The sequence below is a fragment of the Hyalella azteca genome, unplaced genomic scaffold (assembly GCF_000764305.2).
Source record: "Hyalella azteca isolate HAZT.00-mixed unplaced genomic scaffold, Hazt_2.0.2 contig9912, whole genome shotgun sequence".
Classification (NCBI taxonomy): Eukaryota; Metazoa; Arthropoda; class Malacostraca; order Amphipoda; family Hyalellidae; genus Hyalella; species Hyalella azteca.
In genome coordinates this window covers 1-67,567 of record NW_025939968.1, presented here as the reverse complement: position 1 = coordinate 67,567, position 67,567 = coordinate 1, and the positions used below count along the sequence as shown (strand labels likewise).

Below are 67,567 nucleotides of genomic sequence, written 5' to 3'. Positions count from 1 at the left end.
TGCTTGTATAAACATACGAGCTTCTCGATGCAATTTGATTCCAGCCTACATTGTAATTTCTTGGTAAGTCGAGCAAAGAAACCTTTATGTTTTAATTTCTGATCCTTGATACTGATTTCTTGATGTCATGTCAAATTTTTATAAAAAAAAACAATCTTAGTTTCTCACATTCGAACCCCGGATGATTATAAAATACATTTCAATAACGACATTACGATGCGATCTAACGCATATGTATCACAATGGTTGCCGTTTGCTTTAATTATCCGTTTACGTGGGTAAGTCCAGATTCGATTTATATCTAAACCAGTACTAATTATCCGTCGTTGCAGTAAATCTGAATGAAATACTCACCCCTAACAGAAACACACGCTTACAGTGCTGAGAGTTTGAATAATATACATTTAAAAATTAATTTTTAAAGACAACACTTCTAAAAAATTCAGTGTCTCCAATGTAAAACATTTACAATGAATTTCTAATTTTAATTTCAAATATTAAATTTTTCAGTTATTTTAATACACTAAAGAAATTAAATTTTCAAAATTATTTATTCTGTCAATTGATTCATGCATTGTCTCCAACTTTACGCAAGTGTGCAAAATTTCAGATTGATTGGAGAAGTAGAAGTACATTAAAAATTGATTACAAGATTTGTAGCAGACAGACAAACAAGAAGTGAAGTTAAAGAGAAGTGTTGTAAAAAGGGAATGCCTCTAGGATCGTCAGAGATCCTCAAACGCAAACCCTGAGAAAGCCAGTCCCGCCAGCGGACACGATAAATCCACAGTAACACGACCGTAAAATAACGAAATGACGCACGTACGGGAAAGAAAAACCGCAAAACCACTATTAAAATAAATTCATATTGGGTCACAAGGGGAGACTCTAATGATGGCCACCGATTACGTCCCACCGCGACACAAGGAAAAAAAATTTCACAACATGAACTGAGGTACAACAAAAATACACATGATTCAGCTATAGATGGCAGTAGAATTAGAGAAATGAAAATAAAATATATGTTGGAAAAGATACTTATAAGAATTTAAAAGTAAAGGTATTTTTCTCTCCACATTACACTGGCGTTAAATAAATGTTGCTGTGGTCAATTTGACAAGTTGTTTGGTCAAATTGAATTCCGAATGCTGATCGCAACATGGGTTCATCAACCCGTATGACTGTCGCTCCATATATGGTGCACTTCGGTTGTACTTTTAAGAGGCAGTCAGCAGTTTCTAACACAAGTCAATTATGTACACTCCAAAAATCATGTTCATAAAAGAACAGGTATTCAAATAACCACGCTGTTTTCCATTTAGGGCAGAAATCGAGTCAAGTGCGAACTTTTACGCAAGCAATCATCGCGTACGAATAATTCCAAACGCGATAAAATAATTGAAATTTTTGCCTAGATTAGCAGCGGCATGACTAAATCTTAAATGGAAGAAATCAAGTCTCACAAAAGCGAATGTGTAGTGTGAAAAAAAACGTGAAAACATTTATTACTCGTTAAAAAATATATATATTCATTCACACAGTTCATTAAATTTAGGAAATTAACGGTATAAAGCGTAGTTTGATTGCAAGTTGAGATAATACTCTGATTATTAATTGCAATTGTAAGTTAGAGCGGCGGCGTTGAGCTGGTGCAGAATATTCTATGTAGCTTAACTTGGTGTGGCCCAGGAATGTTCCTACGAGAAAGTTTGTTCATATCACGCACCGAGGGCAGCGACAGTGCCATGCAAGAGGCATTTCAGCGATCCTTTATGATTGTCACGTAGCCTAGTTGGCGTGATAACAGCCTCGTTTAAATTATTTTGAACGCCTCCTAACACCATTTCGGCCAGGTAAACGCCACCTACACGATTATCACATTGATGAAAAATCTATAAGATAAAACAAATAAAATGAAATATGCTCAACAAAGATAAAACAAATAAAATGAAAATATGCATAACATATGAATTGAAATTCCGAACGTTCATGTAGCAAAATTTACGCTGGAGGGAAGCCTCCTGCTCATCAGAGTGTGTAAAAAATATACAAGCAAAATAGTTAATTCGGTTTTGAAATTTCGCTGTGACATAAGCGCGTCGAGGGCAACAGGAAGACTCTACTGGATAACCGCGAGTGCATGGACGTGGTGACGAGACCTACATGCGCATGTCTTTCCGCGAGTGCATGGACGTAGTGACGAGACCTGCGCATGTCTTTCCGCGAGTGCATGGACGTGGTGACGAGACATGCGCATGTCTTTCCGCGAGTGCATGGACGTGGTGACGAGACGTGCGCATGTCTTTCCTTCCGCGAGTGCATGAAATAGCAGGCGAATAGTCTTATCTGCATGTATTGTAGTGAGCAGCACTGGTAGCAGGTTGATGAGAATTGTCGCAGTAATGATTGATAGTCGAGATGTTCAAACTATTTTAAAGCTACTTCAATATTATTTTTTACACGCTTATGGCAAAAACAAGTATAAGATAAAAACTCTGACCTAAACATGAATTCCCACAGCAAGCCAACAATTGACCTCATCAATATTTACATTGTTTACTCTCAGAGCTGCGAGGGTACCAGCATCTTCGGAGATAAATGATTACACTCGAAGCGCTTTGTACGATGCCGTTAGAATACTAGAATGCTTTCGAATAATTATCTAACGCGAAGTACAAAGTAACAAGAAGCTTAAATTTCCCTTCAATATTTTAAGTATAATTACATAATATGAATGTAAAACTGTTGAAAAAGTATTTAAAATTCTTATCGTGAGCGTTGTGTCAGGCGGTGCGAGAAACAGTCTCGCATTGCTACTTTCGAGCCAGCTTCAGCGGGATGCACAATTGAGACATTCCGCCCAAATGAGTGTGATCAACGATGTTTGATTTTTAGAAAATTTTAATAACCGAGACCATCCACCTCGTTGGTGAAGTTCATCTTGACTTCTCGTGCGATATGGGTAAATAACTGAAGCGCTAGTAAACATGTGGCCACTAAACAAACTGACTCATGCCTATAAGTAGCGCTCGTAGAACGGCTACTGGTCATCCTAAAGCGGCGCGCAAGGAACATATGAGCGACTGGTGGAAGGTATATAAGCAGGTTCCGAGGTCGCAGTGGGACGGGTTTAGTGAAAGGCTTGGTAGGCGAGACTCGTCTTCACACACATTCTCTGGCACCTTAGGGTGCTACGGCTAGGAAGTCATGAAAACATTTCATAAGGAACCACGAATGCCGACCAAAGAAAAAAACAAAATTACCGTCGACTTTCAGTTTGCAGTACTTGAACAGGAACTCTGAATGTAAGCCAAATTAAAACGAAAATGTAGTACAGAAATTCGATGCAAGTTTTACAAAAAATTGAGAGACATTTACTAGGAAATTAAATAGCTCAATTGGTATGATGACTGAAAATCTTTTCTTCAACTGTCGATCGTAAGCATTGGCTGCAGTCAAGCACGACGGCTTTCAATTCTCGCATACTAGCGACCAAGCCGCGCGGAGCATGAGAAGCAAACTTCAGTTTTTATGACAAAAGCACAATTATGGAAGAGAAAGTGACGCAACAAAGTCAATTGATGAGCTTCAATGGCTTAATGAGTAGCTTCGAGAATGTGAGGCACTAGAAAGCATTAACACCAACTATATACATGACTTTTGCTAGTCTCAACAACAGCAACGCCGTTGAAGGCATCAGAAAACAATAACATTACCTAAATGACGTTTACTGTTCATAATTACTTATGAGCCGTAACAGGCTTAAAAAAGTATTAATAATTACCAATATGACGTTATCTGTACGCAACAACAGCAGCATGATTGGTACTCATTTAGCGATTACTGCAGTGAGCAGCTGTATCAAGAAACTAAATCCATAGCAATTAGTTATTACATCATTGCCTCATCAGCAATTTACTCAAATTCTTTGATACAGGAAGATTGAAGTACTCCACGATAAAAAAAAGCTGAAAACAATCACGCACGATATCGTCGACTGACACCGGCAAGTTCAGTTCGAGGGCAAACACCACAGTTCGCTGGACAACGTTTTTAATGTAGAACCTTTACAGATTATTAAATTTAGTCAAAGAATGCGTTGCATGTAAATTCGAGATTTTTTTTAGATTGCAATTGCTCTTTACCAAAGGGTCGTGTAGTGAAAGTCTGAATGTACGCGTAAGATTTGTGCTGCAAAAAGCAACTCCGGGGAAAGTACTTATAGTAAGAGATGGACAACGGCGGCACAAAGCTTCCAGACAGGCACTCTAATAATATTCAATATGAAGACCGTCTGTGCAGTCAAGCTCCCGTCGAGACAGTACGTAAAATGAGGCTTTAAATCGCATTTTCTCAAGTTAAAAGACTGAAATAAATGTACTATAAATATGAAGTGTGATAAAATTACATGCAAACATTCTCCAATGGTATTAGTACAGTACCGTACGGACAATGCCCTGAGGCATACTAAATTTTGCAATCTGAAGTGAAACTATTTTTTTTTTTGCTATTTCATCTGATACGGTTGAGTTCTGGAACGTTAGAAGTCAGCAAATGGCAATCTCAATAGATTCTATTTGAAGCAAAAGTTAGTTAAGAGAAACATGTTAATAGTTAAACTCGCCAGAGAAAATCTTGATTTCAGGACGAGAGATATTTACTAATTGAAATCCAAGCAATGAATTTAATATGAAATTGAAGCAGCGTTTAATGAGGCAGGAACAATGACAGAACATAATGAAATTTCGGGATGAGCCACAAAAAATAATTAGGAGGTGTCGAGTCGTCAAAATAAGGGGATCCAAGTGTGTTCGCGCTGGAATAAATAAGGTGCCCAGAGTTTTCGAAACAGTTTCAGAAGTCGCGAGTAGATCGAGAAGTTGAAAAAAGTAGAGTAATTGTTTGCTGTGTGAAGTGATTATCAGATACTGCCCGTGAACACACTAACTCGTATCGAGAGCAGCGAATAAATTGTCTCCACAAATAGGAACTAATCGCTGGCCCAATCTAGTAACGATGCAATTATATGCAAGGCTCTGTCTATGCCTGCAGTAAACAAGCATACCAGCATCAAGAGATCGCCAGTGTGGCCAAGCATGCGGAACGATGAACGTGACAGACCTTGTCGACTATTATAAGTGACCTTAGCATGACCAGACGAAGCGTTAACCTTGCCAGCGCTGCTAGAGCGAAAAAAAGCATTTGAACAAGGACGCAAACGCCAGACTCTTACATCTGTGCTAATGCAACAACTTCCAACAACTTCAAATGATCCTGATGGACGGCAGCATTGACGATGTGACGATCGGTATCACCGATGGGCGAGGAAGAAAAAAATGTTCCCCCGTGAAACGCGAGAAATCTTGGTTCCAACTTTTTTCCAGAAGGCTCAGCCAATACCGAAACCCAAGTTATAAATTAATTCACACAGATAACGAGCAAATCTAGTATATAATGGACATGTAAAACATAACGAGAGACATTCCTCGGACGTTTTCAGTCACGCAGTTGAATGTGAAGGTAAAAAGAAACACGTGCGTTTCTTAAAAAAAAAGAGCAAGAGAGCAGCCACAAAACCATCTTGATTTCGCAGTTATTTCTGACAGTTTTCATTCTTCGCACTAGGCATTGTATAGCCAGCCATAAAAATGTCAACTAAATCCGTGAGAATAAATCTTTTGTCAAATTGATGTGTATAAGTCGAGTCCTATGACAAACGTCTGTTTTATAAACTGCTCAGAACAAAACTAGTCTAACGCGACATGACAAAAGAGCTACTGACAACAATATATTATTTATAATCAACAGTTGCAAGTAAAAAGTTTTCACACTTATTGATTCCATCATAAAAGAAATGTATGAGCTAAATTATACAAGAGAACATCTGGATGAATTAAATTCGAACTTTCTTCTGGAGCGCAGCATCTCTGCTGCGACCCGTGACGCAGGAATGAGGCTGGAGGCAACAAGACCGTTGCTGTCAGGCGAGCATCCTAGATACCGACCTGCGCTACCGCGGTTAAAACCAACACTTCTACTGAAGATACATTGATTAAGAGGAACCTGAACGCTGTCAATCATATTAAGCGTATATATCATTTCGTAAGAATATATCTTTTTGTAAGGAAATATATTGTAGGTAAATATCACGTTGTAAGAAGATGATTCAATGTAACGCTCTGTTCCCGAGTTTACGTATGCATGACACATGCGTCATAATGAATAATTTCATCGAGACACTACGATATTTACAGGAAGTCATTCATCTCACCAAAAACACCATTGAAAATTTTACAACTGGACTTCGCTCACGCGCATTTCTTCGTATATTAGTAACTCATCTGAACACTGTTCAAGACAATGCATTCATCAGAGTATGCCTTGGTAATTAGTCAAATATGTCTCCACAATTAAACACGGTGATTATGCTCTACTCACGGCAACATTGTCGCACATAATTTATTCAAAAGCTATGTAACTGAGATGACGATTAGCACAGTGCCAGGGACGCTGGTGGGAATTTTGACAACCGAGTAACAATGAACGAATCTGAAAAGTTGTGAGCATCTCAGCTTCTATGGAGAAAAAAATTACGAAATAATTTCAACTCACGAAACGGCTCACTTCACGAATTTTTTTTAGCTTATTGCACCACATGATTTACCCGTCATTCCACTTTGAAATTAATCTATCAAATATTTTTTTCACTCAAGCGTCTACGCAAAAACATTTTCCGCTTTACACGTAGTTATTTCTGTATACATTGCTTTACTTCTGTTCGTGTCCATTGAAAAGCGTACACAAGGAAGCAAGAATCTTTATTTAAGCTAACTTGCTAACACAGCGAAGCCCCAGAAATAAATCTTTATCCCGTGCAAAAGATCACGCACGAAGCTTGCGACCGCAGAGACACAGCAACGAGCCACAACATCATAAAATAAAATATCACAGAGAAGACGGACATCCGTACGGCCCTGTTTTGTCTCCGGTCAACCTGAGCCTATACTTTCAAAAAAAGTTAAGAGATCGTATGTTCATCAGCCAATCATTGACGGCCTTTCAAACAAAATCCACCAATCATAGACAAGAAAATAGAGCGTTACTACTTACGTTCACTTAGCGAATTTTGAAAGTATGGCCCCAGGACATTAACGTACAGCAAACTTCATTCAACAGTTGTCCCGAATGATAGTGCTAATAGCTAGACACGTAGCTAGATACGTAATAGCTAGACACGTAGATCACAGGGCATCCAGCGTGTCAAAAAAAATGAATTCGACAACTAACTAGGGTGAAGAAGATTCAAATAATTTGACGAAATCTATCACCATTTCATTGAAACTAGCAAGGAAGAGTGAAGAAAGAACGAAGGAGGCAGCGCAGTGCATACCTACTTAGGTAGCAAGGAACAGTGCACAGATACCAGACGGTGCAGTTCAGTTATTCATACTGCAACGAGCTTTAATTCACTACAGATCAATTTCGTCCAAACGCAGACCTTCACTACAGCAACACACAAGTTGTCAACAACAACAAATAAGTTCATAGGCACTATTCGTATTTAAATCACGATCACAACGCCATCTCATCGTCGATCGCTGTTTCCAGAAACCACACACTCACGAAACGCTTGAGCGTCAACAATTCCATTCAATCAATCGCGTTCACTTTGCGGTTAAAATGCACGAAAGTTGGCAAAAAATCTCAGATCCGCGGATATGACGTCAGGGACCAGAGAATAGCGAACGCTCAAGAAATAAACTTGTGTAACGTGAATAAAATTCTAAACAAACTGCAGACTGTAAGTAAAAGGCAATATGTATTAATATTCCCAGAATGAAAATGATAATCACGCTGTTACAGAAAGTCCAAAGTAAACTTCGTGGAAAGCATGTCTGAGCAATATGAAACTAAAAACAACCATCTTCACCGTATTTTGTACGTATATAAGTAATAATGTCACTCGTTCGCTTGAACCGCAAATTCACGAAAAACTTAAAAGCAAAGAAAACTCCACAAAAATTCATAGTATCTTTAAAGAAAACGTTTCGTAGTCCAGCTCATTGCGTCAGTTCGAAAACTCCGAAACGTTTTATTTAAAGATACTATGAATTTTTGTGGAGTTTTCTTTGCTTTCAAGTTTTTAGTAAAAACAACCACGTAAACAAAAAAATTCGGGACAAAATGCAGCAACTCCGACCCTCTAATCCGTCATCTACACACGTTATTCATCAGCCCAACACTCGTCCAGCACTCACGTTGTTTCAACAGCCTCTCACTCGTCCCTCATATCAGCAATAGTACAGTGAACTGCTACATTACAAGCTATATTTATCCCGAGTGAGGAAAGCGCAGTCACCACACCATACAATTAAATGATGAGTTTTTTTATCGTTCGGATAATCGTAATTCTGAAAAAAAAATTTGACGTTGTTCCGAAAAAAATTGAATCTATATAAAATGATATACTTGCCATACTATAACACATACTGAACAAAAAAATTACGCGAGAAAAAGCTTCTAATGGATGAGTATTAGCAAAGTAAATGTTGAATTGAGGATTGAGTCTAATAAATGCATCTTAGAACCAAGCAGAACAAAATATAAATGAAGAACTATAACTATAAGAATAACAAAGTGAGGCTATAGCTGGCTTCTAGGAAACATTCAAAGAAGTTCCACAAGAAATTAGCAGCGAGGAACTTGGTTCTGCACGTACCAACATCCGGAAGAACATCGCCGTTGGGAGCGCAAACCTCCGCGGCACGAGATCACTTTTCTCGGAAACGTCAGCAAGCAACCACAAAAATCCTTCAGTTCTCTAATAGCTAAACAAGAAAAAATTGCAATGGCACCGACGAAACCTAGTATGGAGTAAAGAGCACAGCATGTGTCGGCACATCCGCAGGTGGCGAGCGTTAGCGCGCTTCAACTGATAAGCGCACAAGGGCACAGTTCGTCATCCGCTTCGTGGCACGCTCTCGGCTCGGATACCTTATCGGGGCACCGACAAGTTACAAGGGCGCTTTAGAGAACTAACCAAGTGCTTCCACGCTCCCTCTATAAAAGGCCAGATTGAGGCAAAAACATGGCATTTAAGACACTGAAACTCGCGGTCAACTCAGCTTGTCATACATTGTTCTCTTGCACCGGCGTTGAATATGGCTGGTTTGCATCAAGTTTCAAGTGTCATTCCCAACTCACGGCAATGCGAGGACGTGACGCATTTCAGTAGAACGCTAATTACTAGACATCGCTATAGGAGCCACAAAGACAGCGAGAGCAAGGATACGAGATGGGCGGATGTCGAGCGTTGTGTAGAGGCTAACTCTTAGTTTTCAAGCGTTGGTAAACAAACACGCCCAAGATTTTGTCAAAGTCAAGCACGACAAACAGCATGGACGTTGAATTTTGAATTCAAGCGAGCGTTGTTTAAGTACTCGGGTAACTATTAATTGATCACTTATATACGTGGTACTAGAACCTTATGCTATCCACGCAATTTTTTAAAATATTTTTTATAGTTATCTACTGTGTCGCGTAGTATATACTCTAGCTTTCTGAAATTCATCATTTAAGGAATAAATTTCAGTTTGCAAGGTTTAAAACTCTGAATTGATGACACACTAGGCGCACTAGGTTGAGTCAGGTTACATACTAGAAACTGAGAGGAGAGCATAACATACTAATACCGTAGCGTGATATGGAGAAAAAACTATCGGGGTATTAACACTAGGAATCGAGCACTAAATGCCAGTTACAGGCGGTTTCTGTTTCGCAATCGAGTTACTCCGAGTTACTCGAGTAACCCATGATCCTTTTAGTACACATACCTCAATTCAATAGTAATACACGGGGTTTGAAGTGGATGCAGATCCACTAGATTTTGCACCATGAAGCGTTTTCTAGTTTTATGGCTCAACCGATACACAAGAGGCATATTTCCAGGAACAGTTTTCCTAGCCAGAAATTGTTCACCAAGAATGATAATAAACTTTAATAACCACCTGCATTTAATAATAAACTTTTCAAGTTGAAATGCAGGTTAAAAAGACGGTAATTCAACCAAACCAATATTGAGATTGGAAATTCTCTAAATTTACCATGGCCAGATTGCGCAGCGGCGTCTCGAGACAGGAGCTGGCATATATAGGCTCTCCGCCGCAGGGCTGCCCGATAGGCGGTCATAATATGGACATCTCAAGCAGCCAGGGGCCATACTTTAAAAACTCGCTAAGTGAACGTAAATACTTACGCTCTATTTTCTTGTCTGCGGTTGGTGGATTTTGCTAGAAAGGCCGTCAATGATTGGCTGATGAACTTACGATCTCTTAACTTTTTTGAAAGTATAGGCCCAGGTCTGAAATAATCATTCACCGATCGAATCGCAATAAGTAAAATATCTTAAATTAGGCTTAATTAGAAGCATTATTTGAAGCATAGTACGTCTTTATACAAAGTGAATTAAGCGCTGTAGACTAACGACAACTAGCGGCGCAGGAGCGAAACGGTACCGAATCTGTTCAAAAAAGTGGCGTTGGTCGCATCTGAATGTCTGACGACTCCCTAGTCACAATTTTCAAAAATTTTGATCAATACCGATACGGTCAACTTTCAGTGAATCTGTATTATAAATTCAAAAGTAAATTAATAATCAACGGCAGATCAGTGAACATAAATAGGAACTAAATGTGAAAAATGTGAAGAAAATTGCGGTTCATTGTGGTTCAATTCTCATTCACCAATTCAAAGTTGGGGGCTCGTTTGACAATGTCAAATTAATTTCATATCAGAACCATATCATTCCCTATGCAAGATAATTAAATACAATATCTTGCACCCCAACCAAGATAGGCAAGCGACATCGAAGAGATAAGGCAGGCAATTGAGTTGAAGCATCGAAGATAACAAATATGCGGCGTATCAGCACACAGAACCTTAGGCCCTTCACATTCATTACGTGCACAACAAGCAATGAATTGGGATTTGATAACCTCAAATTAACGTGAACTAATTGCGCGATAATTGATTCATACTTTCAACAATGGAACACGGGGCGGCCGTCTCAGAGAACTGGGTACGTAAACACGGGTGCTTAATAATTTGAACAAAAACATTCATAATTTCGACCAGTCCGAGATTATTTTAGTCTTCGCGTCATCACATCGAACATGGAAAAATTCCCCAGTAATTCCAGCATAAATGTTAAGAAGAGCGATCGAGATGGTTGCTCATCGATGATCGAGCCGACTCAATATAAAAATCGGTTCAAAGCAGATCTGCAGCTTTACCGATCTGAATTCAATTTATGAACGATCGCTATAAACAGCAATCAATTCATTCATTCAAAATAAGCCACACGATTCAACAGATCTAATCAAAACCTACAGCCAAACGAGATTCAATTGATCAGTGCATTTCTCTAAGATACATCAAATTGATCGGGCCAAGTAAGAAAAGAAACAAGGAACACGGTCTTTCGTTATCAAGTGTACGTGATTACGTTCCATGAATATATTCTTCAAGTTACCTAAAATCAAATGACTTGCTTATCAATGTTCTTTTACTATTTATCCTCAACATCTCGTGCTCCGTACCACCTCCCCAAACTATGACGGCAAGACCAGCAGCACATATATACATATACTTGACCAATAGATTAAATACGACCAACACAATCGCGCTGCCGCACACATCGCGTTACCAAGGCAGCCACACTATGATCTTCTGACGTCTGAAAGTATATCCTCCTCCATTAAGACAGTTTATCCTTTTATTTAAGTGCGTGCAATTGAACACTTCTGAGGCACAAAAATGTGTGCAACGACTTCATCTCGAGCATTGGTCGCAAATCCATACAAGCTACTAAGTAAACTAAGGGGGAGCATGGAACATCTTCGAATGAAAATGGAGTTCACAATGAGTCACCACCGAGCAAGGCTCTACTGCCTGTATCTTTTAATAACTGTCGCACTCTTCAATAGTATCACCATGCTAAAAAACACATAGATCTTATAATCAACAAACACAGAGTGTGCCTCTTGCACAAGTAAACATCAAGAGACGTGTAGCCAGCACGCAGTGGCACAACAGAGCTTCACACACCCTCACCCCGTCACTGCCGCAGCAACACTGATCAGGGTTATCCGCCCCCCTTCGGCATGCGCCGTTCACGGCCACGTCAAGGCGTAGCTCACAATCCCCTTATAGTTTACTCAATCGCTCAAAAATACAATGCTTTATGCATCTAGAGAAAGAATCAGAAGAATGTAGAGAATCAAATGCACAGAGGCACTAATGTAGATTTCCTAGGCATCAGTTTGGCAACCACACTCGGGAATTAAGGATGAGGTCAATGTCAGTCGATAATTCAATTACAAATAAACGAAACGGTTTGATAATTAATAATGCGATAACGAGTAAATGATACCTCTTAACTTGTAGAAAGAATAGAAAGAACACCGACTAGCGATGCGCTTCTGCTTACGTCAGTGGTGCAGCATAACTCAGTATGACGTTTAAGATACTACCGAAAAATCAGCGTAGGAATGTGATAGCTAAACAATAGGACGATTGCTTGAACAGTGGCGCTAGTATACAATTATTTCTCTGCTACACAAATTTTTTCAACTGACAAAAATATTACAGTAATGTTTTAAACTTGATTTCTCCGCCGTTCTCATGTTTGACGGCAACTTTTACGTCGTACTCAACAGATAGTTTATCGTGATGCGTTCCAATAGGCCTTTTGCTTAGCAAATGATTAAAAAGCATGAAGCCGTATAATTGTATTGAAATATTCAAATAATGAATGAAAATTATTCGTGTTAACCAAATAAAAATCAGTTTTGGACGTAAAATAAATCTAAATCTAGTGGTAAATAATTTTAATACATATTGTGCGCAGAAAGCAGCGCACTCATACTAAGGGTGTATCCAGTGACGCATTTCGCTCGAACAGGAAAATTTTTGCGAGGTTCACTCACCTTGTTTGTTCGCTTGGAAATTGTGCGACCTTTCCAGACCGCGTAAGTCCCACACACAACCCACCTGGAAAAATATTCAAGTGAGGTTACGTCATTATCAAATTGCAGACTTAATGACTAATTGGAAATAACTCTGGTAGATTCTTCGTGTAGCTAAAAATCAGACGCTTTTCGGGAAGAAATACGGTTGTTCAATATCACATCAAATACGGTGCAAATTAGAATTCCTACTCGAAAAATAAATACGGCAGAGTAAATACGAACTATATTAAAATATTAACCAATTCATTTCTTCATCATGTAAACTGACTACTATGCACTACGACAATGATCCTCAAACTGCGGTGCATGCACCAATAGTGGTACACGGGTACAGCAACTGCCTGTCACGCCACTAGTGGTACGCGGGGACAGCAACTGCCTGTCACGCCACTAGTGGTACGCGGGGACAGCAACTGCCTGTCACACCACTAGTGGTACGCGGGGACAGCAACTGCCAGTCACACCACTAGTGGTACGCGGGGACAGCAACTGCCAGTCACACCACTAGTGGTACGCGGGGGCAGCAACTGCCAGTCACACCACTAGTGGTTCGCACAATTTCAGGAGCTGGACATTCTCATAGCAATGTCAAACAATTGACTGAATTCTAATCAGTGGAAGTATATGAAGCAAATATTTAGCATAAGAAACAAACATTGTAATGAAAAATTAAAGGCTAAATTGGGGGGTGATTAATTTATAGCCCAGCTGGGGCCGTATTATCAAAACTTCGTAAGTACGCAAAACCGACTTACGAGTGGCGTTGCTATGACAACGTAATACTAGCGGTGGTATTATAAAAACATTTGCGCGGGAAAAATTTGCGCGGGGGAAAAAATTAGGCTTTTAGCTAAGACTTGCGTACAAAAGTTTTGATAATGCCAAAATTAGGGTGTATTTACGTACCACAGAATTTTTTTTGTCGTAAGTACAAAAAGTTACGAAGTTTTGATAATCCAGCCCCAGGAGGTAGGAAAATAAATGCCAAATTATTATATAAATTTATCCAAGTAGATCAAAATAAAATGGCAAAACATGGAATCAAATTTATGTCAATAAACCACTTCAGCATATAAGTCTCATTAGATTCATAAGTGCTAACTGAACAGTTATAAAAAGTTAAATTGAAATTAACCTTAAAAAAGTCAATACCTCTACATGGGTGACTGCACCAAAGCGAAACTTTATTGATCAAGGTATTAAATTACAAAGATTAATACAAAAACATTTTTCCACTGCATCACTCCAGGTCTTGTTAAAAGCTGAATTCCTAAACGTAAAAACATAGACTTGTTAATTACTAAATAAAAATACATCCTAACTATGAAGACTGATCCACCTATATTAAGACAAGAAGACTAATCTATCCAGTACTTAACCATTGACCAATTATCAATGGGTATATTGCATGGATATTTCTTTAATATTGCTGCAAATACTCACAACACAATAACTGCTAGAATAAAGTGGTTTTCAAATTCCTGCAATATCGTGAAAATATTAAAAATTCTATACAACATACAAGAACAAAAAAACTAATTCTAACAGTCTTTTAAAAAAATTGTAATATGATGCTCAAATTAAAAGATAAACAATAAAAAGTTACAAACTATTCTAATAGATTTAGATTTTGAAATAATGTCTATGCCAGTATAATATTTGAGATGGTATTCTGAAAATGCTGAACAAATTCTGAGTTCCAGGCCAATTGCTAGCCCAATTTTCAAGGAGACTCAGAGCTTTTCAGCCCTTCAAAGTGTTAGAAGCCAGAATTTACATGCCTCTATACTTACATTCGGGACAGCTTTCACCAATTTTTGTTCTCAACAAAAATAAATGGAATATGCTCTGAAAGACTTCTTATCAATGTAAAAAAATTTGAATTCAATCAAATATCTCTTTCACTGCCATTCCCTTATTTAGTAATACTCGGTTATGCAATAACTTTCCTCGTTCAAAAATACATTGATAATTTGTACCTCTTTATTCAACTGTATCTAGAACAGCCACTACACTATCAGAATTCAGGAGGTGGTTGGCTTCTGAATTAGGTGTGCCTTTAGCTCACCCAGCACGTAAATTAGCGACTATGTCTGCTGTACGATTTGGTTGTTCCAGCAATATAAGCGCCTTATTAGAATCTGGTCTATTCTCTGGTGACCATAGATCAAGTGCAGGGAAACAAACTTTTTCAACAGACAGCCAAATCTCACACGCATAAAAAAAATACCCCGTCCTATCCCCCCTTATAGTGTGAAATTATAGAGGAGTAATAAATTAACCAATACACAAAGCATATTGTAAATCAGGACTTGATAGTTTGGAAAGCAGGACCTGAAAGCTTGGAAAGAGTGGGAACTTTCCACTTTCAGTCCATTATATACATATCTGTTGATGATATCCCTTTCCAGCTGTTATTGCTTGATGGGATTGTGATGTCATCTCATTTCCAGCTGTGATTGGTTGTGCCCAAATATGGTATGTATACTGGCATGGTGCAATTCTATAGGCAATATAAAAGAATTTGGTCTTATGACATTTTGCACCAATCAATGCTTCATTAAGGACTGACCGCCACACCACACAACACACTAGCACCTTCCCAAACGAAAGCTGCTCAGACACTAAATGAAGGAAAGGGGCAGGACAATCGTGTCTGCAGCAAGCCGCACTAGCAGCTTCAGCAGCTAGCTTTGTTAGGTGAACAGAATTGTAATTTGAAATCAAAAGCCTTGGTTTCAAGTCCTTAGGAGCCTAAATTTCAGCTTAAATATAATAAAAATTTATGTTTTTGCATCGATTTCTGTGCTGCAAACATTGATTGATACTTCAAATATCTCTCATGACACACAAGAGCTACTACCATAAAATGGGGTAACTTAGACCGGCGGGGTAACTTAGACCACTTTTCGTTTTTTTAACAAAAACCCCCACAACTCAAAAACTATTTGACATAGAAAAATTTTGTCAATGGGCATTAAAGGCCTAATACTGAGGCTACATAACACAATAGAAAGATGTAAAAAGTTTGCATATCTAATAGGTTAAAAAATTAAAAATGTGACCCACAAAAAAAAGCTATTATTTAAAGCCTGTCAGAGTACCCCCTCCAATTTTTTTATTTTTTGGTTAAATAACTCTAGGTTTTGATGCATTGTAGTAGAACTCTTCTAGTTACAAATACAAATGACAAATTTTAGGAAATTGTCATAGTTTGCAAATGGGGGGCGCTGCCCCAAAATGGGGTAACTTAGACCACCTAATGTCAGCCCTGACGGAGTAACATAGGCCGGCTTGGAAGTTAATATAAAATTACCATATATAACATATTTTATGTCTGACAGCCTATTTATGTTTTTTCTTTGTGTTTCAGACTCTACAGAGTCTTATATATGGTAATTTTAACTTAATTTCCAAGCCAGTCAATATTACCCCATCAGGGCCGCCATTAGGTAGTCACATTTCCCTCATTATGGGGTGGTGCCCCCTATTTGCAAACTATGACACTTTTCTCAAGTTTGTCATTTGCATATGTAACTAGAAGAGTTCTACTACAATGCACCAAAACCTGGAGTTATTTTACCAAAAAATATAATTTATTTTACCACCCGGTCCAAGTTACCCCAAGAGCTGGGGTAGCAAAGACCATCACTTTTTTTGAAATTATGTAAAGACTATGAGAGGCAGGAGCCAGCAATTTATGGTGAGTGAAGCTAGAGTATAGACCTGTATTTTGCATATTTCAATTCAAGTTTAATTTAGCTAGTAAAAAAATGGCATCATTTATAAAGAAAAAAGTGGTCTAAGTTACCCCATTTTACAGTACTAAGTATCTCTCATGAAAGTAATACTTGCCAAATAAATTTTAATTTGGATAAAAACGTCACTCCAAAACTGAGCAATCCAAGTTGGATAGCTCAGACCACTCAGTTTTCAAGTGATATTTATATTTAAATCAAAATTTATTCAGCAAGTATTTCTTGTATGAGAAATACCTTAGAGTTTCTCAATGTTAACAGCATTGAAATCCATGCAAAAACATCAATTTTCAATATTTTTTAAAGGCCAAAATTTGGCAAGGTGCCGCAGCTGCTTACACAGCTTGCTGCTGACGTTGCCTTGCCCATTTTGACCAAGCACCAGGCAGTCCATTTTAATGGAGTGTTCATTAGGTACAAAAAGTACCTAGAACTGTTGATTGCTAATTTTGTTCATTAGGGACATGTTCAGGCTAAAATTTATCATAAAAGTTATACTCCCATATTTCCATGCTTCATTGAAAGTGAAATTCATTACTTGAAATGATAATTTTCAAAGTAAAACATATAAACTTGTCACATGAATTTTCCAGTACAAATCTGTCTTAACGTTTTTGTAAAAAAGTTTTCTATGAACTACAGCCAGGAGAAAAAAGAAAAAAAATAATGTGAAAAGTAATATTCATTCCACTATAAGTAGAATAAATATTAAACTGAGTTAAATTTTGACTGTTTACCATTGGCATTCATTAAATTGTGAAGCTATGCTATGCCTATGCTCAATTTGCATTCAGAAATTAGGGTAAACGCGGTATATTCCGACACTTTAAGGACGCATCGAGAAATGAAAAACTATAAAAAAACGTATGCATTACGCAAGTTCTGTTGCCTTCACATGACTCTCAAAACACTTCACTACACGTCAGCAACGATGAAACGTCACAAAATGTTGCCATATTTATTAAAAAGCCTTTAGAATGGAAACCTACCAAATCCCTATATTCCGTCACTGTTAAATTTATCCATGGCCACCGGCCACGGGTGAAGAAACCCATGGCCATTGGCTACGGGTGAAATTAACCATGGCCACGGGTAAAATTGACCCTCGTTGACGGGTGATTTTTGCTCTTGTACGGGTGACTCCTGCCCATTATTCCAGTCTGGCAAGGTTCCAATGTATTGAAAATTTGTCACATTGGAGCTGTGAGATTACAGAAACAAGTAGGTAGGAAAATTCTAATCCTGGTCACTCCAGACTCCAGAGTCTAGACCAGAACAAATGAAACACCAATCCCCTAACTTCACCCTTTTCTCCACATTTGGACCAGAATTCCTCCAGATTTTATGCCTGGCCTTTGAATAATTCTCAATTCATCATGGAATTATTTTAGATTAGCCCTAAGCAAGTCACTTGAAGCGAGTCTGCAGAGACTGCAGCTGCAGCCTGCAGGATGAGACTGAGTGCCATCACTGTCAGTCTGTCAATCTGTCATGGATCGACATTATTATATATTTGAGCCAGTAGGTATTTCTACAATTCAAACTGGTTAAATTTAGATATAAGCGATTCTTACACAATAGGGTCTCGAGTGAAATTGACAAATTGGGTTGTGGAACAAAATTGCAGTTGTGAAATCATGATGTAATTCTAAAAAAATAAGCCCTGGCCTAGGTAGACTACCTAATGCTTGAATTGCATAAGCCATAAAATATTGTCTATATTAAATAAATACTAAGAATATGATATAATTATAAGATTAAATCTTTAATTTCACTCAACATCAAAAACTTCATATAAAAGTAGAACTGATGGGAACAGTTATATACCTTGAAAAAGATCGGCGATAATCTCGGGCTGGTTCCCTTCCGCCATCATTGCAGGACACTCGGCGTTCTCTTTCTTTTTAGTCGTTCTAGGTATACGGCTACCTACATAAACGAACCCAATTAGTTGCCTCATGAAATAACAAACCTATAAAAATTTAGATGCATTTTGAAAAGTCTTTCGTTTTACTGAACTTTTCTCGCTTTCATTTCATGCTGATTCTAAATAATAGTTCGATGACGATGGAGTGGATTCCATTGATCGTGGGGTTATCTGTGTAAACAACTGTGACTGTAATTGAGAGCAAAAACAAATATTTGGTGAGCAAAAGAGAAGGGAAACATGTCAAGAGGGGAGTGAAGAATGACAAAAATGAATGCCTCCGATCTCTAATGCATCTTCGTCGTGGCCCGTGCTGGACATGCACTATGGGCTAGGGTTCTGGCCATCGTCAAGGGCCAGACCAAGCGGCAGAGGGCTCCCCGTCAGCCTAATCTATGTGAGCCGGAAAATGCACCTCCCTTATGTTTTTCTATAGGGGACGAGGAACCACGGCCCCCTTGCCCCGCTCCGCTTACTCTCTTTAGCCACGCTCTTCCTTCTTTCCCAGAGAGCCATCCATGCTTGTCCTTATAGCACCTTTTCATTATATTCGCTCTCCTCCTCCTGATCCACGTACTATACCCTAACCCAGCCCCCACCCTTGTTGTGTTAGCTCCCTACTGATGACATGACGAGGCATCATTCTCCAGTGCTCCTAGCACAACGAATGAACTCACAAGCTATGTTCGGGCCTGAGGTTCATCCGCCTCTACTCCTTCCTGATCCGCCACGACACCCCCCTACACCCAGCAAGATACCGGCGACCACCTTAACATATACGTCTTCTCGGAAGCAAGAATTATTACCCTACATCTCAATGGCTCTTCCATTTGCGTTTTCAACCAGTACATTCTTCTGGTACCGGTAGAACTCTTACAGCTCACTTCTATTCCTGCAGCTGCCCCGGTAGGATCGTGGTAAGTTGACTAGCTTAGAAACATCGCCTTTATGATTGCTCTTGTCTTCATTTGTGCTCAATGTAGTGTAGCCGTAATAGGTGGAATCTAGAAACAGTGCCAGGTTCTGTGTGCCATGCCTTAAGCTCACGTGATAACTCGCTTACTCAACAGATTGAATCGTGTGTTCAAAATTGACAGAGCTCTGTTTCGCAGCAACATCACGTCATCTCCAACTAAGCACACAACGCTGCCCCTGTAACGACAGAAACAACACGTGCCTCCGTAACATCACTGCATTTTCGAAATAGAGATAACTCCATTTCTCTCCTTTGCCTTACAGCCCAGCTTGCACAAAACATTTGCCCTCCCTTTCATCACTCTCATGGCAAGACCATATGCCCTCAGCTCCCTTACCCGATCTTCTAACTATTTACGTACACTATTATGCCCATTTGCTTTAAATTCAGTCGAATTCGCTCATACTATACAAAACGTTTCTAAAAATATATTTTGTCCTACTCTTAGTCCTTTGTTGATCCCCATGGATCGTTTATGCTACTTGATACTTCAGGTTTTGTCTTTAACGATTATGCCTCTTTTTCGCAGTTGTCTACGGATATGGGTGGTACGGTATACTGCAGACAAAGGACCAGAGCACTGGGTGGTAAACTGCAGACAAAGGACCAGAGCACTGGGTGGTACACTGCAGACAAAGGACCAGAGCACTGGGTGGTATACTGCAGACAAAGGACCAGAGCACTGGGTGGTATANACTGGGTGGTATACTGCAGACAAAGAACCAGAGCACAGGGTGGTATACAGTATACTGCAGACAAAGAACCAGAGCACTGGGTGGTATACTGCAGACAAAGAACCAGAGCACAGGGTGGTATACTGCAGACAAAGAACCAGAGCACTGGGTGGTATACAGTATACTGAAGACAAAGGACCAGAGCACTGGGTGGTATCCTGCCTAGAGAAAGTAAAGCCAATTTTCAAGAGAACTCAATTGTTCGCAGCATTTTAAACAACTTCTCTCCATGAGATTTGTTGTGAGCAGAATTATTTTTCGGTTACTCGTTTCAGATTAAGATTATTATGCAAGTCTGCCCGGTTATGGATAATAATTAAAAAGAGACTCAGCCTATTTAATGTGAACGTTCGGCGTGAACAGAAGTCCTACCATTTAACAAAGAAAAACTGATGACGATGTCAAACATTTTTGCTCACTCATTTATTATTATGAAAGTACAGCACTTGCAAAAAAGTAAGTTCAAATAGATGGCATAACGAAGCTTTAAATCGCAGGCGTTTGCAGTAATTTTGCTGAATCAGTGCAGTGAATATTGACGCTGCAAAATGAATCACAATTCAAAAGTGAATTAATTAAAACAAAATATTTCACACAGCATTAACAATAAGGCATGACATATTTGTGCCTTTACATTGAAATTGTCTTGACTAAATAAAAAAAATACATTAAAATGGATAATTAACGCTTAGATCATCCAAACTATGAATTTCCGCCAGCCAGAACAATGCAAATAAAAATTATACGATGATGTGTAGCACTTTGCATCAAAGATCTTTGAGATCATTACAAGTCCACTGACGTTATACAGAAATAACCTAACAGATCGTCAAATTCGAATTAGAGTAATCAAATTCGAAAAAATCAAATTCGAAAAATTCAAATGGACAAATTCAAGATGAAATAAATCTCCCCAGATGAACAAGTGCCTGATGACAACACTTTTTACTCGTCACAATATTTGCCCATGGATTATTTTAGACCACATTCAAAAACTATCCTATGCAATTACTTGTAAAAGACTGCCCATAGATAATGTTAGACCACATTCAAAAACTATCCTATGTAATTACTTGTAAAAGACTGCCCATAGATGATGTTAGACCACATTCAAAAACTATCCTATGTAATTACTTGTAAAAGACTGCCCATAGATGATGTTAGACCACATTCAAAAACTATCCTATGCAATTACTTATAACTGACACGCGACCAAGGTAAGGACTCTAGGGAGGTGCCCCGCGCATGGGCGGCGCCACGAGGATGACGCCATCGCCGCGCACGAAGAGCATGGGGATGGTGCGCCGCGTCGTCTTGTAAACCTCCTCGAACGTCTCGTCGTCCACCTGCACGTTGTGCATAATGTAGTGCTCCATACGAAAGTTATTAAATCAACCAACACTGCACTCATCAAAAGTGGCGATTTATTTATTATTCGTAGAGGAAATAAATAAAAAGCAGAAACTTGCCGAAATTTGGGAACTGTGTGTTGATAATTTGGCCTCGTAAACACACGTTGTCTTATTGTACGGCTACTCGAACAACTCGGTGATATCGGCAGGTGTATAAGAAACTATTAGTTAGCTAATTCAATATTACATAAATTAATATAGGTACCAGTTTTGCCTAAATAAAATCGTTCGAAGTGACATCAATGGATACAATAGTTCTTGGTAGTTAAAATCGGTAGTAGTGGCACTAACAGACATACAATGTGACATTGGACAAGTTAGTAGACATTGCATTTAAAAGGTAAACAGGCCTCTCTGATTACGTTGTTGAAGCTCCCGCTATAAATGCGTTCAAGAACAGACTAGAAAAAGTTATGGAAAAACATATGTTCAGACTTGAAATATTTATAAGAGTTAGTTTTATTCGACACAAAGCAGTCACCTCGACGCTAGTGACGGTTTCCTCCACCTCGCCCAGCACCATGTTCAGATGCTGGTCGTAAGCGTGAAGTCTGCCCCGCAGCTCGCGCTCGTTGCGCATCTTGACATACAGTCGCTCGTCCAGTGACAGCCTGATGAGGTCTAGTGGCTCCTCCACCGCCACGGTTGTGTTGCCGACCACTCCTACATCGCCTTCATCGGCCATTATCACCTTGCTCTACACACTTGATCAGTTAATGTTAACTCCACTACGCGCCGGAGTAGGAAAGAACTAGTCAAGATATATTCTATGAAAAATTATTACACAAAAATCTTTCATGGGCTCAAGATAAAAATATATGGTTAGTCAATAAAATTATTCTTGTAGATAATAAAACCAGAAGAATATAACTCAAAACTTAGCTGGAACTTCACTAAATGTAACCTTATGTCTTCACATCTTGCATCATAAATTCACGCGAACAAGAAATTGCATAATATTGAATTAAAATGTTATCTAATTCTCATCAAGCGTATTCCTCAACTCATCAATGAATAATGAACAAAACTGATTGATCCCACGATAGGATCAAGCTAGTCCAATTTACATATTTAAAAAAACTTGTGCAATTTATGAAGCAGACTTTTATGCAAAGCCAGGAGAGTTGCATCCAATCGTCAGCTTAAGACCCACAATCAATGAGCTTCATTTCAATGATCTATAGGACTTAATTCTGTGGAATTAAAAACTTATTGAATGTTCTATAGAGTGACTGCATCAACTATCAGTGATGATTTCGAACAGATAAATAACTTTCTTTATCACACATTCACAAGCAACATTAAATACAATTGTTCTAAATAATAATATATATATATACTACAACGATTTATTTGGATTAGAGACCGGGAGCACATCCACTTACTCCTGTCAGCATTGCTGCTCTCTGCGGTGAGTTAAACTGATATGAGATCCAACATTATAGGTTAAGAAAAAACTTCGCAATTTTAATTATACTATGATAAGCTGGAATAAAACTCAAATAAAGTCACTAATATTGGACTTCTTCTCAGACATCAACTTCTGGCACATAGCCCATGTAATTTTACCAGGGACTGTTTCATGGAGAAATTCCAATTTTGGGTTGGTTTTGACAACATCAGAAAGATTGTCATAGTCAAGTCGGTGGCATGCAGCACCTCCTATCTTGAACGATTCTTGTGCTAGATGAGCAATGAATAACTCTGTAGCTTTGGCCACAGCATGAAGTGACTCTTGAGGCACTGTCTCTACATCAGGGCAGCTCTTCATGATCATCTTTACTCGCTGCAGAGGCAGGATCAGACCTTGATTACCACCGCTGCTGCACGACGCACCTCCACTGGCACTTCCATTTTTCATCTTTTCAGACTCATCAGGAACCATCATCACACATGCACTCTGGAAAGAAAAATAACACATTTATTTTATATTTTATACATACCAAGTTGCAAGCACATTTCCATATAAATCTATTTGTGTTATATTTTAAATATATCAAGTTGCAAGCACATTTCTAAACAAGTTTACTCAAGAAATCAATAACTAAAAAGTGTGAACACATTGAACAGAGAAGAATTGCAAAATAAATAATACATTAGGTTAATTATTTTCTATTTCTAAACTGTAAATCTCTATTGCTATGTCTCAAACTCTATCTCTCTCAGACTCAAGCTATTAAATATTATTGATAATTCAATAATATTATTGTTAATATTTATATTATATTATCAATTATCTATTATTATATTATTATATATTATCAATTAATAATATTAATTGATTATTAATATAATCAATTTACATAACACATTTAACCTTAATTAAATGACATTCAGAATTTTACTGGCTTTCCATCATATTATATAACAATTGACACCACAATTGGTAATGAAGTATTTGCTTTAGTAGGTACTTAATTTTTAGAAGTAAAATTCTTTTCTTTTCAATTGAATGGTACTAAACTAGCAAATGGGTCTATATTTTAATTTGTATAATAAGCTTTATAATATTGGGGTATGGGTCTATATTTTAATTTGTATAATAAGCTTTATAATATTGGGGTAAGTGAAAACAAAAATTATAAAACTGTAGAGAGTGGAACAATGACTGTAGAGAATGGACCAATGGTCTACCTAGCACTCTTTCATCAATCTAACAGAAGTTGCCACTCAGTACCTAATTGGAACTTTCACTTCCCTGAAAGACATACTACATTTTCATACATGCATAAAATTAAGCTTCAGTCCCAAGTCACAAGTCCCAATTTAGGAGGAATATCTATTTCTTACCACAAAGTTTGTTAATTTTCCTAAAATTTACTTTATTCTTTGCACAGAACTAAAATGGTTGCTGCATGCTGGGCCCATACAACAAAGCATGCTTAGCAACCTTAGATTTGTGCTAAGCTGACAAATCAATGATTGATTTATCATCACAAATACTTTATGTAGTAGATATGTAAACACTATTTTTTACCTGAATTTCACTAGGTAGCATATGTATTGACTAATGAGCAAGGTTAATATGGTAAAACGGAGTGACTTGGACCAGTTTTAGTGATTACCTTTTGTGATAGTCACGTAGTAAATACCTATACATAAAATAGGGTACGTATCTTTATGGCATTTGTAGTTCATCTCATGGTACTTCAAAGAGCCATCAATGCAATTATTTCAAGGCAAGAATTTGTTGAGAATAGGGTTTTCTTTTCTTAAATCTCAAAAAGATCCAAGTCAACCCATCAATGGTCCAAGTCACCATGTCAAAGGTCCAAGTTACTCTGTCAATGGTCCAAGTTATCCCATCAATGGTCCAAGTTACCCCGTCAATTGTCCAAGTTACCCCGTCAATTGTCCAAGTTACCCCGTCAATTGTCCAAGTTACCCTGTCTATGGTCCAAGTCACCTCATTTTACGGTATTAATAATTGAATGTGATTATTATGCATCAGTAAATAAACCCAATTTAATATATTTTGTTACATTTGTTAGACACTGCTAAAACTGTGCTTGTGCATATATAGCCTTATAGGTACAACAGATAGATAGTGGCAAATGAGGGATGTTTTAGACTCAGTTTACTTCTTATTACATGATCAAGTTCAAAATTTGATCAATATCCTATGGGAGTGAATATGGGGGACACCATGCCCTCACAGGAATGTCAACAAAAAATTCTCATATACAACTATGTGGTGCTAATGGCATAGTAATACACAGACTACAAAGCCATAACAGCACCAGTAGGCAGTAATGAAGGCAATAACCAATTAGATGACAACTGTTCAAAAATAAAAGCCATTCAGAAAAATATATAATTTACATTTCTTCAGACTAAGGCCACAAAATTTGAGATATTTCACCATGAGCCGAATACTTGACTCTTAACCCTTTCATGGATAAGTTACCATATATGATCACTTGAAATCGCGTCACAAAAAGCCTCACCACGGCTTCCTGATTGTTTTTGAGGCATCCTTATAATGCCTCAGTCAATTACTAATTATCTGACCATTGTTCTATCTATAGCATCACCAACTGCAAAGTCCAAAAATTGAAATATGAGCATTTAAATGAAGGTTCTGACTCGGACAATGGAACTGACGCTCTTTCCGCATTTTCTTTGAAAGGTGGAAGTATAAATTAAATTTTTATGTTTCTAAGTTTTCATTTGCATAAAATGAATTTTAATTATAAAGAAAAATTTTATGTACTGATCGCATTTATTGAATTCTTCAAGTGCGATTTAAACCTTCAATAGGCAAAATTTTCATGCGTTCGTAGAAATAAATATATTGTATAATACTTCTTACTTTCTTGAAATGGTTTCTGAAATTTTAATTTCTGGATATTTCAATGCTTGCCCGCTAAAGGGTTAAGTGATAGGCACTTTCAAACAAAACAATATCTTTTTGACTTCAAACCAATGCTTATATTTTGCTTTGAACAAAAGATTAAAGTGAAGTTGCTCTGGTGTCAAACTAACTATCTAACTGCTGCACTCATCGCACTCATGTTATATTTGTTAGTTAAGCAGTGTGAAGCACTTGAACATTGTGTTTTGCTCCTGCTTCAGTAGCTGCTTTTGTTTTATGCATCTGACATTTAGCTGACAACTTCCCTGCTGTAAAGTCATTGTACAGATTTCATTCCTTGTATTGTACTGCAGAATTCAATTTTAATTTATTTATAATGTTCCTCATCCTGCAAAATAAGGGTCTTTAGTTACAATTTTTTGGGGGCGGTACATATCTAGTGTCTACCATTTGGGCCAGGATTGGAATTTTTCTATTTGTTTCTGAAATCTCGCGGCTTCAACATGACGAATTTTCAATACATTTGGAATCTCGCGGCTTGATCGTGCACTTTTGTTAACATTTGGATAGGAGGTAATTCATCTGACAGAAATCTCGCGGTTTCAGAAATGGCGGGAAACCTCTAGTTCGCCCTAAAGGCAGATGTTTTCCATGCTTGATTTGGGCCATGACAAAAGATTCCCAGCCATTGTTGAAGCCAGGAAATTTTGGCTTGATAAATTATCTTGTATCTAAATCTAATTGTTAATTAAACTGCACAATTGCACTGTGAAATTTCAAATTTATCAAAAATTCAACAATTTACAGCCAGAATATATGATTTGCAAGGACGAAAATTTCATATTCAATTTCTATTATCCCAAAACAGATAATTATTGAAATTACCTATGAATTGGAAAAAATGCCTAGGAAAGCTCACTCATTTCATCCATTCCTATAGATTTTAAGTCAATTTTTCCATAAAAATATGAATAATGGCCTATTTCCATCTGCAATTTTTAAAAATTGCCCATGAAACAATCATTTTGTCGCAATTTTAGGAAACTTCTGCCTGATAATCCAAATAGGCTAGGTGACTAGGTCTATTACCGTCCGGGCATAGTGGCAAACCAGAGATTTTTTAGAATCAGTGCATTTTTAATTTCCTCAATTACTCAATATTTAAACCAATTTCTTATGTATGATAATGCTGGTATCCATGATACTTTACTCAAGTTTACTGGTCTACTTATAGTAATCAAAATCAAATTTGTGGGAGAGTCTAAAAAACTCTCTGCTTTGCCACTATGCGTCCGGGCGTCTAATATATAGGACCATAGTGGCAAAGCAGAGAGTTTTTTAGACTCTCCCTCAAGTTCATTTTTGAGTCCTATAAGTAGACCAGTAAAGTATCATGGATACCAGCATTACCTTACATAAGAAATTGGTTTAGGTCTTGAGTAAATGAGGAAATTAAAAATGAATTGATTCTAAAAAATCTCTGGTTTGTCACTATGTATAGGACTCAGTAGAAACTGCATCTGCACAATTTAACACAAACATTGACAGCAGCCACTTGTCATTAAAATCCATATAATATTGGTACAAACTACAAAGTACAAACTACAATTTAAATAGTTCACTATTCAATAACCACACAAATTGCATAATGATAATGGCTTCACTCTTTGAAGTTCAGACTTCAGACTACAAAGCAAATTTGGTTATGCCAGAAAGATTTGGTTCAGTTCTGTGTAAATATATTCTTTCTATTGATCCTATATAAATGAAACATAAATTTGATAAAGTCAGATGGAAAAAAAGTAGGCTAACAACTGTTGTAAATTTTGAATAGTAATTTTGAGCTTATTATCATCTTTCATTACCTATAAGTTTAATTTTAAAGCTACAGTCTAAACTCAATTTACAGGACACAAAATCATCATCAATATTCATCATCATGAAGATGAAGTGCATGATTGTCGTGGTTATGAGTGATGGCTTGTTAAAAAAAGTGCTGTAAATAAATTAGGCTACCACTTGTCACAGGCTCACAGTCACAGCTATAACATCATTATTCATTAACATGGACGTGAAAATAAATTCGATTCTTAGCTACCTGCCTGGCAGCTGGCACTTTAGGTTGCTTTGTTGCCTGATGCGCAGATAATTGGAATTTGTACCGTAGCTTTGTAGGAGATGGGAGAATGAGGGTCCAAGAGTAAAGGCTGCGGCTGCACAGGTTCTTTCTTTCTTTCTAATTTATTCTTATAGGAGCACTGGAAGCTAGTCCATAAAGCCCCTTGCCTAAACTGGGTTTAATTGGTACCTAACACTCTAACAGCTTTTTTCTATTTATTCACCGATTCAAAAATGTACTCACTCTATCACATACACACGTCCGTAGTCGACCGAAGCTCGAACCGGAATCGGTCAAGTAAGTCTAATCAAAACCTCTACCTTGATTAGGTCGGCTGCACAGGTTGCAATGCAAGCAGTAATACAGCATGCCAATGTCAAATACGGCGGGCAAATTCATCCGGATTTTAATTAAGGAAATTGTATTTAGTGCATAATTTAGAAATCAAAACTTTCGTGGCATAATATTCAGCAACGGTGATAATAGAAATTAAATATGAGGGAACAAGTAAGTTTGGACTATATTTTCACCGAAATGACTACACTATGATACGTGATATCATTGCGCGCTTGACGTCAATGACTTGTCATTGCAAATTTTGAACAAATTATCAGGAATTGAAATTCACCAATGATTAACGAGAAGTAGTAGTAGTAGTAGTAGTGTAGGTAGAATGATTAGCGAGCGCTTCAATTAGTATTAAGCTATTTCGCACCGGAGGTCATAATACAGGGTGTCCCAAAAAAAACGATACCCAACTTTGAATGGCTGTAACTCGAAAAGTAATAGAGTTTAAAAATGTTGGAAGGTCAGGATTTGTTCCCTGTGTTTTTCTGCATCTCTCCACCAAAAATCAGACAGATCAATGTAGCCATAAGCGTTGGATAGAACTTTCAGTGACATGTGCTAAAATCGTGCTTGCGCAAAGTTTTAGTAAGATCATTTTGAGTACTCATTACGTTGTCTTGACATGTTTTATTTTCGCTGTTTGATTTTTAGCGCATTTTCTCATTTATGAAAAAAATACACTATTGTGCTCGCTATGTCCGTCTGTCCGTCCGACCGTCTGTCTGTCTGTCCGTCCGTGACTTTGTTTTCGTCGGTGAGAAAATGCGCTCTCTGTCACTCACTGCAGTGAGTACTGAGATCCATTTTTTGTATCTTTGGTGAGACAAAAACATGGCAATCTTTGGTGAGAGGCAATCATGACAATCTTTGGTGAGAGGCAATAATGACAATCTTTGGTGAGACACAATCATGGCAATATTTGGTGAGACAATCATGGCAATCTTTGGTGAGAGAGAATTTCAAAACCAAAGATTGTCTCTCACCAAAGATTGCCATGTTTTTGTGTCACCAAAGATACAAAAAATGCAACTCAGTACTCACTGCAGTGAGTGACAGAGAGCGCATTGTCTCGTTGACGAAAACATGAAGTCACGGACGGACAGACAGACGGGCAGAAGGACGGACGGACAGACGGACATGGCGAGCACAATAGTGCATTTTTTCATAAATGAGAAAATGCGCTAAAAAGTAAAACAACGAAAAGAAAACATGTCAAGACAACGTAATGATTATGCAAAATGATCTTACTAAAACTTTGCGCAAGCACGATTTTAGCACATGTCACTGAAAGTTCTATCAAACGCTTATGGCTACATCGATCTGTCAGATTTTTGGTGAAGAGGTGGAGAAAAACATAGGGAACAAATTCTGACTTTTCAAATTTTTTTAACTCTATTACTTTTCGAGTTACAGCCATTCAAATTTGGGTATCGTTTTTTTTTTTTGGGACACCCTGTATAACATCGCCAGCGAGGCGGAAGGTCTCAGTTATTCAAAAATCCCAAATTAATCATCACCCACAAGGGGCGGAAGGTCTCAGATGTCCGGCCCGCTGAAGCTGGCTTGAAGGAAGCAGCGTTGGCATCTAAAAGAGACGAAGTGACAAGTGAAAAGCAACAGAAACTAAGACACTCGAACAAGAGGTAGCTTACACGGCCTCCCGTGCGAGAGAGACAGAGAAGGCAAATGTAAGAAATTCTAACTACAAATAACAACCCCACAACTGAGACCTGCAGTCAGACACCGCGAGCTCAGCGGTGGGGCGCTCAGGAACAATCCCCCTATAAGCGCAAAATCCCATAACACTTCTGACGAGCACAGACACACGTCGCAATTTTGTCAACCTGAAGAAGACTATCGAGGAAATTGTGAAAGCGACGTTAACTTCTACAACGGTATTGCCAAGGTAGCGAGAAAGTTATAATTTTATTAGAAAATAAAACTCGTAAAATGTGTAACACTACAGTATATCTCACGAGACAACCTCAGTGAGATATACAAGCATAATTAATCAGCTTGCAAGCAGAAATGAAACTGTCACATGATGGCTCCTGTCATAGTGGCAAAGGAGAACATTGTAAGTATCATACATACCAGCGTTATCATACATAACAAATTGATTGAAATATTAAGAAGATAAGGACATTAAAAATTAACCGATTATATAAATTCTCTTGTTTCTACCGATTCTACCTCCCGTCACTACAAAAGAAAGATGCGCAATAACGCCAGTCAATTTTGTAATTTTGTCAACCAGCCTCCAGGCCTCGCTTAAGCTTTACCGTACGGTACTTACAATATCTATCCGGCAGGCGTACTCAAGTTTAATGAGTTTTTTCACTATAGACTCAACAATATGTCACAAAAAAAGCTATCTGTTAGTATCAATATATACTGAAAAATCTTGAATATAACAGCATAAGAAATAAGGAGATTCAAACATTTGAATGGACCAAGAAAATAAAATATTGCGGCTACATAAATGGAAACGACGTACCCGGTATATATCCTATAGTTTCATAAGTTCAATGTGTCAAATACATGTGTCACTCACTAGTAAAATGAAAATTTATTGGGATATCTGATCTCTTTTATTTCAGAATCGGGCACAAAAACCGCAGTAAAACACATCAGGTGGATATAGGAGCTATTCAGATCTACCTCACAACATTAACATTAGGATTCAAGAGGTTAATGATTCACATCACAAGAAAATTGGAAGCACCACGTTGTTAAAGCCTAAGTAATAATGATGTAAGTTTCTGATTGAAAATGCGCAGTTCGTATGACCAAGGTTTTGTACTTAATATTTGAGTAATGATAACAATACAAAATACAATGTCAACATGTTATATCGTATAAAAATACTTGTATTATCAATCTACTTAAATTGCAAGTTCAAAGAGAATTTAAGAGCAATGAAAATGCCACATAAATCCACCATATCTTTAATAAAAACGTTTCTTAATGAAACAATGAAGATATGGCGAATTTACTTGGCCTTTTTATTGCTTTAGATTCTCAGTAAAATGTTCAAGACATAAAATCATAACCTAAATCGGACATAAAAAAATTATTTTAGTGGCATCAATTCTGTCTCTCATAGACTCAACACCAGAACTAAGTAAAATTATCCAAATGAACTGAATAAATTACGTAGATAAAGCTTACCCTGATCAGCAATATTAAAATATAGTATTAAATATCTAATAAAATTATACATGAATGAACCAAGAAATAAAAGACATACTAAAGAAACTAAAAATAAACTAGTTCGTTGTTGCTAGTATGGAGTTTCGTGTATTTAAATTGGTAAGGCGCAATCTAACGAGACACCAATATATAGTTAAAGGTATGTTAAAAAATGTTAATTATGGTAAGTTCCTCGAGATGAATCGATTTACTTTGGTTTGTTCATAACGAGCATCCGAGCTCATCGTGGGATCATAGCTCATCGTGACCCAACAGTCTGTGACACTGACAACTGCCGAAGCGCTTCTCGTTGTCCTCTCGCGCCACGTGGTCCATGCCTGGCCGAATGACAACCTTCTCCGTCAAGCGCTGCGACCACTTCTGTGGGCGAGTCACTCAATTATGAATACACGAGTAATATCGCCTACTGCAGCGTTAATGGCACGCCCCATAAACGAAATCAGCCGACTGGATCCAGGCCTTTGCCGAGTCAGCGCTATACGTGATAGTATGGTAGTACGTTAGTTTTTTTTTATTTAAGAACTCAATTATTAGCCAGATACAACACGGATTAACAAAACAAATATATTAATGCCATTAGATTGCTTAAATACCAGATAAACCATAAATTTAAAGGCGAAGAATATGCCACAAAAAAATAAACATATCCTCAAATTGTAAATAGATAATATAGGTTTTATCTTACTCACATTTTATTTGTCAATTTAGGATTAAATATGAACTTTTTGAATTTCCGCTTCAGTAAATGATGGTATCTGTGTTCTAGAATTTTTGAACTAACGATAGAGCTGGTCAATATATTTAATAGCTTAGATACAAATATATAAATATTACAGAATTATCGGTGTAAAGTGAGATTAAATTTTAATTTCAAATGCATTGCGATCTATATTGACAGGAGTCTCAAGCATGCAAAATACCATCCAAGAAACAGAAATTTTATTGAATAAAAATACTAACAATCCTATCGAATGTGAGGAACATATTTTGACCTGAAGCAATACAGCATGGTAGCAGAAGATGTCCTTAGGCATGAGGTTCTCAAGCACAAACTGCCGACCAGCTTTGCTCATTGCAAGCACGGCGTCGTCGTTGGCACGAGCCCATTCAATCTGCACATGAACAGCAAATGAGTCTCCCAATGAAACAATTAGTTCTCCTACTCCCTTCACTACAAATCTGCACATGTACAGCAAATGAGTCTCCTACTGAAACAATTGGTTCTCCTACTCCCTTCACTACAAATCTGCACATGTACAGCAAATGAGTCTCCTACTGAAACAATTAGTTCTCCTACTCCCTTCACTACAAATTTGCACATGTACAGCAAAGGAGTCTCTCTGAAACAAATTAGTCTCCTACTCCCTTCACTACAAATCTGTACATGCACAGTAATTGAGTCTCTCTCTGAAACAAATAGGTCTCCTACTCCCTTCACTACAGATCTGCACATGTACAGCAAATAAGTCTTTCTCTGAAACTAACAAGTCTCCCACTCCGCTTACTTCTCTTCAAATCTCCGTTAAAACCCAGCGCAACGAGGCTAAAATTTAGAAATAGAGAAACAATATGGACGACAGTGAATGTTTATACTCACTATTCATACCAACAGAAAGTAAGATTTAACTTTGAGACACGTTCCAAATTATTCTTCCCATGACACCTTTTGGACAAGATCTGAGAGATCTCTCTTGAAGGGCAAGTAATGGACGTTGGGCTTCAGCTGCTTGTAGAAGTGCTCGTAATAAGAAGAGTCTTGCTTCAGGACGACACCAGTACCGCCCAAGAGGTAGCCCAGCCTGTAGGCTGCCACCGTGCCGTCTATGTTTATCTGGTACTTGTACTGAAACAATTCAATGATTAATGTTAAATTCATCAGTCCATCCATTACATAACATAGATAAATAATTGTAGGAAACGTACGGTATCACAAACACGTTAAGTGACCGCAGAAGCGATGTTGAAAAGCCATCCTCTAATTTTTTAGGATCAGTTTGACTGCAATAACCGTACAATTGACTGCTCTAAAACAATATCTTGTCATTCCATCAGCAGGATTTAAAAAGTAGCTAATGTAATTTAAACAACTTGAAGAACAAAATGATAAAAATACATTTATTACTTACATTGAAAAATTCAAAAAATGAAACATGTTTTTGTTTCGGCCCATACTGTTCCTCCTGGTCGCGAAAGAAAAAGAAGTTAGTAAGGGAGACGTTGAAGAGGTCAGGGTGATCCCGAGCAAGACTTATCAAGTCAAGACGCTCCTGACGAGAATCGCGACCGCGCCAGAAGGCAATGGGTTTCTTCTTGCTCCAGGGCACCGCGTTGTTGCTCTGCACCGATAACATATCCAGCGTCACTCTGCATATGAAAAGAACGAGTACAATAACTTGGGCCAAAGCCTCAGCTACAAAAGCAGCCCCATCCCATGTGCCCAAGAATAAAAATAAGCTTCTACAGGGCCTTGAGAACCCGTTTTTGTCGAGGTGCTTGTCATCGCAGCTGAAGTATAAATCCACCTTATAAGTTTATTAGGATGTTCACCAAAGAAAATGTTAATAGATTCAATTCTTGTTAAGTGATTCACTTGTTTCAGTAAAATTTTATTGTAACGGAGTAAGAGCATTATTTCCATATATTGTGAATATTGTTGTTGTTATTCGCCCTCCCCGTCCCGCGACAAGTGCGGGACGGGGCCTACACCCATTCCTGTGGCCAGCCCAACCTCTCTCCCCAGCGCGCTAACAGCCCCGCCGCCTCGATGGGAGAGTCCCACAAAACCAGGGGCGACAAGGGCGTGACCAGTTCCGAGCAGCCAAACAGGTGGCAGGTGTTGTGATCATGTCTGAGACAGAGTGGACAAAGAGGGGACGGATGTGTGGCTGGATCTATCTTGTGTAGGTATTGGTGTAGTAGGGGGGACTTGTTTGTACGGAGTTGTGCTAGTGCTTCTATTGTGATGGTTCGTGAAGGTGGTTGTTTCTGATTGAATCCGCGGGTAATGTGTTGGGTAAGTGAGTGTAGGGCTGTAACTGTGGAGTGATTTCCCTTGAAACCATGTTGGTGAGCTATTTGTGGAATGAGAGGTTGAATGATGTTGAGTATGATTTTTTCTAATGTTTTGGATATGGGACTGAGGAGTGATATTGGTCTGTAGGAAGAGCCTATGGATGTGTCTTTGTTGGGTTTGGGTATGGGTATGATCTTGGCTAGTTTCCATGGGTGTGGGATGATGTTTTTGTTTATTGCTATGTTGTATATTTTGGTGAGGTCTGATATTGCATTGGGTCAAATAGTGTGTATTTGTTGCAATATCATACCTCACCAAAATATTGTGAATATTCCTTTGCCCTATTAGACTCGGTAAAATCTGTCCAGCTAGATTGTTTTAAAGGGTTTGAATTTAGTTGACTATATCTTCTGTATGACACACATTAGTAAATAAATTAATAAATCATTCGTTAACGCAAGAAATTTATAAGACAAAAAGGTTGTTTTTGATGTCTGCATGGATAGTGGAGATCATTATAAGCCCATTGTTTTATCGATGAAGCTACAAGATTCAAACTCGAGATTGGGATGCTGAATGATTAACTATTGTAGTGAACCGTTTCAAGTATTATTTGATGAACCAGCATGTCGCCTGTAGCGAATATTCACTATGATTCCCAATAAATGAGTGGCAAACGGCGTTTACACTCGAGATTAAATACATTGATGGATCACGCCGGTGTTGAATATGCCTAGAGATCTTAGCCCTGTAAATGAACTGAAATAATCCAAACATGAACTGCCAGTACATTTATCGCTAACAAACGCAAAGCGCGGCTATGGTATAGTTGAGTTTAACTCTAGATATCCATTGTGTTGACTAGATGTACACTGGCTGACCTGCCCATCATCTCTAGCGTGGTCTCGGTAATGTCATAAGTTGGCAACACGATGTCGGCCGTGTCGTCTGACCCGCACCACGAGAACACGGGTATAGGCGGCAACTGCTGCACACAATGAGCGAGTTTAGTTATGTTGAATTAATTTCAATGGATATCATCATTGCATATAATCAGATTAGAATAAGAAACTTACTGAGCATTATAAGCATTTCATACATTAATAATACTTGAACATTACAATCACCAACAAAATTTGATCTTTTCATAGATATTATATTTTAAATTTGTGCATGTGTTTGAATCCTGACGCCGCAATATATAGGGGATTCAGGGGCGCGTATACAGGATATTTGTTGTATCGGGAAAATACATTCATACACCTGGAAATTAGGACTTTTTTAGTGCGAGGAAAGGGTTGGACCATAAAAATTTTCATTTTATTTTTAAATTGATACTTACAATTCCCATTTAAAATGACAAATTAGTTTTTTTATGCTTTGAAACGATAGTCCAATGGAAGTTTTATGTTCCATGAAAAACGTGAAAGAGATTTCAATTAGAATTCATGAACTTTATTGGTGCTGATGGGATTAGGGACAGTAGAACTACAGAGCCCGTGCTAACGTGCTAGTGATCAATGACCTAGTTATGACTCTGAGCAAACACTAGGAGGTACTTCTCGGACATTCAAGTGCTTATGCCTCATTATGGTAATTCATCGCAGAAACTCCACATTGCCACATTGACTTGACTATTTCAAATGAACACATTCTCTGAAAAAACTTTGACTGACTAATAATTAAAAAACATTTATCTCAACTACTTCCACGTAAAAAGAGAAATCATACCTTTTTCTCGACCAGTGGCCAATCGCCAAGGTTGATGATGAACTCGGTGTCAGGCAGGACCATCTTGCGCGCCATAGATAGCAGCATGTTGTCCATGAACATCTTGAAGTCGACGTGCTGGCCATAACAGTGGCGGTATATCTGATGCAAGTGCAAACATTTCAGGAACCTTAAACAAGTTAATTCGTGTAATTTAAAGCTAAATATTTATCAATGATTGTTAGTGTGTTTGAGTCCTGGCACCTCCAATATAAAGGGTTGTTTGGGGCGTGTATCCAACTGAAATTTATTCATGAAGGGAGAACAGTTGAAGCATTGCAAAACTGCAAGGAGAGGATTGGACTAAGAATTTGCATAACTTTATATCTAAATTTTGAAATGAAACTGAAATTTCATTTCATCTATATAAAATATGGCATAAGCGTGTCTTTCTTCAATTAGCTTACATTGGGTTTATTATAGTCAAAAGGATTTGAATGATGGAATTCGGGTTAACAGGATTCTCAAATTTTCAACGTAATCTATTCCGGCAACCGTCAGGCTAATACAAAACTAGAACAGTGCTCACATGTCACATCCCAGCTGGGCAGCAGTGTAGTCTGAATCAATGCTAGCGTGCTTAACTTAATGTTTTTGGGGAATAGTTAGACTTGGAACAGCCAACATGTACCTCATTTGTCTTAACTACATAATGACAGAAGCTGCGAGCTGCAGGTCTGTAGTATCGGTCCTTGGCCTCTCTGAGCACTTCACTGAAGTGCACGGCAGGGAAGGGTGCGAGGTCTTCCTCCACCTGCGGCACAGATGCTGGACAACCTGCCACTGTCAGCCACTCCTCCAGGGTCCCTTCAGGGCAGTAGCAGCTCTCTGGATACACTGGCTCTGTCCAGGGTGGAATGCAATATACAATTAAAACGCACAATAATTTCATTGAAAAATATTAATCCAACAACATCATGAGAAGTTAGTCATTTTTTGCATGTGTAAGTTTTATATATGAAATAGAAAATCCCATGACACATTTACCAGCATAAAAAGTCTGAAAAACATTGCTTGAAATTATAGTGATGTACATAATACAAGAGACCTGTTCTCATTAATTTAACATCAGACATAACACCTTAATAAACAAAGGCTAGAAGAAAAGAAGAAAATATTAGGTAGGTATATTTTTACAGGGAGGCGTAATTTAGCTAGCAGGGGATATAGCACATATTTCAATGCCTTCACCCATTTACCTGATTTTAACCCATTATTAGTTAGGTATTAACTATGCAATGCTTTTCCTTATCTAATTCCAGCACTAAATTATATTCCAGTACCAATGTATATATGATATCTGAAACTGTGTAAATTGTTTGAGTTGCTAATTTTGAAGAAAATTTCCTATCAAGCAAGACCATTGCCTAAGTGAGTTGACCGATAATGTTGTCCCTTAAATTCAAAGATGTTTGTAGCTTGATTCCACAGTATTTCAATAGAGGCTATTGGTTCTTCATTTCACTCTCTGCCATTGCAACTTTATTGATTTGTGCATTTTTGTTCTATGCTTGTGATATGCGTGTTCATTCAAGTCTGTTTTAGGTATATTCTGTTTACATTTTGTGATGTTTTTTCCCAAGTTCCACCATGATTCTCTAACATTTTTTAAATCAAATTATAAGATTTCTTTAGAAATAACTATTTGCAGTCATTAACTTCAGTGTTATATAGTTTGGATTTCAGCTCATTCAATAGTATAGTTTCATTACCTATGACGTCTGATTACGGTTCCATTAATTAATGCTTCAAGCATGTTATCAGCTCAAGTGGCATGATAGCCCATTAGTGGTCAAGTCACCTTAAAATATTACTCATGTTCCAAAGCCTTATCAAGTACCTATATTATCAGTTAATTTTAGTAAATTAATTTAGTTAGGCTTTGCAGTTAACTGGTGCAAGTACCACCTCCACCTGCCCATGCTCTAATTTTTAGTACATTCTCATCAATCACCATTACTACATTATTTTTATTAGTCATTACTACCCATAGAGATTGTGTTTTGTTTATTTCAGTCACTTGTGTTATATTATATTTTGTACAGGATCTCTTGACTAATTTTTTGGACCAATTCTTTCTTAACCTTTCACCCTTATAGTTATCTTCTAAATTACAAGCAGACAACGAGTGTGTCTCATCTGCTAGAGACACATGGTAGTAACAATATAAAACATAGTTAACTTGAAATTAAAAATGCATTTTTAGTGGAAAACTACCACCTAGTGAAATTTAAGTAATGAAGAAAAGAACTGACATCAAAAGGAACACTAAGAAAGTAAAACTATAGCATTTTATCATTTATGCAGAATTAACTTCACTCTCAATTCAAAGTACCGGTATGTGAACTGTAATAAAGGAAATAAGGTAGACACAATATAAGATGGAATGCTAACCTAAAAAAGGCTGCAAGGTACTCTAAAGAGACAACATTTCCCCCACTCAGATGCAGAGGTTGTCAATCAGCTCATTATTAAGTTATTAAAGCTAATAATTTTTATAACTTGGGTTCATGCCATTGTATTTAGGAATTTACCAGAAATTTTATAGGGTGAGTCTGAGACATGTTGACTTAGGTAGAGAACATTGATACGCATGTTGTGGCATGTCTGGTATGTCCGGTACCTGCAATAATGTAAGTAGTGTCACAAGTTTATTCATTACATTAACAAAAGACTTAGATCCATAAATTTTTCAGTTATAAGCAGTTTCCATAGTCCATATATTCAAGAAGTAAGACATATAAAATGATATTTTACACAGCAGTATAAATTATTTTCTAAGAAGCATACAAAAATGTTTTGAAAAGAGGTGAAATTAAATAGGTGAGTTGTTACCCCCAAAAATTCAACTTCAATCAATAATGAAAGTAACTTTTACAAATCAAAATGAAGTCATAAATAAAGTTAATAAAGCTTAGTAAGATTATTAAGTCACCATCATACATTTATTTGTATTCGGATTCAAATGGAAAAAATCACCCAGTATTTGCAGTGCCTACTAAATGTAAATTCACTGTGACTGCATTGATCTTAATAAATACAAAGGCTTACCTGACAATATAAGAGCCATCATATCTATCCAGAACCTGCACCCAAACCCTACAGTAGGTGCCCGAGTCAACATCGCCCTCTACTTGCACACTGAAGGCCTTCTCACCCACTGAGTGGTTCAATCTGTGTGACAAATGACAATCAACTCATTTCATTCAGAAAATAATTTCATACTCAAACACAATTAAAATATAAATATTCACATAATTAAATTACATCTATGAATTGAGAGTTTAACATATTTCATGGCTTGAGTGTGTGGTGTTAAAAGATGATAGAACACAAATTATTAGTGCACCTGCATGTCTACTGCATGTGGTACAAACATGTTTCTGCTTTTTGTTGGTAGTTTGGCATCAATCTAATTTCAAATTTGGTAATGACATGAGTAAAATTGTTATTTTATTACTGCCAAGTGCCAATACAGCATGAAACAAGATCAACCAAATTAATTGGCAAATGCTAGATAAGCAAAATAGGTGACACATGTGTAATACCACTAATATGAATGGGGTAATTGAATAATTAAAGTGCAGTAAATAGTCACTCACTTCCTCAAAAGTGATGAGACAGCCAAAATTCTTGAGCTGGTGCAATTATCAACAATTTAAATAACAATTTTACACTTGAATTGTGCTTCTGATTCTTGGAACTTTACATTTGTCATTTTATTTCTATGCCTGAACTAGAGAGGGAAAAAGAAGCATTCATGAAAATTTACAAAATCACAGTGTCCAAACTACCAAAACAAACAGCAATGAAAGACAAGGGTTGAGCTAGATGAGAAGCACAACTTTATTTGCAACATTAGGGTTTCAAAAGCTATTAGTTTCCATTGTAAAAAGTGAATATTATTATTACTTAGAAGTCTTTTCAGTTAAACATGGTGTAGTTGCTTATAACTTTCCAGCTGTCTTATGCAGTCTTTAGACAGACTGGTGCATCACCAATAAATAACTTATCTTGTTACATGCAAAGCATTTCACTAATAAATTGTGCATATTAAAAAATGCTTTATATACTGTATTGCACATATTATAATAAACATTATATATTGTATATATTATAATCTATCCAATAATGTACATGTAACAATTAATACAATAAATTTTTATATTATTTTATAAACTTCAAGTTTTACATATTTCTTGTTCCAGAAAACCTAAGTAAAATGTAAAATTAAAAAAATGTAAATCTGAGTAACTGTTTAGAAAATAATTTACCTTATACCAGCAGAATCATAAGCTTCAATGAAAAAATATCTCACTGGATATACAGCTTTTTCAGGATGCAAGCCTAGTCCAAAAACTTTTGTTTTAGCTGGGTCAACATCCAAACATTTGACAACAATCAAGCAGCTCAGTAAAATTATTTTCAAATGGTTCAAAATCATTTTAAAAATTATACATAAAATTAGCTGTGGGAAGAAGAAAAACAATCATTAAATGTTAGCAGTTGAGAATCAGAATAAGATCATAAATAATGCACTCATAGAGATTAGATTAGAGAATAGAGATATTACCACAGGAACCTCACTTTCACTGTAAAAGCCAGTCTCTTGTCCACAATCCAAATAAGAATGCAAATATATTCAGTCAGAGAAACGCCTACAGCTGCTTGGCAGCAACACATCAGCAATTGGCACTTGGCAGTGATTGGCATATATGCCAGGCAGCCAGCCTGTAAATGCCTTGGTTGCTTATGACTTATGAGGATGTCAATCATGTTACTGACGCAGAAGCAGCATGCAGGCATTGAATATTTCAACTTTGCAAGCCACAATAGAGTTTTTCAAGCCATGGTTTTATGGATTTGCCAGCCATGATTCCATTTTTTTTGAGCCGTGATTCCATTTTTAGAGCCGTGGGCCCATGAGTTTCATATCTGGACCATGAAAAGCCATTTATGAGGTGCACATTTATTTACATAGTCCATGCACATGTTACCTCGAATCTCCAATTTTACCCTTAAACAGTCTAACGGCAACAATAACATTTGTCTTTACTGTAAGCTGAACATGTGTTAATGCAGTTTGATGCATAGTGGCAATTGGCAAAGCAGAGACTATTTTAACACATTGGCCACAATTGCCGATTTGGCCCGATTGCTGTACGGGCGATAGGTTCAAACTTGTATATCTTCAGTTACCTGACAGATAGCAAGGAGAAAAGTTGCGTGCAGCTCTGCAGGGGTATGTTCTGTCATTGTGTCACGTAAAATTGGTGACCGTTGAAGAGGGTCACAGAACATTAGCTGTACTGTATCATAGTGTATTTTCTTACTTCTAGGTCATGCCTCCTAATATCCTCTGGTTTTCTCCCTTAGAAGGAGTGGTTTAAATTTTGTTTTGTTATCAATAATGTGTGTGTTTCTTCTGTGTTTGTTTCAGACATATATCTTAGTTATTGGCTTTACCAATACATGTGTCCAGTATTGCCAGTGAAAAACAGTCTACCTTTAACATGCACCAGCATGGTCATGCTTGAACTTGTGCCTATCTGCACCTGATTGTCTATCAATGTCTGCATCCATTGCCTGAATTACAATTTACCTTGAAGTGATTGTCAACCTAATCCTGCTTGCCAAACTGCCGATACTCTGGTTCTTCCACATACTCCTGTTTCCTAAGCAACTTCAACGCTCCTTAAGGGTGAGTTGCAGTGAACTGGTAATATGATGCATTAATTTCCTGTCCTATATAGATGTCTCACGGTCAGTCTGGCCGTAGATTACTTGTAGGTTTACTGCGGCTGATGGTTGTGACCGTATTGTTTCTTCTGATGAGAACTGCGCCGCACCGATGATAACTGCCCGCCGTGCTCTGTAGTTGAGTCTCCGTGACTGCAGGTGTTATAACCGCTGGATAATTTGTGGCTTCTCGCGTTGTCTCACGACTGAGCCGCAGCCGTAGTGATGATGTTGACCGTATAATATGTTAAAGTTTTAGCCGTCCATTGTATATGTTTGACGCGCTCACAGGAATCTTGGCTGCTTCGATAAGTCTGGGTTTCTCGCGACCGTCAATGTTCGAAAACGGTAACACCGCCGGCCTGATGGCCGCAGCCGTTTGTACGTCCGCTAACTGCAGACGCACGTGCGTGACGGTCTCCGCCGTAGAACCAACAACCCTTGGCGCAAAATCTGAGGTCCTTATATACGCTAGAGTCGCGCACAGTTAAGCCTAGCGCTCGGGAGATGCTACATTCCTTCGAATGGAATTTCCCTTGCAACGCTGAGCGCCAACGTTGTTATCGTGTGAGTCTCAGCGCACCGCGAGTTGCAACTTATCCCCTCTTATAACAGGAAGGGCCATGACAACGAGAATGAATAAATATTTGTGGAAGCACTAATTATTGTCTAAATTTAAGGTTTGAAAGCTTTAAGGTTTTAAATTTTATTAGGAACAATATCGAATGAACAAATTAAGATTTGCGGTAGGCAAAAACAAAATCCAAAAATCACTAATAAGGGAAAGAGCACAGGCCGGGTTAATGTGGACTTGACATTACCGTGCCAGCTGTAAAAAATAAATGAAATTAATAAAATAGCAAAGGATGTATAATTTAAGAAGCTGTGATTGAAATGATTAATTAGTAATCAAGCATTGCAAGGTACAGTAAAGGCAAGGGACTTATCAGTTAACCTTAACAAAGCAAGCAAGGGATATAGTCATAATTAAATGGAATCAAAACAAGTTAAGTAAAACAAAGAACCAAAAGGGTTTGCAAGGTGAACACAGTTAAAGAATGCAATGATAGACAATTAAGTAAGTATAGTTGACTAATTGTTTAAAATAGGAATCATGAGAAAATGCAGTAGTTAATGTAATGAATCAAAGAATCATAATAAATCAAGAACCAATGCCTTATTTACAGAAAACACAAGTAAATTAAAATGAGGACAAAACATATATATACAAGGATGAACATTCACTAACCAGCATGGCTAAGCACGAGTGGTCAGGACTGTCAGACCGCTCTGTTACACAGCTGAGTATCATTCATTGGGCTCAGCTTATAGTTAATGAATATCTGTAACAGAGACTGAAACAAAAGAGGACAAAGACATTGAGGTGAGGTAAAGGCAAGGCCGGAGGCAAATAACAAGGATAAATAAGCACAGATAGGCTGTGCTACACAAGCCACAAAAGCTTCCCGGCAACATGCCCCCCCACTAGCTCAGCCTCATCTGTGCACAGTCCTGTATACACCACCCTACACCATCGGTGCTGTAGCCAGCTGGGTAAATATTTACAATTTATTGATAGACACGTTGAGTAAAACAAATTTACAAACCTATATACACTAATTACACAGAAAATATTTTACCAATTCAAAATTTATTTTCTAAGAGCAAAAATATTTGTATTCGCAATGATTTAAATGAAATTCTAAGATAAAATTTACAGACATAAAATATAACTTTATTACTTCTTACGACGTGATCGCTCCAATACTTTAGGTTGAACATTAGGAAGTAAAGGCACAGATCCTCTCGATCGAGTATGCTGCACATGTGAAGTTTCGGATCTAGCACCTAAATCATCTAACTCTGTGTTTACAACATCAATGACATTAGATCGTATTTCATTCAACTTATGCAAGCTATTTATACTGGTTTGGCTAGCTCCAAACCCACAAAACGAATCACTACTTCCAGAAGCAACAAGCGACTCGCATGAATGAATTGGTTGCTCATCAACAAGGGTTCCTGAGCTAGAACTAGACTGCGCAACATCAGCATCATTACCCGTTGGAGAAATACAATTTGGTTCCTCATTGGTACATTCAAAATGACTCTCCTGCGCCGATGTCGCAACTTCAGGGTCAGTATTTTCACCAGATTCATCAATCATATAGTTAGAATCTAATGATGACAACTGTCAATCATTATCTTCTTCCCACTCAAGAACAGTTAATTTGTACACGTCATCTATACGAACATTTGACGCACTATTTCCTGACACATCCACTTCAAGAGCCTCTGGTCTTACAGACATGATTTCCTCCGTCGCCCCAGACCCCTCAATATTGTCAAGAAAGGTTGAATTAGCCTCAAGTCTGGCTTCAAAATGACAACCCCTGCACAATCCCACAACAGTGCAGGTCGAACTTAAAACACTACGGCCTGAGGAACTTGACTGAGAGTTGGCAGTAATTGAATGGACAACAGAATCATCAAATCCAGAAAATGATGAACATGAAACACTATCAGATTGAGCAGGTACATCACATGGATTATTGTTACATAAAGACACAACATCCTCCCTATCAGAACCTCCAGACACTGAGGACTCGTCAGTAGACAACGCATCAACGAAATTAGGCGCTATACTGTCTACAAAGTCAACACTAGAGCAATCAGTAGAACCTATACCGGCATCGCCGCACGTCACCTCCACATAACATGGATTCTGAGCAATGTAGGTAGGTACAGTTTTATATTGACGCAACTGCGAATGATGTGCTCTGATAACAGTGTTAGAGTCTGGGGCAGAGAGTTGATACATTAGGCCATTGTCATTCACCTTAGTTACACTGAAGGGACCTCTAAAATTAGGGCTTAACTTATTTACATTACGAAAATCTTTATGTTGTTCTTTCATCAAAACCAGCTGCTCAACTTTGAATGGAATGAATTTTGGGTGACCAAGCTTCCAGGTATCACGCAGTTTACCTTGGAGAGGAGGATCAGCATCCACTCTATGAGATTTTGTCAGCAAAAATTTTGATGGTGACATGCAAATTTCACAATGATACGTGTTATTATACGTTATAATAGCTTTAGACAGATGTACATCCCAAGTATTGGATTCTGCAACAAGATTCTTTAGAAAGTTTTGAATAGAACGATGAACTCTCTCAATTGCGCCATTGCTTTTCGAACAATACGGGGTTGTTAGCTTATGATTGACATTACAGGTTGACAAAAATTTGTTCAATTCGGAAGATGTAAATTCTGGCCCATTATCAGTAAGGATGTTTGTGGGCAATCTAGGCAAAAATGGAAAAATATTGTCTGCAAAACATTTAACAATTGTGGCTGCTTTCTTATTCTTTATAGGCACCGCTGCTACCCATTTGGTGAAATGATCTACAACAACCAAGCAGCCAAGAAACCCTGCCGAGGTCGTCGGAAGTGACACCAAATCTGCAGCAACAAGTTCAAAAGGGTAACTCGTGCAAATTTTTAGGGTAGGCGGTACAATAGGTGTTGAAAATATTTTCATAATTTGACACTGATGACACGTAGTGCAGATATCACTAACAATACTATATCGCATTGGATGCCATACAAGATTGGTCATTAGGTCCAAAAGCTTATCTCTGCCTACATGGGCAAAACCAAAATGCAGTACAATGGCGATTTCCAGTACAATATTAAGTGGTACAACGATTACATGAGACACATCATTATCATTATACACAAGAGTATAATCAATTACAGACAACCTGTGTGCATGTCGTGAGAACCTTTTCAAAATATTAGGCCAACGTTTGCAAGGAGTTTCCTTCACAATATGTTCCTTTAGCAAGGCTACCTCGGGACACTTCGACTGAACATGCTTGATTGCATCATCTTCCATCAGTAATGATAGTCCACTGATGGTCGTGGAGTTTCCCTCAATCTCGAATCTGAGGTCATCACTGCTCAGCTTAGCTCTCAGCTGATGAGAAGAGGCCAAGTCAGCTTGTAATAGCAAAAGATGGTGCTCTGCAATAGAAGGACTATAGACAATAGACTTCGGCCCCAACTTAGAAACTGATTTGAAGTTTTGCTTACAAGTGTTACTCTCCAGATCAATGCTTATGTCATGCTCAATCATGAAGTCCAAGCCTAGCAAGAAGCAATAGGGAAACACCAAATTATCAACAACTGCAAACTTGTGACTAACAGGCATACTGTAAGTTCCAATGTCGAATCTCAACTCTACAGTGTACTCGATTGGTGTTCTCACCCCTGACAATCCAACAATGTCACATACACGTTCATTGAGCAAGTTAAATTCTACATCAGTTCCGAGTGATTCCAAAACACTCTTAGACACTAAACTTATTTCAGCTCCTGTATCTAGTATTGCACAGTATTGAAGCTCACCAAACGATGCACAAACTTGAGGCAATGAGCTCGGGACATGCGCGCAAAATTTAGGAGCTTTTTCGACATACACATGATCCAGAGTGAGTTCATGAGCATCGTCATCATCAGACTCAGGACACAATACATCCGATGACATGCACGCTACCGCATCACAGTGAACTGAGTTAATAGCAGTCTGGGGTACAATAGGAGGAGTGTAATTAACCACCTCAATCAAAGGGTTGAAATGTATCCCGCTAACGCACTGCAGATGAACAATGCGTTTAAAGTTTTCAAATTGATACACAATTGGTTCGGTAGACCAAAAATAAACAAAAACGCGAACCTGAAAAAGTCTACTGGCAGCAAGCAAAACGTCAAGTGCAGGCAACTGACCCTTACAACGCAGAAGACGTAGCTGCTTTCGACTTTCGCGATCTAGCGTGATGTTATACTTCAATGCATTATTCATTAGATCATCAACGAGCATTGTTCTCAAATCATTTTCACTACGAGGCAGATTTTTACCCATCCCAAGACTGCACAATGCTCGAAGTAGACTCACAAAGAGTGAGTCACCACCCCCGGGCACTGGTGGGCCGTCCAACATCAAACCAAATGGAAGGACAGGTTCAAGATCTGCAACATCTTGGTTAGGTACATGGCAATTTAACCTGGACAACGCATCTGCGGCTGAATTCAAGTGTCCAGGGACATACCGTATTTCGAACACAAAATCAGACAATTCCTCAATAGTTCGAGCTAAACGAGAACAGACAATCTTCATATTATGCAAGTGTACCAATGGCTGGTGATCAGTAAACAATAAAAATGGAACACCATACAGGAATGGACGAAAAGTTTTAATGCCCCATCTCAGTGCAGTCAACTCACGTTCCAAAGTCGAGTAATTCAGCTGCGCGCCAGTGAACGTCATCGAAGCAAATCCAATAACCCTGTGAGACTCACCCTGCAGCTGCGCTAGGTAGGCGCCAGCACCGTAAGCGGATGCGTCAACCCAGAGCTCTAGTTTACAAGCACCTTCCGAGTAATCGGGGTAAGCCAGCTCTAAGTCTGACTGCATATCCTGCTTCAGTTTTGAAAAGGCATTAGTCATTTCAGGTGTCCACTCTAGCTTCTTAGAACGTCTACCCCCAGTAAGGCAAGAAAGAGGTTTTTGTGTTTCCGAGCATTTTGGTAAAAACTTGCGTTGGAAATTAACAAATCCTAGGAACTCTCTTAGTTCGCCTACTGTCTTTGGCTGGGGATAATCGGCAATCTTACGTACATACTCGGGAGTCTTCCGAATACCTGAAGTAGTGATTAAATGACCGAGATACTGCACTTGTGACCGAAACCAGTCGCATTTCGAGGGTTTGATTTTAATACTATAACTTAACAGAGTTTCAAGGACTTTACACACCAGATCAAGATGTTCGCGGAAGGTTGATCCCATGATAAGAATGTCATCAATATACACTATGACCTTGTTCGAGGGGAAGGTGCTCAAGACAGCTTGAATTTCACGTTGGAACGCTGACGGCGCGTTGCGTAAACCAAAACTTAATCTCTTAAACTGCCAGTGGTTTTTCTGGGTAGAGAAAGCAGTGTACTGTCGGCTGTTCTCGTCAATTGGCAACTGGTAGTACCCTCGAACTAAGTCTAAGCGAGTGAAAAATTTAGTACCGTGTAAACCGAAAATAGAATCGCACAGATTTGGTACGGGGAACTTATCAGGTACAGTAACTTTATTCAATTTACGATAATCGATGCACATGCGTATCGAGCCATCACTCTTGCGGACCGGCACCACTGGAGATGACCAGGGCGAAGCACTGGGCTCGATAATATCTAACGCATTGAGCTCCTGACATTGACGTTCTATCTCCTCGGTAATCGGCTGAGGAAAACGTCTGGGACGTTGGTAGATGGGAGTTTCGTCAGTCAGTTTAATCGTATGACTAGTTACGCTAGCTACCCCTACATCGTTATCTCCCGTACTAAAAACAGTTTTATATTTTGAAAGAACGTTAAAAACTTCAGTTTGCTGCTTAATTGAAAGTTCAGGAAGTGCAATTCGGTTTCTAATATCATCATTAGTCGATTCATTTGATTGAGACACACTCTCTTCGTGAGGAAGCTGGTATACCGAGTCCAAAGTGCCAACATACTGACCCTTCCTCACATCAACATTTAGGTCACGAGACGCCATTAAAATAGATTTAGTTTGCACATTAAAAAATCCAGCGATACCGTGAACATTTGCATCTAAATTGTCCTTACCAGATTCATCCGAATACATCAACAAATGATCAGGCGCAACAGCGGGCGCGCGATAGTAAACGGGAACCTGCTGCACTCTACCTGGTTCCAATCTGACAGCAGAAGAAGCATAGCATGGTAAAGAACATAACATGACATGTAATGGTGTGCCACAACGATCGATATAAATTTCAATTCTTCCACCACCATCTAAATGCTTAGCGATCATTCGTCTACTTACACACAATTCAATTTTGTTTTCTCTAAGAAAATCAATGCCTAAAACAAATTGAATAAGATTATTTGGTACAGTAGGAAACACAATAAGATTGATATTGCACATTTCGACGCCATGAATCATTAGAGGCGTCTTTACAGTGCCAAGAGTTTTAAATGTTTTCTCACCAATTGCACTGAAAACACTTTCACTTTTCGAAATGTCAAGTTTTAAGTCACGAGCTAAATCAGAAGAAATAAATGATTTTTCGGCTCCACTATCAAGTATTGCAATCACAGGAATATTATTAATGAGAATTTCAACCTTCATTAGGCGCACCTGTTCACTGATCAAACTTACTAACTTTCCGGGTATGCACTCTGTGTCACCGTCTAGTGAAGACATCTTGCAAGCAACAGACGAACGGTCGTGACGGCGTTCACCTGGAGCATCCCCGTCCACATTGTGGACTCGCTGCGTCGGACCAGGTACCTCTTCGATGTGGCGCACGTTAGAGCCATCAACCCTCGCACGAGCCACTGATGAAGGCGAAACGTCTTCCTCCGTTCCAGAAGTTTTGCTCGCGTCAGTAATAGTAGTTGATTTCAGGTACTCATCAATCTTCTCTTCCAGATTAGTAGCAATGTTGACTTGTTTGGAGCCTTGGGCAATCGAATTTCGTCTCACCGATCTGCCCTCATTGGTAAGACTTGTCAGTTTGACGAGGAACCCTTACTGTTGCCTTGAGAACGCGAGCGGTTCCGATAATTGGGGTCAAACTTAGGACAGTCCTCCATGGAGTGTGATTTGCCACATATTAAGCAGACTCTCAAAAATCGCCAGCAATCACGCTTGAAATGGCCAGGTTTCCTGCAGTAGGAACATCGAGAGATATCAGCTGGAGACCTACCATCTGAGCTCTGAGATTGGTTGTGCCCTCCGGCAGCTCGACGATCTTGATTCTTCTTTGGTGAATACGGGATTGCCTTCTTATTGATCAAATTAGATGAATCTTTTTTAGAGTTATTTTCGTTTTCCTTCCGACTAACAGAGACTTTATTCTGTGAAGTTCCTTGATCAGATTGACGTCGAGACGGACGAAACTCGCGCGAAGCCTTGGGCTGCTCCTTTTGGCGACTGTTCCCATAATCTCGCGTCGCACTGGACCCGGAAGCAGGCTGACTTGCCCACATGATGGACTTCCGCGCAAGACCTGCTTCTTGCATATCTTTCGCCAGTTCAACTAATCCTGAGAACGGCAAGTTATGGCCAGGTTTCCTGCAGTAGGAACATCGAGAGATATCAGCTGGAGACCTACCATCTGAGCTCTGAGATTGATTGTGCCCTCCGGCAGCTCGACGATCTTGATTCTTCTTTGGTGAATACGGGATTGCCTTCTTATTGTTTAAATTAGATGAATCTTTTTTAGAGTTATTTTCGTTTTCCTTACGACTAACAGACTCTATTCTGTGAAGTTCCTTGATCAGATTGACGTCGAGACTGACGAAACTCGCGGGAAGCCTTGGGCTGCTCCTTTTGGCGACAGTTCCCATAATCTCGCGTCGCACTGGACCCGGAAGCAGGCTGACTTGCCCACATGATGGACTTCCGTGCAAGACCTGCTTCTTGCATATCTTTCGCCAGTTCAACTAATCCTGAGAACGACAAGTGTTTCTGTTTTCCTCCAGTAGTTATCTTAACGGCTCCTTCCATATCAGCGATCTTGGCACGAATGTTGGGCGGCAACGCTTGTAGAAAATGGTGGCGGAGTTGAGACGCGCATTCCTTCTTACTGTTTGGGTATGCACGTCGTGCCAGTTCTGTCAAACGCATACCGTATATGTCGAAAGGCTCGTCAAGATCAGGTGAAGCATTAAAGAGCTTAGATTTCCAATAGCTTCTTCCACCAATTTTCTTCTTTTTGTAGTAGGCCAGCAGATTTTCTTTCAAGATGTGGTACTTTTGACGCTTGCCACCCTTTACCTCATAAACACGAAGCAAGTCTCCTGACAGAAATTTACCAAGTTCAATGGCTTTGTCGACTTCGTTACCTCTGAACTTGTTATCAAAATATCGTTCAAAGGAGTGGAGGTAATCTTTGAGGCTCATGCGACCGTCCATCTCAAATACTGGTGGCGTCACCACAGATCGACCGTCATGTCCGCATAGCGTTTGAACCTGCTGGCTAATAGGAGCTTCAGCTATCGATGAATCATGCTCCGAGTGCTCATCACTGCTACCTGACTCAGAGGAAGGACCACTGGAGGTGGGAATCAAGTCTTCAATGTTAATCTTGCTCTGTTTAGTCTTGGATTTCTTGAGAGATTTCTTCTTCGTGGAGTGAGATTTTCGTTGTTGGATCGCCACTCTGTTACTCTTTAATTCCACGACAGATGTTGCCTCTTGGGAATGTGGAGCAGAACCATCACTGTCGCTGACCTCTTGCTCGCTGGGAACAATGTAGGTGCATCTGCTTTCCGATGGCACTTTGCTCCAGTAGCGATCTGCAGCAATAGTTTCTAGAGTCGTCAGCCACTCATTGTACGTGAGGCAACCTTCAGCATCATCGAGGTCGGTGAGAAACAAGTCATCACTTCTTGCCATTAAGTTATCAAAGTGTTCAACTGCCTCACAGTGCCTTCTACCAGGGTTGATGATGCTACCACTCTGCCAGCGTGGCGATAGTGACCAGCGTAGGTCGTCAATGCGTGGCAGTAACTTGGGGTTGATCTGACAGCCAAATTGGTTATTGACAAAATCCGCGCGAACTTTGGGGTGACAAAATTGGTTGAGTAGAGACTGGATCGCCACAATTCGTTGGGTTAAAGATCTTTCAACAATAATTGCAGGCGCCATGTTAACCGCTGTCACTGGAGGAGCGGATTGCGACATTTGGATCACCGCAGATGATATAGAGGCCGCCGAAGTTATGGGATGAACAGCCGGTCTGACGGCTGTAGACGTCGTCAGGACCATCTCACGCTCATTGTCAGCTGGGCCTCTTGTCGGGATCGTCGCAACCTGGAGCTCCCCAGCTGCGTCCATCTCATCAGCCACCGAGTCCGCCGCCAAGTCCACCCCGTGCCCGTGCTCTCCCAGTTCCCCTGACTTAACATTCCCTTTACTTCGGATATTGAATTTTTTATCAGACCTTGACATATTGATAATAATCAAGAATTACCATTAAATTGAAACTTACTAATTTTAAAGCAAAAATGAGATGCAAACGTTATCATCTGGCATGTTACATGAACTTTAGAATTACTATTGGATTGAAAATAAATACAGAACAATAGAATTTTTTTTAGAAAGAGTCGGAGACGCCACTGTTATCGTGTGAGTCTCAGCGCACCGCGAGTTGCAACTTATCCCCTCTTATAACAGGAAGGGCCACGACAACGAGAATGAATAAATATTTGTGGAAGCACTAATTATTGTCTAAATTAAAGGTTTGAAAGCTTTAAGGTTTTAAATTTTATTAGGAACAATATCAAATGAACAAATTAGGATTTGCGGTAGGCAAAAACAAAATCCAAAAATCATTAATAAGGGAAAGAGCACAGGCCGGGTTAATGTGGACTTGACATTACCGTGCCAGCTGTAAAAAATAAATGAAATTAATAAAATAGCAAAGGATGTAATTGTTGTGGGATCAAGGATCGAATAAACTTGGGCAATCCAAGCTTTACTGAACAAATGCCCAGTTACCTGGAAACATAACAACTAATGTAAAATACTTCTAAACGCAACACGGAACGATATAACATAACAGTAACAAGGGAAATATATAACAGTCAACAAGTAAGATTCGTAGAGGTAAGGAACGTTGCACTTACATCATAGAATAGCAGGGGTCAGGTCCATTCGTACTGGCTATTGCATAGAGACTGACAACACCTAGTCGCAGCCGGACCTCATTACAACTTGCTACATGACGTCACGCACTAGTTCTTTATTACGACACACGGTATATTCCGACATCGTGAGTAATTCCAATACTTCTAAACTTTTTTCTTTATATTAAGCTTTGTCTTAGTTTCACGCATTCGTTGATGGTTGAAATAGTGACGTCATACCTACTACTATAGTACTATTGCGCGCCACCTGCGCCATAGCGGCCATACTATTGCCTAAACACTAGGTCTGGGCTGTGTGGTGGGGAAATGTTGAGATCCAAAGAGAGACAGTGCTTGTCACCCAGTGAGAACATCGAAAAATGTGTCAAAGTTGATAGTTGACCTTTCTCTACCAAATAGTGATAAACTGTTTGTGTAGAAAGAATATTATGGTTTGAGACTTTCAAATAAGTCTGTGAATATATTAGTAATCCTTTAAGTATACTTGTATTTGCTGATTTCAAGTGGTAAATAAATTTATAGATGATTAAGTTAAGAGACAGTTTAGTTCTGAGCTGTGTGTGTATGAAAAAATTAAAAATTTCGTAATTAAAAGCTTAATAGCTCTTAATTAAAAGCCTAATTAAGTAGTGTTCAATATTCAATTGTGTACTAATTCCAAGCTGTGTTGTATTCCAATACAGCTCACACAGCGATTGGAATTTGAATACAAGAGGGTTGGAATAACGAATTAGTAGAGTTTGAAGTGCGGCCGGAATTAGTCTCACAAAATGCCAAATTTAGTCACACACAGCATCGGAATATATGGATTTGGTAGGTTTGCATTCTAAAGGCTTTTAAATAAACATGGCAACATTTTGTGACGTTTCATTGTTGCTGGCGCGTAGTGTGGTGTATTGAGATTGACGTAAAGCAAACAAAACATGAGTTGCTCATACGGTGATTTTTTATAGCCATTCATTTTTTGCTACATCTTTAATGTGTCAAAATATACCGCGTTTACCCTAGTCCTTGGTGGCCTAGGACAATGTCACTAGTGGCAAAGCAGAGAGTTTTTAGACTCTCAAACATTTGGCTTCATGAAACGCTAATTTATGTATTGACACTTGCAATAAATTATTTTATTAAATTGCTTTGTTTACAGTGTTGCTGAAGTGGAAAATGCTTCACAATGCAGTGATGAAGACACAGTGGCTGATGTTCCAGTTGCTACAACAGCTAAACTCAAGTCAAAAAAATCCAAAAAGAAACAACAGTATGATGATGTTGCTGATGAGCTGGAAGCTCTGACTTTAGAGATGTCAAATCCAAAAACTGACTCTGCCATCAATGGATCAGCAATGTCAAAACCATTGGCTAAATCCAAGGTAACAAATGTCTTATTCTTGAATATCCTCCTCCACTGATCCCATGTCAATGATAGGCACTGTAAGCCAATAATGGACTTATGCCCACTTGCCCAGTATGACCCTATGTCATCAAGAACTCCTTCCATTATTCATTTTTGCTGAAGTATAATTTTAACAACCACTGATCCACTTTGCAGATCCTGGGGTTTAAATTAAATTCATTTCATAAATTGCTAGAATATTTTCTTAATTCATTTCACCTGAATTTGTTGCTTTCAAAATTACTTTTTGTAAGACTATAAATGAAATGCATGATATTTGACATTTTTGTTGTCCACATATCAAGAAACTGTTGCTTCTATTTACATTTCTTCATATATCAAGCTTGAATTTTGCAGGCAAAGAACATCAGTCCAGCTCTCTCAGACAGTGAAGAGGAGATGCCAGTGCAAGTCAAGAGCAAATTCCGTGGTTTTGCTGCCCTGGCTGGTGATATGATGGATGTCAGTGATGATGACACAAACAGTGATGATAGTGATACTAAACCTACTATTAACCATCCTTCAAAACAAACAAAGAAAAATAACATCAAGTATGAAGTTTCTGATGAAGATTCAAATGATTCAGACAAGTTGAATTCTTCTCCTGAGCGTGTAAAAGCTGTAAAAAAGAAAGCACCAAAAAAGGAACCTCCAAAGAAAGATCTCCCTAAGAAAGACCCTCCTAAAAAAGATAAGAAAAAAGGGAAGAAGGCAAAACAAGAAGTTGAAGAAGAAGATTTTGATGCCATTTTAGCTGAAGCTCGAGCAGCTGCAGGGGCAACAGAGCCCATTGTTGAACCTGAAGTGGTTGAAGAAGAAAAAGTTCCTGACACAAAACAAAAAAAGACTAGAAGAAAAAAGGGGAAAGAAATAGAAGAGCCTGTTGTCACTGATGGTCCTGATGATGCAGAAGTAAATAATGTGGATAGTTTAGATGCGAAGGCTGTGAGTGAGGCAGCTGAGGTGAGACCAGCATCTGGCACCAGCAGTCCTGAAGAGGAAGATGACTCGGTAGAGACCCGACCTAAAAAAGATGCCACTAAAAATAAGAAGAAGAAAGAAGAAGATGATGAAAAAAAGAAGAAGAAAAATGCCCCCAACAAGAAGTTGCTTGCAGCCATGAAGGAGTTGCAGCAGAAACAAAAGGAAGAAGAGGATGCGCGTCGTCAACAAGAAGAGGAATTAAGAAGGCAGGAGGAAGAAAGGGTGAGTTGATAGATTTTAGTAAATTAAATGTTTGTCACCTCAGTGTTTCAATTTGACAAGATCGTTTTGAAATATTACATTATGCTTAATTGGCCTTGAAGATACCAAACCATAATATATATTCAATAACTTACCTGTGATTTTTTTTTTTATTTTCAGATACGCATAGAAGAAGAGAATAGGCGTTTAGAGGAAGAGAGGAAGGAGAGGAAGAAGCAGAAAGAAAAAGAGCGTAAAGAGCGGCTAAAAGCTGAGGGCAAACTATTGACTGCCAAGCAGAAGGCCGACCAGAGGCGTGCGCAGGAAATGTTGGAACATCTCAAGGTTTTTGATTAATTTTACCAGAATCTTCTATGTGTTGATACCAGCTTGTATTTTGAATTTGAACAAACTACCTTAGTATTAGTGTGGTTTTTATTGTTTTAGTGAATTTGTATTAAAATTTATGTTATCTATTCAAGCTTTGGGTTGTGTTGTTTTACATTGATAACACTGTTGTCCTATAAAAAAGCTGGTGTCCGGCTGTTTTGTCATGTATACTCTTGTATTTCTGCAAGAAAAAATCCCAAGTATGTAGATAACAGCAAGCACAGCTTACCATGCATCACATGTGGTCTGACGATATAACTAATAATCTTGTGTGCAAATGATTGTTGTTAGAGACAGGAAACAATAATGAAATTAACACATTAAAAGAAATGAATATAAGTGCGTTTACTTTAGGTTCCTTGTAGTGTACAAGGAACTTAAGTGTTGTGCTACAAGGAGATTGCTACAAGGAGATTGCAAATGATTGTTGTGAGAGACAGGAAACAATGATGGAATTAACACATTAAAAGAGATGAATTTAAGTGCGTTTACGTTAGGTTCCTTGTGTAGTGTACGAGTAGATTTTATGTACTGCTCTGGGCTAGTATACCTATTATATTTTCATCAAATTTTACAGGCTCAGGGCCTTGTTGTCGGTGCAGCAGATAAAAAGACACCGCGCCTGGGCTCCAAATCCTTTGCTAAAAAGAAGTCCAAGGCTGAAGAAAAGCAAGTTGCTGGGAGCGAGACTGCAGACCTCGTGGACACTGAACCTTCAGCTGCTGTAGCTGAGCACCTCGTGGAGAGCGCGGTGCTTAAAGAGGAGCCGGAGGAGGAGGGCGGCGTGAAGGACTCGTGGGACATCAGCAGTGGCGAGGACAATGACGATGAGCAGGAGGCAGAGGAAGAAGAAGGCCAGGATGACGAGACTGAAGAGTCCTCTGCCAGCACCAAACTTGAAGTTGCAAAGGATGAGGCAGTTGAAGAGAGTCGCACTGAAGAAGAGGTTTGTTCTCTGGAATCGTATTATTTTTGAGGTGGTATATTTCTGCTTTGATTCAAGCTAAGAAGTTCTCTCTGTTTGCTCAAAGTAATTTTCTCTAAACGTGGCATTTTCTAATGATAAGATTGTGATGCTGTGGCTGCATTTTTCATTGAACCTTAAAACTACGATCAGGCTCCCAACATTTTGTGTATCAATTTCTATTCACTCTTTAAAGGTTTCTCTGTCTACCTGTTATAAAGCATTACATCCGTTTAGCTCTGAGTTCAAAATAGCTATTTCGATGACAATTAGTATCCTTTTATAAATTTCACAGGTCAGTGAAAGTGAAGATGAAGGAGAATCTGATGAAGAAGTGAAAGATGATCAGATGTCACAGAGAGAGAAGGTGATCGCTCGCCTCCAGAAACGGCGAGAGCTCAATGAGAAAAATAGGGACATACGTGTCCTCCGCGCTCCCGTGGTGAGTCTTGACCTTTCAAAATTCGCTAAGTTAACGTAAGTACTTACGCTCTATTTTCCATTTTTCTTGTTTGTGATTGGTGGATTTTGCTTGAAAGGCCGTCAATGATTGGCTGATGAACTTACGATCTCTTAACTTTTGAAAGGCCGTCAATGATTGGCTGATGAACTTACGATCTCTTAACTTTTTTTGAAAGTATGGGCCCAGAACTTCCAAGATGATCTGTCTTTCAGACTGCAAGTAGGTGCTATTGCAACATAGGAGTATGTTGTTAATTTTTAAAGAAATATATCAGGCAGAGATTTGTTAATTGTATTAGTGGTAATTTCTATGTAACTTGCATTTTTGATCTCGTCTGGTCAGAAATGTAAATGTAAATTTCTATTTCTCAAATATGTGAGCTCCTGAAATTGAAATTTTGAGTGATCATTTTTGGTCATTGATGTTGGAAACGATGTGGGTTGAAAACGAAAGATTTGCGTGCAAATATTATAATGATTATGAATGTTGCCTGCCCTGTATCTTTTATTGATGTGGAATTTGCAATATCTCGAATTGATATTATTGCATTTACCTGCATTTAACAGTTGTGAGTGTCCTAATCTGTCGGGTTGCCCACAGATCTGCGTGCTGGGCCACGTTGATCATGGCAAGACCAAAATCCTGGACAAGTTACGCCGCACGAACGTGCAAGAAGGCGAGGTGGGCGGCATCACCCAACAGATCGGTGCCACCAACGTCCCTGCTGAAGCCATCGCCAACCAGACCAAGATGGTTAAACCTGTGAGTCTTCTGCTGTTTTTTAGCGCATTTTCTCATTTATGGAAAAAATGCACTATTGTACTCGTCATGTCCGTCTGTCCGTTCGTCCGTCTGTCCGTTCGTCCGTCTGTCCGTTCGTCCGTGACTTCACGTTTTCATCAACGAGAAAATGCGCTCTCTGTCACTCACTGCAGTGAGTACTGAGTTATATTTTTTAGCGCATTTTCTCATTTATGGAAAAAATGCACTATTGTACTCGTCATGTCCGTCCGTCCGTCTATACGTCTGTCTGTCCGCCCGTCCGTAACTTCACGTTTTCGTCAACGTGAAAATGCGCTCTCTGTCACTCACAGCAGTGAGTACTGAGTTATATATTTTTTATTAGCATTTGGGCAAAGTTTGCGGTGCTGTAACATTAATTATCCTAGCTTCAAAATTGTACTCGCGTGAGGGATGATGACGTGTTGATAACTGCTGTTCAGTTTAGCCTGCTGGCCAAATTCCTTTTACTGTATCAAATTTCTTGTATCGTCATCTATTTCCCATGTGAGGTGTAGAAATTGGGCTCAATCTTGAAAATAATATTTTTTGTGAAGTTGTCAATCAAAAATTGTCCCTAAAACAGACCTAGCGATGTTTGGTGAAGATCAAATTTAAGAAAAACATTTCTTCCATATAATTTATGCATTCAAAATCTTACTTGTCTGTATATTATCTATCATATTGTGAATGTTGAAGTAAGAAACATAACGTTGTTATTTTTGACAGGCGTTTTCCATTGATATCATCTATCACATTGTTAAAGTTCGAAACATAACATTGTTTTTTTTTTGTCAGGCGTTTTCCATTGATATCATCTATAACATTGTTGAAGTTGGAAGAATAACATGTTTTTTTTTTGACAGGCGTTTTCCATTGATATCATCTATCACATTGTTGAAGTTCGAAACATAACATTATATCTTTTGACAGGCGTTTTCCATTGATATCATCTATCACATTGTTGAAGTTAGAGGAAAACGTTGTTTCTTTTGTCAGGCGTTTTCCATTGATATCATCTATCACATTGTTGAAGTTTGAAACATAACATTATATCTTTCGACAGGCGTTTTCCATTGATGTCATCTATCACATTGTTGAAGTTCGAAACATAACATTATATCTTTTGACAGGCGTTTACCATTGATATCATCTATCACATTGTTGAAGTTAGAAACATAACATTATATCTTTTGACAGGCGTTTTCCATTGATCAAATTGACTTCCCCGGTCTTCTCATCATCGACACGCCTGGGCACGAGAGCTTCAGTAACTTGCGTAGCCGCGGGTCCTCGCTGTGCGACATGGCGATCTTGGTGGTGGACATCACCCAGGGCCTTGAGCCACAGACCATCGAGAGTATCGAGCTTCTCAAGAAGCGCAAAACTCCTTTTGTCGTGGCCCTCAATAAAGTTGATCGGCAAGTCATATTTTTTTGCACAATCTCTTTTCTATGGTTAACTTATTTTCTAATATTGGCTGAAATTTGTTTAAATTGTATTTTTGTGATTGACTTGAGACTTGATTTTTTTCAAGTGGTTGCTATTTCTTTTTCATCTTCAATACCGGAGTTATTGAGAATAACTAAGTTCATGAAAGTTTTTGATATGCATTGGTTTGCTTTTCTGTTTGACTTCTGTTGCGTACCGTCCACAATACAAAATTTTTCAATAACCTGATACGTATTATGTGATAGGTATTAATTATTTTGATCTTTAAAGTTAAATATATGTTATCATTTCAGCGTGTTTGAGTGGGAGGGCAACCAGCACAAAGACATCAAGGAGGTGGTCCAAGCACAAGCTGAATTTGCTAAGAATGATTTCGAGCGGCGAGTTAAAGAAATTACCATTAGACTCAATGAGCAGGTGAGCTCATTTGATATTAATACCATTAATGTAAAATTTAATTTTTTTAACTTAACTTTAACTTAACTTAATTTTTTTTTAACTTAGTATCATCTGTAACAGACTGACCATCCTGCCGTCCGCAGCTACTTCTTCCTTCTCTTGCCTGTTTTATCTTGATACCATTAATGTTAAATTTAATGACCAGGTGCCATACTTTCAAAACTCGCTAAGTGAACGTAAGTACTTACGCTCTATTTTCTTGTCTATGATTGGTGGATTTTGCTAGAAAGGCCGTCAATGATTGGCTGATGAACTTACGATCTCTTAACTTTTTTTGAAACTATGGGCCCAGGTGAGCTCATTTTATCTTGATACCATTAATGTAAAATTTAATGAGTAGGTGAGGTCTTTTTATCTTGCTCGCATCTCGCAAATCTAACAATTGTTACTGGGTCGTTGAGCTTATATCAACATACAGTAAGTGCTGTGGTCGAGTGCTTTGAAGTACGAAGTGCTCTGCAGGTATTGAATATTTTGCTATCTATAACGTTTAATTTAACAAAAAAAAAAATCTTTCCAGGGCAACTTCTTCAAGTGTTGATGCAGTTGGAATATATATATAATTTTGCTTGTGTTATTCATCAGGGTTTGAATGCTGCATTGTTTTACGAGAATCCTGACCCACGAACCTACGTGTCCCTGGTGCCCACGAGCGCCATAACAGGGGACGGCATGGGCAACTTGATTGCCTTAATATGCACCATGTGCCAAGCTAAACTGGCGCCGCAACTACGATACTCGGAGGAACTGCAATGCGTTGTGCTTGAAGTCAAGACCATTCAAGGCTACGGCACTACCATCGACGTCATTCTTGTTAACGGGAGGTTGCGTGAGGGAGACAATATTGTCCTGGCCGGCACTGAAGGACCTATTGTCACTCAAATCAGGTGGGCTTTTTAAAATTTTATTGTTTTATTCAGTCGTCCTTCATATTCAAAACTAATTTTATGAATATTGTAACGGTGCACTCAAATCAGGTGGGATTTGTACACTTTAATTGTTTGATTCAGTCGTCCTTCATATTCGAAACAATTTTTATGACCTTCCACCTCTATGGTGATGTTCATTTTGACTTTCGGTGCGAGATAGTTAAATAGCTGAAGCGCTAGTAAACATTTGGCCACTAAACTAACTAACTATGAATATTGTAACGATGTCGCTCATAGATATCTGTGGCTCCAAGATGCATGTTTTGTAGTGTTCATAAAATTTATTGCCCTTTTAACATGCACTTTTATTATCATTTGTGTCCAGGTTATTGCTGATGCCAAAACTTTGTAGTGTTTATAAAATTTATTGCCCTTTAGTTACTTTTATCATCACTTTGTGTCCAGGTCATTGCTGATGCCAAAACCATTGTAGTGTTCATAAAATTTATTGCCTATTTAACATGCACTTTAATTATCATTTGTGTCCAGGTTATTGCTGATGCCAAAACTTTGTAGTGTTTATAAAATTTATTGCCCTTTAGTTACTTTTATTATCATTTGTGTCCAGGTCATTGCTGATGCCAAAACTTTGTAGTGTTTATAAAATTTATTGCCCTTTAGTTACTTTTATTATCACTTGTGTCCAGGTCATTGCTGATGCCAAAACCATTGAAAGAGATCCGTGTCAAGGGGTCGTATGATGAGTTCAAGGAAATTAAGGCGGCGCAAGGGGTAAAAATAGCAGCCAAGGAGTTAGATAAAGCCATTGCTGGCCTAAGTTTGCGTGTGGCACAACACGAAGACGAGATCAGCGTACTGAAGGAGGTTGTGCACAAGGACTTCACATTGGCTATGAAGGCCATTAAGGTTCGTGTATCTGCCGTTGCCTTCAGCCATAAATACTAGTGAAGAATTTGGCTGTTCCAGTTTTCATTTTGCACAAGTTAAACAATTTTTTTACGAGATTCTCTTTACATAAAACTCTTTCATTCCATCTTCCTCATTCTCAGCTACCTAGTTGGGGCCGCCGTGGTTTTCTCACGATTGCAATATTTGCATTTAGAATATTTTGTTAGAGGTAGCAACTGTTTTTTTACGAGATTCTCTTTCCATAAAACTCTTTCATTCCATCTTCCTCATTCTTTGCTACCTAGTTGGGGCCGCCGTGGTTTTCTCACGATTACAACATTTGCAATTATAATATTTTGTTTGAGGTAGCAACAGTGAAGCAATAAATTCCTCATATTTCAGGTGAAAGACAGAGGCGTGTACGTGCAAGCGTCGACTCTCGGAGCCCTGGAAGCGCTGCTCGAGTTCTTCAAGACCAAGGGCATACCTTATTCAGGCATTCGCGTCGGGCCCGTTGTTAAACGCGATGTGATGAAGGCGGCAGCCATGCTAGAACATGATGATAAATATGCCGTCATTCTTGCCTTCGATGTCAAGGTGAAAGGGGTATAATAGGTGCAAGCCTTGTAATTATAAAGCAGTGTGTCTTAACACCCTCATAGGAGTAATAACTTAATATCATCTGTAACAGACTGACCATCCTGCCGTCCGCAGCTACTTCTTCCTTCTCTTGCCTGTTAAATGATCAGAAGTCCTCGTGTCGTCTTAGTTCAACCACAACTTTGAGAGATTTGAATGTCGAATTGAATTTGCTCTGTGCTGCAATGTTCGTTCCTGAGTATATTCCCTCCACTAGTTGAGTGAAATTTCATCTCTATTTACTGTAATTATTTATTCACTGGTCCCATGTCCCATGTCCCATGCCCCATGTCCCAGGTTGATCTAGATGCCCACTCTATTTGCAGTAATAACTTCTGATACGTCATAGTTGCACTCTGACTTACCGTTGATGTTACAGGTTGATCGAGATGCCCAGGAGCTTCATCTCTATTTACTGTAATTATTTATTCACTGGTCCCATGTCCCATGTCCCATGTCCCAGGTTGATCGAGATGCCCAGGAGCTCGCCGACCGGGAAGGCGTCATCATATTTTCCGAGGAAACAATTTATCACCTGGGCGACCGCTACGTCGAGTTCCTGGAGGAGCACAAACGGAAGAAGCAAGAAGAGAACCGCAGCATCGCCATCTTTCCCTGCAAGATTAAAGTTCTGCCTACCGTGAGTGTTGCGCTTTCTTTAATTCTATGCATTGTGGTCCAAGAGATACTATTTTCTTAAAAATAACGCATTTTGTATTTTTGTAATAGGTGTTTTCAATTACACGATGTTTATTTCACTTGTAGCTGAAACAATCATACTTTTCAGCTTATTAAAAGCCTTAATAACTCGGCATTAATTTTATATCTTCTCTGTTAATAATTGTTTCTAGACTAGACATCATATATGAATGTGTTTAGCTCGAGTACAGCCTCTTGTTGCTCAATTCCTATGTAATTTCTTAGTAATTCTTAGTTATGTTTCTATTCTTGAGAATTCACACACCGACTTCTAATCGCATGCCTAACACACACAAGCTGTGTATTCCAAAGTTTGCATGCCACACACAAGCTGTGTATTCCAAAGTTTGCATGCCACACACAAGCTGTGTATTCCAAAGTTTACCACTAATACTATTCAATTTGATCCGTAGGCGATCTTCAACAAGAGGGATCCGATTGTGCTGGGTGTCACTGTGGAGCAAGGCGTCCTCAGAACCGGCACAGTTCTCTGTGTTCCTGCAAAGGAGGTGTGTCGTCCAGCTATTCTTATCAACAAAAAGACTTATTTGACTCAATTAACCACATAATTCTGCGTGTATATATATGATTAGCTGTCGTCTCCGGAAGTTTTGGTACAGTCTGTTCGCCGTACACAATCACGCAGTTTTATTGCAATTTCGACCAAATAGTTAGAGCTTGATTATGATTAGTTTGGAGCTATTTAACAGTTTTTAAACACTTCAACACTTAGTAGAATTTAGTAATTACTTGCGTACAATTTGTAACAATTGACTTGTATATAGGTCATTTGTATTTGTGTTTTCACAACGAAATTATCCGACGCTCATGTGCGCATTCGTCGTTATATGTGTACCTATTATATGCAACTGCTTACAGTTTGTTGAGATCGGCGTGGTGTCGTCTATGGAGTTCGACCACAAGCCCGTGGACATCGCCAAGAAGGGAGTGGACGTGTGCATCAAGATCGACCCGTCGCCGGGCACCACGCCTAAGATGGTTGGCCGACACTTCGAGGTCACCGATGAAATCGTCAGCAAAATATCGCGGGAAAGCATAAATGCCTGCAAGGAATACTTCAGGGATGACTTGACCAAAACTGACTGGAAGCTCATGGCCGAATTGAAAAAGTTATTCGATATTTTATAGTATCACGTGTGCTATAGCCGCAATTTCGTATTGCTGTAAGACTTCTGAACTCACTTGCCTCTCGAATATAAGTGATTTCCACGAAACTGCTTGTCAAGCCCTGGTATTTTGTAGAGATTTTTCCATTTATGTTCGTAAGAAGATCATTGTGTTTTTACGTTTATTTACCATGCAATGTGGAGTAGCATACCGTTGAACAAGTTATTTGAGGTGCAGGTTCGGTGTCCCACGTTATCGAATCGTAAGGGCTTACGCAGTGGAAGTCGAATTCTATTTAAGCGTTTAGGGGGTTTGTTTTAGTGCAGTTTTTTTATAAGGAATGTTAAATTCCCACACTGCTTGCCACTCAATATAGTAAAAACTGAGTTTTTGATGACGTTTTAAACATTTTCTTTGTATAGAGTTTTGTGAATTTATGCTCTCAATCAGTACAGGTGTACATCTGAATAACTTTCCTTTAGTGGTTTAATCTGTGGTTTATTATTACACTTCTCTCATCGAGGGGAATTTGATGAAGGATGTTTTCGTGGTGCTTCTGAAATGATGTTTGACATTTAAGCCATCGCTGTCTTATGGGTATGTTGTTGTCCTGGGCCCATACTTTCAAAAAAGTTAAGAGATCGTAAGTTCATCAGCCAATCATTGACGGCCTTTCAAGCAAAATCCACCAATCATAGACAAGAAAATAGAGCGTAAATACTTACGTTCACTTAGCGAATTTTGAAAGTATGGCCCCGGACGTTTCTGCCGCGACTATTCAGACACTGCGATGAAATTTTAAACCTGTATTATTTAAATATATTTGTGCGATGCTCCAGATGTTTCATCTGTATTAGAATGTCCAATCGGTATTAACGTTTCATTCTAGTGCTGTTGATCAAATTAATAAAGTCGCTCTGGATTGAGTATTGAATTATATTTTAGCCAAAGTTTTTTCGAGGATCTGTTAACTTGATCGTCAAGTGTAAATCAATAGTAGTTGAGCTTAACGGTGCACAGCTATATTGAAAAGAGTTTACGCCGAGTATCAGACAAAATGAGGTTTCACATGCGCGATTCTCGATTCACGCGAATCGTTAAACACAAATTAGCTTTTACCATTATTTTCTTGATTAGTCGGGTTCACTTTCCTATCGTTATCAGGCAAATTTATCTTTCAAAATATAAGGAAATAAATATTTCAAATATATCATCTTGATCTGATGATAAGACCACGCAGCGAGATCAAAATTTTCATGCATTCGTCGCCGCTTGCAGAGAACCTCATCCCATGACAGGTATGACGTCACCTCGTCCCATGACAGGTATGACGTCACCTCATCCCATGGCAGGTATGACGTCACCTCATCCCATGGCAGGTATGACGTCACCTCGTCCCATGGCAGGTATGACGTCACCTCATCCCATGGCAGGTATGACGTCACCTCATCCCATGGCAGGTATGACGTCACCTCATCCCATGGCAGGTATGACGTCACCTCATCCCATGGCAGGTATGACGTCATCTCATCCCATGGCAGGTATGACGTCACCACCTGGCGACTGCTCGCCGCGCAGGCAGTTTTTGGATTTCCAGCTTCCAAAACCAGAACTAAGGTCAAAAATAATTATCATCCATATTATTTTATGCTTATTTAAATTCTGGTTGATTTTTAACGCATAAAAAGCAGAATGCAACGAAAAAATTTTCGATTAAACCTTTCAAAAGACGCAGTAATTTTTTTCTGTTAATTTATTGGACAAAAATCTGCTAAGGTCGAAAACTTGGCCCTTGTCAAAGGCTAAAACGCTCTTCGAAATATTTTTATCATTACTGATGTCTTCTCATTAAAAAAATAAAATATTACTAGATCGTATTCATTCTTATTTAAGGAGAATAAAAAACAGTGTTGCTTTAACCCTTTCGTGACGGCAATGTGTTCTACAACTTTTTATTCGTATTTTTCTACTGAATCATCATGAACTTGGACCGAATATTGCATCTCCGTAAAAATAATTAAATATATCTTAATGGTAAAAATTATAGAATTGGGACTAGAAAATCCCGGTAGTATATGGTTCCAACTGAGGTGACAGAATTTGCGACATCACTGATTTTGATAAAAAAACATTTTCGTAATATTTTTTTAGTAGTTGAATAACATCACAAACTTCCTTTGGCAAACGCGTGTAATAGCTTATATAATAACCTATCCCAAAAACCTTTATTAATATTCCTTAAGATTGAACATATGTAGGCGCAAGAGTGTTTCTAATATGTCCCTGTAGTTAGCTATGCCTAAAGAAAACCTGATCTAAAGAAAACTATCGTAATAATCTGTAGCGACTCAAATTTAGATACCTCTTGTCATTATTTCTTATAAACAACTTCAATGAACTCTCTTCGCTATTTTAATACAAATTTTGAACTTAAGTCATCCTAAAATACACTTAATAATAATAATAATAGCGGTTTCAGCGTTTATTAGGCCGTAGGCCTGTCGCCGATTCTTAACATCGCAGAACATTCACAGCTTGTTGCGGTCTCGAACTCGCAACTCACTGCAACAATTCTGCTGTACTTAACCGCCCGGCCTCCTTGCCGATTCTGACCAGAAACTGGCGCACAGAGCTGGGATCGAACCCGCACCTCTCCTCTCAAATATATTTAAGTTCATGTATTAAAATTATTACATAAAAAGTTTCCGACAAAAAAATACGACAAAAGTCCTGCGGTCGATGTTATCGTCAAACCGCACTTCTTCTGAGCCACTGTCCCATGCCGTCTTCTTCACTTCCTCGGGCTTCACTCACAGGACCGGGAGCAAACATTGGCACTCACTCGGTCAAGGCGTTGGCCTGAAAAAGAAATAAAGACGGTTGAAATCAATATCACAGATGATGTCGTGTAGAATTTTTTTATATCATCATCATATCATATCATCATATCATATCACACCATCACCATCACCGCCATCACCGCCATCATCACCACCATCAACACCATCATCACCACCACCATCACCATCACCACCATCATCACCATCACCACCATCATCCGTTTCCGTTCCGTTTTCGGGCCGTCGATCCCCGTCAGGGACTTGCCCCCCCCCCAGGGTCCCACACCAGGCACGCCCTCTGGTGCCTCGCCATATTGGCG

General features: G+C 38.7%; 4 protein-coding genes and 1 long non-coding RNA gene across 9 annotated transcripts; 1 reads left to right on the top strand and 4 right to left on the bottom strand.

Annotated features, from left to right (window-relative positions):
• Positions 1 to 20,748: 20,748 nt before the first annotated feature.
• LOC108680121 (U6 snRNA-associated Sm-like protein LSm3) lies at positions 20,749 to 23,143 on the bottom strand. The gene is made up of 2 exons (XM_018168887.2): positions 22,317 to 23,143; positions 20,749 to 21,769 (listed from the first exon to the last, which is right to left on the bottom strand). The coding sequence occupies exons 1-2, from the start codon at positions 22,518 to 22,520 to the stop codon at positions 21,650 to 21,652; spliced, it is 324 nt and encodes a 107-aa protein (XP_018024376.1). The 5' UTR covers positions 22,521 to 23,143; the 3' UTR covers positions 20,749 to 21,649.
• A 7,372-nt stretch (positions 23,144 to 30,515) lies between these two features.
• Positions 30,516 to 41,076, bottom strand: LOC108680124 (protein O-glucosyltransferase 2). Of its 4 annotated transcripts, none has more exons than XM_018168889.2 (11): positions 40,888 to 41,076; positions 39,665 to 39,787; positions 39,148 to 39,236; positions 37,245 to 37,456; positions 36,575 to 36,715; positions 35,725 to 35,831; positions 34,559 to 34,678; positions 33,957 to 34,194; positions 33,494 to 33,673; positions 32,823 to 32,942; positions 30,516 to 32,190 (listed from the first exon to the last, which is right to left on the bottom strand). In XM_018168889.2, exons 1-11 carry the CDS (start codon positions 41,055 to 41,057, stop codon positions 32,062 to 32,064), a joined length of 1,629 nt encoding a protein of 542 aa, XP_018024378.1. In that variant the 5' UTR covers positions 41,058 to 41,076; the 3' UTR covers positions 30,516 to 32,061. The 4 variants fall into 4 exon arrangements, with proteins under 4 accessions (XP_018024378.1, XP_018024379.1, XP_018024381.1 ...); XM_018168890.2 differs by having other exon boundaries at positions 35,725 to 35,828; XM_018168892.2 differs by lacking the exon at positions 34,559 to 34,678.
• Positions 41,077 to 44,060: 2,984 nt separating this feature from the next.
• On the bottom strand, positions 44,061 to 49,689 carry LOC108680125. Its single transcript, XM_018168896.2, has one exon. The coding sequence runs from the start codon at positions 49,626 to 49,628 to the stop codon at positions 44,547 to 44,549; it is 5,082 nt and encodes a 1,693-aa protein (XP_018024385.1). The 5' UTR covers positions 49,629 to 49,689; the 3' UTR covers positions 44,061 to 44,546.
• Positions 49,690 to 52,891: 3,202 nt separating this feature from the next.
• On the bottom strand, positions 52,892 to 53,172 carry LOC125178459. Its single transcript, XR_007156909.1, has 2 exons — positions 53,060 to 53,172; positions 52,892 to 52,931 (listed from the first exon to the last, which is right to left on the bottom strand). It is a non-coding gene; the product is annotated as an uncharacterized LOC125178459 (long non-coding RNA).
• Positions 53,173 to 54,201: 1,029 nt separating this feature from the next.
• LOC108680120 (eukaryotic translation initiation factor 5B) lies at positions 54,202 to 64,830 on the top strand. 2 transcript variants are annotated; one of them, XM_018168885.2, is made up of 14 exons: positions 54,202 to 54,447; positions 54,828 to 55,676; positions 55,836 to 56,000; positions 56,623 to 56,991; positions 57,305 to 57,451; positions 58,073 to 58,234; positions 59,453 to 59,673; positions 59,998 to 60,121; positions 60,749 to 61,050; positions 61,740 to 61,959; positions 62,344 to 62,538; positions 63,044 to 63,220; positions 63,693 to 63,788; positions 64,159 to 64,830. In XM_018168885.2, the coding sequence occupies exons 1-14, from the start codon at positions 54,379 to 54,381 to the stop codon at positions 64,426 to 64,428; spliced, it is 3,366 nt and encodes a 1,121-aa protein (XP_018024374.1). In that variant the 5' UTR covers positions 54,202 to 54,378; the 3' UTR covers positions 64,429 to 64,830. The 2 variants fall into 2 exon arrangements, with proteins under 2 accessions (XP_018024374.1, XP_018024375.1); XM_018168886.2 differs by lacking the exons at positions 63,044 to 63,220; positions 63,693 to 63,788; positions 64,159 to 64,830 and adding an exon at positions 62,960 to 63,037.
• Positions 64,831 to 67,567: the final 2,737 nt, after the last annotated feature.

Excerpts from the sequence above, each read along its gene's own strand:
- LOC108680125 (XM_018168896.2), bottom strand. The coding sequence starts at position 49,628 with ATGTCTTCACTAGACGGTGACACAGAGTGCATACCCGGAAAGTTAGTA.
- LOC108680124 (XM_018168889.2), bottom strand. The coding sequence starts at position 41,057 with ATGATTTTGAACCATTTGAAAATAATTTTACTGAGCTGCTTGATTGTT. Across the intron at positions 39,788-40,887 it reads TATGATTCTGCTGGTATAAG|ATTGAACCACTCAGTGGGTG; the intron begins GTAAATTATTTT and ends TTTGTCACACAG. Across the intron at positions 32,943-33,493 it reads TCTCAGATCTTGTCCAAAAG|ATTGAATGGGCTCGTGCCAA; the intron begins GTGTCATGGGAA and ends GTTCATGTGCAG.
- LOC108680120 (XM_018168885.2), top strand. The coding sequence starts at position 54,379 with ATGTCAAATCCAAAAACTGACTCTGCCATCAATGGATCAGCAATGTCA. Across the intron at positions 56,992-57,304 it reads AGAGTCGCACTGAAGAAGAG|GTCAGTGAAAGTGAAGATGA; the intron begins GTTTGTTCTCTG and ends TAAATTTCACAG. Across the intron at positions 58,235-59,452 it reads AGACCAAGATGGTTAAACCT|GCGTTTTCCATTGATCAAAT; the intron begins GTGAGTCTTCTG and ends ATCTTTTGACAG.
- LOC108680121 (XM_018168887.2), bottom strand. The coding sequence starts at position 22,520 with ATGGCCGATGAAGGCGATGTAGGAGTGGTCGGCAACACAACCGTGGCG. Across the intron at positions 21,770-22,316 it reads AAACCGTCACTAGCGTCGAG|GTGGACGACGAGACGTTCGA; the intron begins GTGACTGCTTTG and ends CACAACGTGCAG.